Here is a 56296-nt window from a genome sequence, read left to right as displayed (position 1 = left end):
GGCCCCGTCGCTCAGCCACGGCACTTCAGGCCGCAGGCAACTCACAGCACAGGTGCCCCCGCTGCCGAGGCCCTGAACTGCTCAGTGGGGATCAGCCCAGATGACCCCAAGGAAACAGGCTGCTGTAACCAACCAAGATCAGCCCAGGACTGGAGCTGACCCAGAGCAGCGGCTCCACCCCAACCCAGAGCCATGGCAAGGCCCTGAGTATGGCAAATGGCGCACCGAATGGGGCGGGGAACAGGCGCACCGAATGGGGCGGGAAACAGGCGCACAGAATGGGGGCAGAGACAAGTTCTTTGTTAACTACAGCTTTATTAGGCACAGTGCGGCCGGGCTCTGTACAGCAGGTCCCAGGGGGATAGGGGCAGGGTGGGCTCTGTACAGCGGGTCTCAGGGGGTTTATGTGCAGGGGCAGGGATGGAGGCCCCTGTACAGCAGGTCCCAGAGGAGTTATGTGCAGGGCAGGCTCTGCAGTGGGTCCCAGCAGGGTTATGTGTGGGGACAGGGATGGGGGTGAGGGACCTATACAGCAGGTCCCAGGGAGTTAGGTGCAGGGTGGGCTCTGTACAGCGGGTCCCAGGGGAGTCAGGCGCAGGGCTGGCTCTGCACAGTGAGTGCCAGGGGGCATAGGTGCAGGGACGGGTGAGGGTCCCTGGTACCACAAATCCCAGGGGGGTTAGGCGCAGGGCCAAGCTCTGTACAGCGGCGCCCAGTTGGTTCAAAGCTACTTGATTTAAACAGGAATTTAAAAAATAGTTTAAAAATGAGCTACACTTCGTCCTAGGAGTGACGAGCGGGGGCCTTGCCCCCTCTATGCTACAGCGGGGGGCAGGGGCTGTGCCCAGGCACCAGGCTTCTCCCCAGCCCCTGCTCCCAGACCCATTGACAGAGGAGGCATGTGGGGAATGTATAGAGGGGCCGGAGCCCAGCTGGCTGTCAGTTTGCTGCCTGGCATCGTACTGCGGGCAGGGCCCCCCGGTGGGAGGGCAAATGGCCATTGTGGAGCAGAGGGGGTGGGATCAGCCATGGAAGACAGGTGCCACCCATCCCGACCAGCTGTGCCCAGGGTGGGGGTGGCAGTGGTGCCATGGGGGAGACAAACACCAAGAGCAGCTGGCAGCCCCTGTCGCTGGCCGGAGCCCCCCCACCAGACAGGCCCCACTTGGGCAGCGGGCATCTCCAAGGAATAAATTAACCTGGAATGTGATGAAGTGCCAAGAAACAGGACAGGGAGGATGGGGGACCTGGGGAGGCTCAGCCCCAGGCAGAGAGCTCGGGGCAGTGAGGGGGCTCAGTCCCTCCGCATTGCGGAGGGTCCTGAGTAGGGGGTAGGGGTAGGGGATGAACCCCCCGCATTGCGGGGAGGGGGCCCTGTGCCCCGGGCAGCGGCCACAGGCTATCGCTGCATCCCAGTACACAATTACAGTGAGCGGGCTCCTCCCCAACGTGGGGGGCGCTCTGCCCACCGAGCGACAGTGGGGGGAGGCCAGGGATCACCCTCCCCCGCTACAGCCCCACCCCCGCCCGTGGTGCTTTAGTGACACCTACTGGACACTTTACATATAATATTTTGTAAAAATAAAGCGCTCGTTTAAATGACTTTTTTCTATACAAAAAGACTTTTTTTAAAAAAAGACAAATGCCCCCCGCCGGGGAGATGGGGGGTCGGAGCATGGCCAGAGCCCCCCCATGGCAGTTGGGGGGGAGCCCACAGCCCCCACCCACAGAGAGAGGGATTTTTTCCTTTTTACATTTGACATTTTTCTTATAAAAAAACATGGGGGGGAGGGGAATTTCTCCAGGAGGCAGGGTCTGGGAGTGGGTAAAGGGGCTCCCCCAGGAAGGGGAGCTGGGGGAGGGGCTCGGGGCCCGGGCTCCCCCCTGCCCTCACGCAAACACCTGCATCTTGGTGGATTGGTCGGGCAGGTGGGAGAGGGTCTGGGGGGGCCCCAGCACGGCCGGGCTGGGAGTGGACTCAGACCAGTCGGACAGTGAGTGGGGCGAGGGGCTGGCCCACTGCTCGGGGGACTCGGGCGAGGGCGTCAGGTAGGGGTGCTCGCTGCGCAGATGCAGGTAGTGCTTGGGGGTGCCATCCTGGCCGGGGGTGTAGCTGTGCTGCGAGGGGGGTGTGGGGTAATCTTCTGCCCCCTGCCCGCCGGGTGCCTTGTAATACTGGGGTGGGGGTGGGGGGCCAGGGCACGCACCACCCTGCCCCTCCTTGGGCGAGATGGGCTGGCTGGTGCGGGCCAGGGTGGGTGCCGCAGGGGGCGGCGGGGGCATGGGCTGCCCAGGGGTGGGCGCTGGTGGGGGCTGATCCTTGGCAGGGTTGGGGGTGGCCAGCACCTGGGAGCTGTGCACCATGGCCAGATGGTTGGGAAGCAGCAGCCCCTGCGGGAAGGGCTGGGCCGGCTGGTGCAGGTTCGGGTGGGAGGCAGCCGGATGCACCACCCCAATGACTGGGTTGCATTGGGAGGTGGGAACACGGGTGTGCCAATCAAAGGGCACCGCCACTGGGCTCACCATGCCCAGGCTGAGCCCCACGCAGCCAGGCTGGCGTGGCAGCGAGGGCATGGAGACCCGGTTCATGGAGAGGATGGTGCTTTGGGCTGACGCCACCTCCCCCAGGTCACTGAGCCGTGCCAGGCTGACGGCAAAGGGCCCGTCCATCAGGCCGTGCACCATGGGCGTGGAGCCCACTGACATGGAGGAGCTGGCTGGGTGGAAGACGCCGGGCGAGGCCAGGACGGGAGAGGTGGGGTTGGCCACGTAGGGAGAGTCCAGCGAGTCGACGGGCGACAGGGTGACTGAGCTCTCCAGCAGGGAGCCCTGGCACTCCAAGCTCAGCTTCTTGCTGCGCCCCTTGGCCTCCTTGGCCAGGCTGGTGCTGCTGCCTGCCCCTGCCGTGTTCTTGGTGCTGGGCCGCCGGCTCTTCTTCCCCTGAGGGGTGGGCTTGAGGCTGGGCAGGAAGCTGTTGGGCGGGCACATGAGCGGGGACATGGTGTGGCCGGGGGGCAGTGCCCCTTGCGGGCTGCGTACCGTGTTGTACTCGTCCAGCAGCCGCACGATGTCGTGGTGCATCCGCTCCTGGGCGATGTCCCGCGGCAGCCGGTCCATGTGGTCTGTGATCTCCCGGTTGGCAAAGTGATCCAGCAGGATCTTGGCCGCCTCGTAGCTGCCCTCCCGAGCGGCCAGGAACAGCGGGGTCTCCTCCTGGGGGGGGCAACAGTGTGGCTCAGACTATGCTGAGGGGGATGCCAGGCAGGGCTGGGGGATGCCCACAGCCCTCTATGCCAGGGCTTTAGAGCCAGGTTATCCTGGTGCTGGGCCAGAGGCTCCTAGAGAAAGGCACAGTGGGGGCCCCCATTGTTGGCGGGGCCTGCAGGACGAGGACAGCCAGGCTTTGCTGGCCTGCCCATCCCGCCTGCCGCTCACCTTGCTGTCCTGCATGTCCTTGTTGGCCCCGTTCTTCAGCAGCGCGATCGTAGCCTCCACGTTGTTCACGGCCGCGGCCCAGTGCAGCGCAGATTTACCTGGGGGAGCCGAGTCATGAGGGGGGGCGCTCCCCTGGTCTACCCCCTACTCCTCAGTCCCGACCCACAGCCCTGCTAGCCCAGCCCTGGGCTCCCCTGCTCCCACCACAGCTCTGCCGTTGTCCCTCAGTCCCAACCCGCAGTCCCCGGCTAGCTCAGCTATGAGCTCCTCCTCCCTGCACAGCCCCTCCCAAATGTTCAGGGATGGCAGTGCTCCCCCATGTCACCAAGCCCCCACAGTGGGCTCATGCTGGGCGTGGAAGGGTGGAGAGCTGAGCCCCAGTACCCACAGCCAGACCCTTCCCCAGGGGAAGCTGGGGGCAGGCCTCAGCAGAGACCCCCGATGGCGGGAAGCTGCCCCATACCTAGCTCATCCACGGCATTGACATCTGCGTGGCAGGCAATGAGCTCCTCCACCATTCCCTCCACGGCCAGCCGGGCGGCCAGGATCAGTGCCGTGGAGCCATCCACCATGCGGGCGTCCAGGTCCGTGGAGCGGTTCCGGATCAGGATCTGCCGGGTAGGGCAGGTGTGAGATGGGAATATGGAAGAACTGCACCCGAGGCAACCCTGCCTAGCCCAGCTCTCCCAGCATGGGCACAGCCAGGGGCCCTCGGAGCCCTCCCAGTGTGGGCAGAGGGGGAGCTCTCCAGGGGGTTGTTCTAGCAAGGGCAGAGTGTGCCCAGGGGCTTGGCCCAGGATGGGCGGGTGGGCCTCCAGTAGAAGACGACTGCGTAGGGGAGCTCTGGGGTGGAGAGTGAGCAACTGGGGCGCGACCCAGGTGGGTGAGGGAAAGCAGGAGCTCACCTGGAAGACGCCCTTGGCGTTGGCACCACGGGTGGGGGGTGGGTCTCACCTGGAAGACGCCCTGGGCGTCGGCGGTCACCGCAGCGTGCAGCGGTGTGCGGCCCGTGTTGTCCTGGGCGTTGGTGTCAGCGCCGGCGTCCAGCAGGCGCTTGGCAGCGTCGGCCCGGGCATAGCGGGCAGCCAAATGCAGCGCAGTCTCACCTGTGCGGTCCGTCTGGGCGCTCAGGTTGGCGCCCTGGCAGATGAGATCCGAGATGATGTTGGCTGAGGAGTCGTCGGCCTCATCCTCCTCGGCCAGGTCGGTCTCCACACCGCCCCCGCAGAACGAGGCCAGCATGAGCGGAGTGAAGCCGTCTGCAAGGAGAGCCACCACCAAGGGGTTAACTTGGGGCAGCCCCAGAGCTCCAGCATGAGAGACCACAACTCCCAGCATGCTGTGGGCTGAACTGGTCAGTGGTGCATGCTGGGACTTGTGGTCAGCTGCATAGGCAGGGGAGCCATTCCTCTGCCCACTGCTCCCAGGGTGTCTGCACTGCATGCTGGGAGCTGTAGTCCCTGATATGGAGCCAGGCCCCCTTACCTGGCCCCCTGACGTTGACATCCATGCAGTCAGTGTCGAACTCGCCCTGGGGTGGCGTCAGGGCCATGGATGGCGGCATGCGGATGTCGGCGGCCACCAGGTGATGCTGTGTCCACTGGCGGCAATCCACAGGGTCCTCTGAGTCCCTGCCCGGCTCCTCCACCTGCGGGGAGAGCACAACCAATCATGGAGCTGGTAGATCCTGCCCCAGCCCTGCTAGGGGCTCCCATACCCTGCCAGACACCGCCCCCTCCCCCTCCGATGCGTCACTGTGCCCCACACCCCTCCTCCCCCACGTCGCTGAGCCCAGCACCCATCACCCGGGGCTCACTGCTGGTCCACAGGTGTTGGTACCTTGAGTCTCTTGGCCTCCGGGCACTCTGCATCCATCCAGTCATCTGAGTGTTCCCCCATCAGGCTTTCCCCTTTGCTGATGTTCCTAGAGGGAAACCAAGAGCTTAGACCCCAGCCCCTGCCGCGCAGCCCCTGGCCACTGCCCCACCCACCCAGGGCTTCAGAGGGCCACTCCTAGGACATCCCCCACTGCACAAGGCATTGGGCAGCCGTGGGGTGTGCGGCAGAGACAGTCTGCACACTGCCCCCTGGTGGTGGTGGTCGGGGGAGGACAGGGGGGTCCTGCAGCAGGTAAAAGCCCCCATGCTGCTGCAGCGAGCGGGAATCCAGGCCTGGGTGTGGGGAGCAGGGTGTGAGCTTGGCCCCGTGAGGGCAGGTCCCGTACTTCATGCCCAAGGCGTCCTGGCCCACGGGCTCCCGCCGGTTCTTGTTGCTGTTCTCCTTCTTCAGGCTGAAGCCCTCTGGGAACCAGAGTGTGCTGTGCTCCCGCTTCCGCCGTGCCACCAGCACCCCCAGCACCAGGATCACCAGCAGGATCACGGCCGCTGCCACCACCACCAGGGGCACCAGGGGCACGGAGTCCGGGGGCTTCGGCTGCAACTTGTCACCTGTAGGAGTGGATGGGGGTCAGACCCTGCCTCTTGAGATCATGCCCCACCCCTCCTGAGACCCCACCCCTCCCACTCACTCCATCCCCTCCCAATACTCCGCTCCCTTTCACTCACCCCACCCCGCCCTCTCACCCCACCCCGCTTCTCACCCTGCCCTCAAACTCCACCCCCTAGCCCCGGCCCCACCTGCACTCACTGTGCACAGCCTTGATGGGGTAGGGGAACTCCAGGCGCTCAACAGCGGCCAGCGCAGCCAGGTAGTCGGCCGCGCTGCGCGCGTCGGGGAAGCACTTGTCTGAGGCCTGGAAGCAGAGGCGGTTGTCGATCTCCAGGGTGACCACGGAGCTGGGGCAGGGAAGGGGACAATTACCATTGGCTTTGCCCATAGTGGTGCTGAGCCCCAGACTGTAGGGGTGCCTGAGCACCCCTTGCCCCACACAGAGTCCTGGGGCAGGGCTGGCTCAGCACCCCCTGCAGCAAGGGCTGTGCATGTCCCAGCAGCGGGACCTCGGTCCCGTGGACCACATGGTCTCTGCCAGGCTGCCAGTAGCTGCTTAGCACCGTTGTGCAGGCCCCGTCCCAACCTGCTCCCATCTGGGCCCCAGGGCCGGGCAGGAGGCAAGGCCCCTGGATGCTGCCCCCAGGGCCCTTGCTGCCATCCGTAAGCACAGGGAGCGGGCCACAGCTGAGCCACCCCAGTCCCCGCATCAGAGCGGGTGGCAACCCAGACTGCCGATTGAAAGCAGCTGTGTGGCACTTCTGTGTCCTGACCAGTCAACAGACAACTTGCTAGTGCCTGCCCCAGGACTGGCTCCCTTCACTGGCACTGGCCCCTACCCCCAGTGCCAGCCCCACAAAGTGCTAACCTGCCCCACCCTGGCACCAGCCCCTGTACCAGCCCCCTAAAGCCCAGGATCCCAGACCCTTGGCTCCCTCCCTCCCTGCCACCTCCCCCATGGCTCGTGGGGCTGTCTCTCTCCCCCACCCCCACCCCCCGGCTGCGGCCCACATCTCCCCCCTTCACCCCAACTCCAACCCACAGGACTGCATCTCCCCCTGAATCCCCATGGCTGTGGTCCCCGCACCCCCCTGGCTGTGGCCCACATCTCCCCTCCACTCCCTGAGGCTGTGTCTCCCCCCACTCCCCATGGCCGTGGCCTGCGGGGCTGCGCCTCCCCCTGACTCCCCATGGCCCATGGGGCCACGCCGGCCTGCAGCTTACCCGATGACCTCCCGGCCCAGCTCCCGGCGGCGCAGGCGGCTGGGCCGGTAGAAGGGCTCGATCATGTAGTTGCCGTCCCTGTCAAGGCGGAAGCGCAGCGAGGTGCGCAGGATGGCGCTCAGCTTCTGCAGGAAGGTGGTGCTGGTCCTGCGCAGCTCGTCGGGGGGCAGCAGCACGGTGATGACCAGCACACCGCTGGCCAGGTGCTCTGGCATCTCACGGGCGCAGTCCAGCCCGTCCCAGCCACATTCCTCCTGGTTGCAGCCCTGGTCGCACTGCCCGTCGGCAAAGTGGTCCGAGCAGTACTTCTCATACACGGGGCTGGGGGGCAGGGGGGCATGGTCAGTGCACAACCCCACCCAGCCCCGCCCCACCCCGTTCTGGCCAGTCCCCCTCCGCACTGCTGGGCACTCCAGGACACCTGGGGTCACTTGGCTCCTGCAGCAGAGACTCCATCCCACAGTGAGAAACATCCTGGACATGGCTCTAGTGCCCATAGCCATCTTTGGCCCGCGGTGAGATGTAGCTAACACAGCCCCTGTGCTCCACCCCAGAGTCAGGTGAGGGGTCCCTGTATAAACATCCTCCGCGCCCCACTCCGGAGTGGCCTGCATCTCAGCTGGGTGAGGGGTCCCTGTATAAATAGCCCCCACCCCACCCCCAGAGCGGGGCGCATCTCAGCGCCAGGCAAGGGGTCCCTGTATAAACAGCTCCTGTGCCCCACCTGGGCATAGCACCAGGATTAAAGGCTCGACCCTGGCAATCACCATGGGATCTGCACTGGGCACAACTGCCCAGGGCCTCATTTTCACGTGTCATTTCACGTGTCCCCCCCAGCTGCACAGCGCGCACTCACACCACGCTGGGGCACTGAAGTCAGCAATGACCATGGGGGGAGAGCAAAGCGCCCCCCAGCACCACACTGGGGCAAGTGCAAACTCTGAAGGGAGAGCGCCCTCTGTAAAGCGCCCCCCCAGGGGCAGCGCCTCCCCATCCCATTGCCCTGCCCCCCCCGGCTCAGCACCCTCCTTACTTGCAGCTGCGCTCACGGCTCTTGCAGTCGAAATTGTCGTAGAGGCACGCGGCCGTGTTGCAGGCCTCGTCGCACTGGCTGTTGTTGAACAACTGCCAGCACTGGGGCTCCTCGCACTGCTGCCAGGGGTTGCCCACCAGCAGGGAGCAGTCGCCCCCATCCCACTTGCAGGCAGGGCTGTTGCACTCCTTGTCGCAGTAGGAATCTCCGGCCTTGGCATCGCACTCCTCCTGCAGACACTGCAGCTCCAGGGGGTGCTGGAGCTTCTGCTCGCAGTGCAGGCCGGAGAAGCCGCTGGGGCAGAGGCACTGGAAGTGGGGAGGCCAGGACATCTCTATGCAGGTGCCCCCGCTGAGGCAAGGCACGCTGGTGCAGCTGCTGTTAGCCCGCAGGCGGCAGTCGGAGCCAGTGAAGCCCGGCAGGCAGGAGCAGCGAGCACCCAGCGCTGTGTGCTGGCAGCTGCCCCCGTTGAAGCAGGCGAGCTCCCGACATGACAGCACGCTTCGCTCACAGTTGGGCCCGGAATAGTTCTGGGAAGGGGCAGGAAAGAGGGTGAGAAAGATGGCACCGGGACCAGGCCACGGGCCAGAACCACCTCCCCCTTGCCCAGCAGCGCTGGGACCCAGACCAGAACCAACCCAGAACTAGGATCACCCCATCCAGCAGCACCAGGACCCAGACCAGAACGGGCCCCTCCACGTGGCGTGTATATCACAGGCAAGAACTAAACCATGGATGACAGAGCAGAGCAGCTAGACCCACAGCCCAGCTCCACTGCAAATGGCCCATGACGGAAAACCCAGCCCAGGCCCTTGCTGGCCCATTCCAGGGGCTGTTTCCAGTCTGAACGTGTCCAGCTTCAGTTCCCAGCCGCTACATCACATCGCATCACACCTCAGTCGCTAGGCCCAGGAGCCCAGCTTGGGCTCCACTCCCCTGCCCCCTTCCCTTTGGGCCCTGAACAGCTCGAGCTCCTTGTTCTTCGAATCCTTCCACCATTCTCGGGGCTCCCCTCTGACCCTCACCAATGGACCAGCATCCCTGCACTATGGGACCAGCACTGGGCACAGGAGTGCAGTAGCTGTTACACCCGTGCCAGGTACAAGGTAAGAGAACCTCTCTATGCCCGTCTGGGCATCCCAGGATTGCGTTAGCTCCTTTGGCCACAGCGTCGCACTGGGCACTCACGTTCAGCTGATTATCCACCCCCCAGGTGCCATGGGTCCCCTCCCCCCACGTGTCACAGCAACCCTCCCCCAGCACCCTCACCCCAGGTGCCATGGGAACCCTCTCCCACCCCATCTCAAGTGCCATGGAAACCCTCCCCCCACAGCAGGACCAGCCTGCTCCCCCAGGGCACCAGGACCAACACCTAAACCCTTCCCCGCAGCACCAGAACCAAGATGCCCCTCTTCAGATCAGAGCCCATCCTGCAGCTCCAGGACTGGAATGGTGGAGCAGGCCCCCAGCACCCCCCCACAGCCCCATTCCCTCTGGGCCTGGAAGACTGCAGGCTGTGCACGGCCAGGGGGAGGCCCCCAGCTGGCCTGAGCCCAGCACCCTGCCCTTTCCCACAAGGGGGCACTCACCGGGGGGCAGCGGCAGGTGTAGCCCAGCGGCGTGTTCACTGTCAGCTTGCACTGGCCACCGTTCTGGCAGGGCTGGGACTCGCACGTATTCACGATGTTCTGGCAGCGCCGGCCTGGCGGGGGGTGGACAGGGATAGGTCATGAAGAGTCTAGGGAGAGGGGACCTGCCCCCCCACCCTGCCTCCAGCACTGCTCCTAGCACAGCCATTTCCCACAGCTCAGCCCCTCAAGGTGCATAGACCCCCAGCCTCCCTGTGCCAGCCAGACCCCAAGCCTAGAGAGCCCCCCCGCTCCCCAGGGATTTCCCCTGCTCCCACCCTGCACTGAGTACAGCCCATTGACATGCACCCCAGTGCCCCTGGGATAAATGCCCCGTGAAGCCACGCCCCTTGGCTGAGTGTAGCCCCACCCCTCGGCACACTCACCCGTGTAGCCCGGCTTGCACAGGCAGTGGAAGTCGTTGGCGCCCTGCACGCAGTCCAGTGTGCGCTGGGGCAGGCAGGGCTTGGCCAGGCACTCATTGATGTCGCCCTCGCAGCGCTCACCCGTGTAGCCCGGGGGGCAGTTGCAGCGGTAGCCACCCACCCGGTCCACGCACGTCCCGTTGTTCAGGCACTTGGGCGCCCGGCTGCCAGGGCTCGTGGCACAGTCGTCCTCGTTGATCTCGCACAGGACGCCTGGGGATTGGGGGGGCAGAGACCTTGCAGCCCCCGTCGTAACCAGAGCATCCCAACCACCCCATCCTGTGCGGATCTGGCCTCCCAAGGAAACCAGGCCCGATCCCCCAACCTGAGCTCCCCACCCCACAGGTACCCCCCTCCTGGGAGTAACCAGAGCCGCCCCTTGCCCCGGTAACCTGCCTCCCATTCCCCCCCATGGTGCCCGGCCACTAGCCCAGCTTGGCCTTACCCAGGGTTCCTGGCGGGCAGGAGCAGATGTAGCGCCCGATGAGGTCGATGCAGGAGCCCCCGTTCTGACAGGGGTGGGATTGGCACTCATCGATGTCATACTCGCAGTTCTTGCCCTCGAACCCCGGTGGGCACTGTAGGGAGAGACAGACACAGCCCAATCAGGGCCCTGGGCCCCAGTTCCTCTCCTGAGGGCCCCACCCCAGGGCTGCCCAGCCCCTCGGCTCAACCCCCTCCAGCCACAGAGGTGTTAACAAGGCCTCATGCTGCCATCACCAACCTTCTCCACTGCTGTGGGGGGTCATGGAGCACTATCGCGGGGGGAGAAGGACTTACCCCACAGTACAAACTGTCAACAACAGCCAGGGAGAGAACCCAGGAGTCCTGGCTCCCAGGCCCCCATTCCAACTACCTGACCCCACTGCACTTCCAGAGCTAGGGATAGAACCCAGGAATCCTGGCTCCCAGCTCTCCTGTTCCAACCATTAGACCCTGCTCCCTTCCCAAGCTGGAGATAGAACCCAGGAGTCCTGGCTCCCACTCCTCCTGTTCCAACAACTAGACCATGCTCCCTTCCCAAGCTGGAGATAGAACCCAGGAGTCCTGGCTCCCAGGCTCTTGCTCAGGCCAGTCTCGGCTGCCCTGCTCCAAGGCAAGCACGTCTGAATGTGCCTCGCTCGGTATCCCCTTGGCCCAGCCGTCCTCGTGGGGGGCACAACTCCTGCGGCTCCCCACCAGCCTGGCTAGCGCTGGTGGCAGCGCCTGGAGCTCCTCCATGCGGCCCCCATCCCTGGGGCTCACCTCACAGTCGTAGCTGCCTATGAAGCTGTGGCAGGAGGCACCGCGCTGGCAGGGGTTGGGCTGGCAGGGGTTAACCTCGCTCTCACAGTAGCTGCCCGCGTAGCCTTCCTTGCACAGGCAGTAGTGGGTGTTGCCGGCATCAACACACTGGCCCCGGTAGTGACACACCTGTTCCTTGGAGACCCCTGCCCCAAACAGACAGACAGACAGAGACTGTGATGCCTTGTGCCCGCCACAGCCCCAGCACAGCCCCAAGAGGGGAAAACCATGGCACAGAGAGGACAAGGACTCTGGCTGTAAGCCCCCCTGCTCTAACCACTAGACCACCCTCCCTTCCCCGAGCTGGGGCTAGAACTCAGGAGTCCTGACTCCCAGCTTCCCCTGCTCTAACCACTAGACCCCTCTTCCCTCCTAGAGCTGGGTATAGCTGTGGGGGTACCAAGAGCATTGCTAGAGCAGGTGTGACTGGGACAGCAGGGCCCAGTGGGGGCAGGGCAGGGTCCAGACTATACTTGAGCTGACAGCTCCACCCAAAGCTGCCCAATGGCCCACAACTACCCCCATCTTTCTAGGGCACTGGAGACCCAGATCCCTGAGCGAGGGCAGCTCCGACAAGGGCAGACCCCTCCCAGCCCAGCCTGGCAGGGACCAGTGGGGGTCAGTCCTGCCCAGGGGTGCCCTCACCTCGATGAGCTGCCACCACCTCACAGGAGACATTGGGAATGTCACAGTAGCGGCCGGTCCAGCCCCCTGGACAGTCACAGGTCAGGGCTGTGCCCATCTGCACGCAGCGGCCCCCGTTCTGGCAGGGCGAGCGCCTGCACCAGTCCATCAGGTTCTGCAAGAAAGGGGGAGTTAGGGGGACAATGTACTCTTGGGGGACGCAACCTGGGGAACCAATATAGCCTTGTCTAGGCTCCAGCAATGCCAGGTCCCTGCCCCCCACCACACTGAGGTGTTGGATTCCCCCCCGCCCCTGAGGCCAGGCCCCTGGCACCTGCCTCCTGCCCCCCACCGCACTTGGGTTTGGATTCCTCCCCTCCCCTGTGGCCAGGCCCCTACCCCCACCGCAGTGGGATGTTGGATTCTCCCCCTCCCCTGAGGCCAGGCTCCCCCCACAATGCCAGGCCTCATGTTCACCCTCCCCAGACGCTGGGACTTTGTGTCCTTGCCCCTCCCTGCTGTGCCACCATCCATCACCGGGGCAGGGCTCACTTGGCACTGGGCACCCGTGTAGCCCTGGGGGCAGGTGCAGCGGTAGGACTCCACGCCATCCAGACAGGTGCCCCCATTGAGGCAGGGCTGGGACTGGCACTCATCGATCTCGTGCTGGCAGTGAGTGCCCGTGAAGCCGGCGTGGCAGCGGCACGTGTAGGAGTTCACCCCGTCCAGGCAGGTGCCGCCATTGAAGCAGGAGCTGCAGGGCCACAGGCATAGTTAGCTCGATGCCCCATTCACCACCCATCAGTACAACCCCTGCCCCCCCCAGCACCACCCTTTCATCCCCACACCCCCACAACCACCCCCAACCCACCGCCCTGCCCTGGCACCACTCTCTCAAGAGATGAAGCTCCTTGAAGATAGAGGTCCTCTGGGGACAGGGAGATGGGGAGGGCTCCCCGATGGGGGCCTGGGGCTCACCTATCGGTGCACTCCTGCACATTGTGCTCGCAGTGCAGGCCGGCCCAGCCCGGGGGGATCCCCAGTCACGGGGCTCACCTATTGGTGAGCTCCTGCACGTTGTGCTCGCAGTGCAGGCCGGCCCAGCCCGGGGGATAAGGGGGATCCCCAGTTGCAGGGGGCTCACCTGTCGGTGCACTCCTGCACATTGTGCTCGCAGTGCAGGCCGGCCCAGCCCGGGGCACAGGTGCAGGTGAAGCTGTTGACGTAGTCAGTGCAGGTGGCACCGTTGCGGCAGGGGCTGCTCAGGCACTCGTTGGTCTCGCTGGCACAGCGTGGGCCTGTGAAGCCCGGCAGGCAAGTGCACAAGAAGGAGCTGATGCCGTCCTGGCACGATCCACCATTGAGGCAGGGGTCTGCGGGCAGGTAAGTGGCAGGGTCACTGGGGGGGGGTGTGTGCTGGGCTGGCGGGGGAGGCCTGCAGCAGGGTCAGAAGGGGCCAGAGGAGCTCAGCCACTCCATGGCCTCCCCTTCTCCCCCCCGCCAGGCAATCAGGGCAGGCACCCCCAGGGAGAGATTCACCCCCACATCCCGGTCATTCCCAGAGCCCTTCCTCCACTCACTCAGCCAGCCCCTTCTGGGGAGGGAGCTGTGGCTGTTCCCCAGCCCCACAGCCCTGCTGCCCAGCCGCTTGGGTGGGAGGGGAAGGAGAACCCAGCATGAGCAGGCTGGGCAGGCCCAGAGGCAGCCCTCGGGAAGAGCTTGTCCAGGACAGCTTCAGCTCAGCCCCGGGGAATGGCAGGATGATGGAACAGCAAGGACTTGGTAGGAAACCTCCAATTAACAGCACCTCCTGACAGCACCCCAGTAGCACGCTGGGGTACTGGGCCAACAGGGACTGCAAGGGGAGAGTGCCCCCTACTGAGCCCCCTGCTCCACAGCACAGCGCCCCCAAATGCCACCCTGGAGCACTGGGACAGCAGGGAAAGTGAGGGGAGAGCACCCCCTGCTGAGCGCCCTCCGACCGCAGGGCTGGGGTCCTGCACTGTGCCCTGGCTGGGCTGTGGAGTGGCTGAGCCAAGCGAGCTGGCGTGTGGTACCCCGCCAAGTGCGCGTGAACCCTTCCCCCAAACTCACTGGGGGCACAGTCGTCAATGTCCGTCTCACAGTTGGTGCCTGTGTAGCCTGGCCGGCAGGCGCAGCTGTACCCGCCATGCAGGTTGGTGCAGGTGCCCCGGTTCCGGCAGGGGGTCCGGTCACACTCGTTCACATCCACATGGCACCTCTGACCTGGCGGGGAGGGAAAGGGCACACATCAGAGCAGGCAGGGCAGGGAGGCCATGGGGGAGGAGTGGGGCGGAGGGACGGTACCTTGCCAGCCTGGGGTGCAGCTGCAAGTGAAGCCCTCGTAGTCGGGCGTGTGGTCGCAGACCCCCCCGTTCTCACAGGGGTTAGGGGAGCAGGGTGTCAGCACGTTCTCGCAGTTGCGGCCTGCAGGCAGAAGGGGGCGATGGTGAGAGCAGCTCCGACTCTCGGGCCCCAGAGTCCACATGAGGCTCCTGCCCTGGCCACAGACCTTGCCCAACAAAGGAACTGCCCTGCCATGAGTCCCAGAACTACAGGGAACCCCCCCCACACACACACACCCCTCCCAGAACCAAAGGCACCCCCCTGCCCCACCGCACACCTCAGAACCACCAGGACCCCACCGCACCCCAGCAAACCTCCCAGAACCACAGGGACCCCCCCCCCAGTCCCAGCACACCTCCCAGAACCACAGGCACCCCCGCACACACCCCTTACTCCGCCTGGCCTGGCGCCCCCCAGAACCACAGGAACCACCCACCTCCCAGAACCACAGGCACCCCCACGCACACCCTCACTCTGTCTGAGCTGGCGCCCCCCTCAACTACAGGAACTCCCCACCCCCGAGAACCACAGGACCCCCCCACCCCTTCAGGCTCCCAGAAACAGGCCCTCCCCACTTGGCCTGGGTGCCCTGTTCTCCCCACAGTGGGCACAGCCCCACCTGTGTAGGGCAGGTCACAGAGGCAGGTGTAGCTGGCGATGGCGTCGATGCAGGTGCCCTTGTTGAGGCAGGGACTGGAGACGCAGTCGTTGATGTTTGTCTGGCAGTAGGTCCCTGGGAGAGAGACAGAGGGTCAGTGGGGGGTGGGTGGGGAGGGGTATAGGAGGGGAAGGGTGGATGCGGGAACATGTACCCTGGAAGCCCTCCTTGCACTTGCAGCGGTAGCCATTGACGTAGTCGGTGCAGGTGCCCCCAAACTGGCAGGGGTTGGACTCGCACTCGTTCTTGTTCAGGTCGCAGTTGGTGCCGGCCCAGCCCGGCTCGCACTCGCACTTGTACCTGCGGGGGAGGGGGCGTCAGTGCAGGCCCTGCCCCAAGGGGACGCCCCCCTGTGCCCCCAGGGCTCTCTGGGGAACTGGCGCCACATAGCAAGTACTGGGATGGGGCCACTGGGTCCAGGGGCTCCCCCTGGCAAGGCGGACAAGTGCAGCACTGTGGCAGGGGGCAGATGCAGACAGGGCAGGGTGGGGGCAGGGCAGGTTGTGGCAGGAGCAGGACGGGCGGATGCAGGCAGGTTGGGGCGGGGGCAGGATAGGGCGGGGCGGGCAGATGCAAGCAGGTGGGGTGGGGGCAGAGTGGGCAGATGCAGGCAGAGCAGGGGGCGGTGGATGCAGGCAGGGCAGGTGGATGCAGGCAGGGTGGGGCGTGGCATGGCGTGGTGGATAAAGGGCAGGGCAGGGCAAGGGCAAGGGCAGGCCGGGGAGTGGCAGATGCAGGCAGGGCAGGTCAGGGCAGGGGGTGGCAGATGCAGGCAGGGCGGGGTGGGGTGGGGTGGGGGCAGGACAGGGCAAGGGCAAGCTGGGGGGCGGCAGACACAGGCAGGGCAGGATGGGGCAGGACAAGGGCAGGGCAGGGGCGGCGGATGCAGGCAGGGTGGGATGCAGGTAGGGTAGGGCAGGGCAGGGCAAGGGCAGGGCGGGTGGACGCAGGCAGGGCGGGGTGGGGGTAGAGCAGGTCGGGATAGGGCAAGGGCAAGGGCAGGGTGGGTGGAGGCAGGCAGGGTGGGGTGGGGTAGGGCAGGGCAGGGCAGGGCAGGGCAGGGCAGGTGGATGCAGGCAGGGCGGGTGGACGCAGGGCAGGTCAGGGCAAGGGCAGGGCGGGTGGACGCAGGCAGGGCGGGTCGGGGCAGGGCAAGGGCAGGGCGGGTGGACGCAGGCAGGGCAGATGGATGAAGGGCAGGGCGGGTGGACGCAGGGCAGGTCAGGTCAGGGCAGGGCAAGGGCCGGGCGGGTGGACGCAGGGCCGGGGTAGGGCAGGGGCAGGGCGAGTGGACACAGGGCCGGGGTAGGGCGGGTGGACGCAGGGCCGGGGCAGGGCAGGGCGTGGCAGGGTGGGTGGACGCAGGGCAGGGCGGGGTGGGGGTAGGGCAGGGGGGGTGGACGCAGGGCAGGGCAGGGCAGGGCAGGGCAAGGGCCGGGCGGGTGGACGCAGGCAGGGCGGGTCGGGGCAGGGCAAGGGCCGGGCGGGTGGACGCAGGCAGGGCGGGTCGGGGCAGGGCAAGGGCCGGGCGGGTGGACGCAGGGCCGGGGTAGGGCAGGGGCAGGGCGAGTGGACACAGGGCCGGGGTAGGGCGGGTGGACGCAGGGCCGGGGCAGGGCAGGGCGTGGCAGGGTGGGTGGACGCAGGGCAGGGCGGGTGGACGCGGGCAGGGCGGGGTGGGGGTAGGGCAGGGGGGGTGGACGCAGGGCAGGTCAGGGCAGGGCAAGGGCCGGGCGGGTGGACGCAGGAAGGGCGGGTCGGGGCAGGGCAAGGGCAGGGCGGGTGGACGCAGGCAGGGCAGATGGATGAAGGGCAGGGCGGGTGGACGCAGGGCAGGTCGGGTCAGGGCAGGGCAAGGGCCGGGCGGGTGGACGCAGGGCCGGGGTAGGGCAGGGGCAGGGCGAGTGGACACAGGGCCGGGGTAGGGCGGGTGGACGCAGGGCTGGGGCAGGGCAGGGCGTGGCAGGGTGGGTGGACGCAGGGCAGGGCGGGGTGGGGGTAGGGCAGGGGGGTGGACGCCGGGCAGGTCAGGGCAGGGCAAGGGCCGGGCGGGTGGATGCAGGCAGGGCGGGTCGGGGCAGGGCAAGGGCAGGGCGGGTGGACGCAGGCAGGGCAGATGGATGAAGGGCAGGGCGGGTGGACGCAGGGCAGGTCAGGGCAGGGCAGGGCAAGGGCCGGGCGGGTGGACGCAGGCAGGGCAGATGGATGAAGGGCCGGGCGGGTGGACGCAGGCAGGGCAGATGGATGAAGGGCAGGGCGGGTGGACGCAGGGCAGGTCAGGGCAGGGCAGGGCAAGGGCCGGGCGGGTGGACGCAGGCAGGGCAGATGGATGAAGGGCAGGGCGGGTGGACGCAGGGCAGGTCAGGGCAGGGCAGGGCAAGGGCCGGGCGGGTGGACGCAGGCAGGGCAGATGGATGAAGGGCAGGGCGGGTGGACGCAGGGCAGGTCAGGGCAGGGCAGGGCAAGGGCCGGGCGGGTGGACGCAGGCAGGGCAGATGGATGAAGGGCAGGGCGGGTGGACGCAGGGCAGGTCAGGGCAGGGCAGGGCAAGGGCCGGGCGGGTGGACGCAGGCAGGGCAGATGGATGAAGGGCAGGGCGGGTGGACGCAGGGCAGGGCGCGGCAGGGTGGGCATACACAGGCGGGGCGGGGTGGAGACCGGACGGGCGGACGCAGCGCTCCCTCACCCGTTGATGTCGTCGCGGCAGGCTCCATGCACGCAGGGGCTGCTGCTGCACTCGTCCACCTCAGAGTAGCAGTGGGGGTCGTGGAAGCCCTCGGGGCAGAGGCAGGTGAAGCCGTTCTCGCTGTCCAGGCAGGTGCCGCCATTCTGGCAGGGGCTGGACGCGCACTCATCGATCTCCACGTTGCACAGGGGCCCTGTGAGACACGCCCACTTGGCATGGGCACCCCATATGGCTCGGCCCAGGACACTCCCTGGCCTAGCCCCCACACACCCCCAGAGCCAGAACCCCACCCCACGAAGCCAGGATGACGGGGCCCAGCTCCCACCCCCCATCCACCCGCACAGAGCTAGGGCCCCACCACCCCAGAGTTAGGCCCCACCCCTAACAGCTCCCCTCATCCCCATCCTCTCAGAATCAGGGTCACAGGACCCCACCCCACCCACCCCCCAAAGCCAGGGCTCCCTGGAACTGGGCCCCGTCCCTGCCCCACCTGTGAAGCCAGGCTTGCAGACGCAGTCATAGCGGTTGATGCCGTCGTGGCAGATGCCGTAGTCGCAGGGGTTGCTGGCACAGTCATCAAAGTTCACCTCGCAATTCACGCCTGGAGAGAGGGGCTGCCTTACATCCGCGCCAGCCAGCCACTGCCAGTGCCCCACAGCACACGGGGAACCTCACCCCATGGCCGGAGGGCAGAAACACCGGGTAGGGAGCTGGGGGGATAGCGTATTCCTGGGGACAGCACATGCCCTAGGGCTAGATGGGTGGGAGTGAGGGGAGCCAGGAGAGAGGGGGCAGCGGATGTGCCCTGGGACTGGGGGCCAGCACCGGGGGCTGGTGTGTTCTGAGGTGGGGGTTGTGCATGTCCTAGGGCTGCAGGTAAGGGAACGCAGGGACCCAGGGGAGGGAGGGGCCATGGACCAGGAGGGGGAGTGAGGGGGGCAGTATAGGCACATGGCGGAAAGGAGCACAGTGTGCCCCTGGGGTGGGGAGGAGCCATGGACCCTGGGGATGCAGAGGAGGAGCACTGTGCACCCCTGAGGATGGAGCGGGGCGGTGCCAGGGACCGTGGGGATGGGGCAGGGCGGCAGACCCAGCCAGCGCGATGCAGGCCCCCAGCCCTGCCCCCACCTGAGGTGCCAGGAAGGCAGTTGCACTGGTACTTGTTGATGCGGTCGATGCATTTGCCCCCATGTTGGCAGGGACTGCTGTGGCACTCGTTGAGCTGGTTCTCGCAGCGGTAGCCAGTGTAGCCGGCAGCACAAGAGCAGGTGAAGCTGGCAATGCCGTCCAGGCAGGTGCCATGGTGGCAGGGGTCGGGAGAGCAGTCATCAATGTTCTTCTCGCACAGCGTGCCCTCGAAGCCTGGGGGAGGGAGCAGAGGGTAGGGGGGCTTGGCTCTGACCCTCCTCGCGGGGCAGTGCCAGGTTTGAGTGACGCTGGGGTGGCCCGACTGCCCTGCAGCCACAAGGCATGTGGTTAGCGCCACCCCCGCCTGTTGGGGAGGGGATGCCCGCATGGGACAGACTCCAGCAGCTCCATTCTTGTCCCGTCTCCAGATGCCGGAGGGCCCAGGAAGGGGACAGCCCAGCCCCATGGAATGTGACCCCAGCCATGGGTCCCCAGTGCAGGCAACCGGCCCCACACATTGCCAGACCTGGCCCTCCATCCTCCATGCTGTGAGGGGAGGGGGCTCCGATGGGGTAAGGGGAGCCCCCCCATAGAGTGTGGCTAGCAGGTGGGTTCCAGCCTTGGCACCATCTCCCCATTCCCGGGCACCACGAATGCCTCTGTTTAATACACACATACCCCTGACCCCCTTATGGTTGGGGATGCAGCAGCAGTGTCTTCCCCAGACTGCTGGGTGGGGGCCCTAGCCACGCCTGGGAATGGGGGTGGCATGGAGCACCGCTGCCCCTTGCTGATGGGAGGAACTATTGTGGCCCCGTGGGACAAGCCGCCCAGCCTGTGCTGAGGCCACAGAGCACCCAGGCCTCAACGCCAGCCCTCACTCACCCTCAGTACAGCGGCACTCATAGGCGTTGGGCCGGTCCACGCACTTGGCACCGTTCTGGCAGGGCGTGCTGGCACACTCGTCAATGTCGATTTGGCACATGGAACCGGAGAAGCCTGGGCACAGAAAGGCAGGGGGTTCAAATGTATGCCAGGGCCCTACGCTGACTCCCCACAGAGCCCCCAGTCCCCACCCGGAGCGCTGGGACAGCCCCAGAGGGCGGCACAACCTGGGAGCGTTCCCTCGGCTGTGCTCTCAGACACAGCCCTGCTCGGGGACAGATGCTGGGGGCCGAGCGAGGGAGGGTCAGCCAGGCACATCTGGGGGTAAGTGCGGGGCAGCCCATTCCATATCTGGGGGGCAGTGTGGAGGTGAGGGGCAGCCCCATATCGAGGAGCTACGAGGAAGCCCTGTCGCCTGCAGTTCTGGGGTGGGGTGCAGCTTGGAGCAACTTCAGGCAAAGGCTCCAGGTCAGGGTTGGGCTACAGCAAGGGGTCAAGTGGACAAAGGAGTTCGGGGGGAGGGATGCCATGGAAGTAAGAGGGACAGGAATATGCTGTGGCCAGGGAGTAGGCCACAGTGGTGCGGGGAGCTGAGCTCCAGAGTTGGGGGTACAGGCCCTGGGGAGCGGGGTGCAGGGTCTGGGGCGGGATGCAGGGCCTGGGACAGGAGAGGAGCTAAGAGGAAGGGTGCAGGGTCTGGGGGTGGGAGTGGGGCAGGAGAGGAACTCTGGGATGGGACGCAGGGTCCAGGAGTGGGAGAAGAGAGGGACTCAGGGGCAGGGAGCAGGCTCGGGGGGGGGAGGGGAGCGGGGCTCCAGGATGGGGTGCAGGGTCCAAGGGTGGGAGGGATAAGAGCTCCGGGACAGGGCACAGGCTCTGGGGGAGGGACTGGGCGCAAGCTTGGTGGATCTGCAAGCGAGCTGGATGGGGACATCCTGTCCCAGAGGCGGGTGCTGTGCAGGCCCATGGCATAGGCTCCCCACTGGGCCCGGCAATGGGGCAGGCCAGCTCCCCTCCCCTCCCCCTCGCCAGCGTCTGCCCCATATGTAAATTAGGTTCAGGGGGCTGTGTGCCAGCAGGGAGGCAGCCCCAGGAGAACAAAGGTGCCATTGTCCCCAGTCAGCAGGGACAGCCCCGGCCTGGCTGTCCATCAGCCCTGCAAGAGGTGGCCTCCGGGGTGAAAGGAGCAGTGCAGGTATGGGGCGGAGGAGTGGAGGGGGGTGTGTTATGGTTCCCCAGTCAGAGCCCCCTCCCCTCCGCCCCATAGGCCCCCTGCTGCTGGGCCCAGCCTGCGGCACTTCCATGAGCCCAGCCCGGGGCACTTCCATGAGCCCAGCCAGGCCGCGCTGGGAGCTCTGTGCCTGCCCCCAAGCCCATGGCCCCGGACCCAGCCAGGCCGCGCTGGGAGCTCTGTGCCTGCCCCCAGCCCACGGCCCCAGGAGGAGCCAGACTCACCGGAGGGGCAGGTGCAGGTGAAGCCATTGACGCCATCCCGGCAGACCCCGCCATTGACACAGGGGTTGCTGTCGCACTCATCAACATTGATCTCACAAAACGTGCCGCTGAACCCTGCAGCCAGAACCCAGAGGCAATGTTAGAGATGGGGCAGGGGCAAGGCTGCATGCAGAGGCCATGTGGGGCAGGCAGCGGCATGCGGCGGGGGAGGTGGCAGGGTACGTGGAGGGAGGGCAGTGCCATGGGGCAGGGGAGGCAAGGAGGTGGCAGGCTCTGTGGGGGCAGGGCAGCGCCATAGGGCAGGGAAAGTGGCAGGCTATGGGGGCAGAGCAGTGCCATGGGGAGGTGGCAAGCTATGTGGAGGAAGGGCAGTGCCATGGGGCAAAGGAGGCGGGGTGGTGGCAGACTCTGAGAGGGCAGGGCACTGCCAGGGGAAGCAGCAGACTGTGTGGGGTTATGGCTGCGCCATGGGGCAGAGAGGCTGTGGGGGGGGTGGGTCTGGAGTAAGCCCATTACCAGAGAGGGTCCCAATACTAGGGCAGTGGGATCCCCCTACACAGGTGGGCTGACACTCTGCTTGAGGCTGCAGCAGTGGGGGCTCTTGTCCCCTGTGGGGTGTGACAGGAGAGGGCAGTGTTGGGGGGCAATGCATCTCTGGGGGCGGATCTGGGGCCGCAGAAAACACAGAGGTGCTGGGGAGGCAGCAGTCTGGGGGAGCAGGGAGTGCCCAGGCTATGGAGAGCAGAGCCAGCCGTACCCTCTCCCCCTGGGGGTTCAGCAGCCCCGGTTTCCACCACAGCTGTGACCCCACCCCATGGACAGGCTGCTCCCATATGGCCGGAAGGCCTTGCACCCTGAGGCTATGGCTCCTCCTGCAGCTGGCCACACAGGGGGTGGGGAGACAATGCCGCATTTGGAAATTCCTGCCCCCCACAGCCCTCTCCCAGCCCCCATTACAATCTGGGAGCCCCCTTTCCCCATAAATCCCAGTGCCTCTGGGCCAGGCCCACAGCACCCTCCAGCCTCAGCCAGACAGAAGCTCCCGATGGCTGCGCTGCCCTGGCTGTGAATGGAGGGAGCCAGGGGCCTGGGGGCTCCTGAACTATTATCCCCCAAGCTCACTATCCAGACCCCACCCCCACCCCCGCACTGCTCCATGGACACACCCAGCCCAGGGCTGCCAGTACTGCCGGTTGAAGGGCAGTGGGTCCCCTATAAAACTGTATGGTTTGGAGGGGGTGCTGGCGCTGCTTGGTTCAGGGACTTTAACAAAGCATCAAGCACAGGGATGGTATTTCATGCAGAGGTGAAACCCTCGCCCAGAGCCCAGGCCAGTCAGTGGCAGAGCTGGAGAGACAGAATTCCAGGGTCCTGGCTCCCGGGCCCCCTGCTCTACCCACTAGGCCTCACACCCCTCCCAGAGCTGGGGACCGAGCCCAGGAGTCCTGACTCCCAGTCCCCCCCCAGAGATAGAAGAGCACCGATCCCTCCTCTACGCTCTGAGCTGAGCTGTGTGTGTGGCCCCCGGAGCGGACAGGCGGTGGGGGCACGTGGAGTCTGTGGGTTGGTTTTGTGCCCATTCCCTGGTTCCCACATCTCTGGCGCAGGCATTGGGGCAGAGGCGCTATGGCTCCTTCACCCTCCTGCACCGCAGGCCCCCTTCCCATCAGGATGACCAGGTACCAGCGTGGAGCAGCAGAGACCAGGGTGCTGGACCAGGGAAGAGGGCCCGGTGCCCTGGCGAGGGCAGTGCCGGCACTGCCCCTCCCCCCAGCTCCAGCCTCACAAAGGGCTGAAATTAACGAGGGGAAGATTCCTCCCCACAGGGGGTAGCAGGGAGACAAAAAGGAGCAGGCCAGCCCCGCGCAGGCCTCCCCCAACCCCATTAGTATTCCAGGCACAGCCCTGCGCTCCCACCGTCTGGCTGCCAGCTATGCACCCCCTGCCCCTCCGGCACCTCTGGGTGAGGAGCTGACTCCACAGCCAGTCTTCCAGTGCTTAACTTGTGTCAGGGCTTGCCAGGGCTGAGCCCCAGCACCTCTGGGCTTGCCGCATGTGTTATGCTTGAACCCTGGCACCTCTTTCATTCCAAATTAAGCACAGCAGCCTTCCCTGCCAGGCCCAGCCCCCGGGATCCCTCCATCCAGCTGCCAGGGGAGGGGCCCTCACCCCAGGCGCCTGGGCTTCCCAATGGCTCCCAATCCCTGGGAGCCGAGCCAAGCCAGGATTCCCTGCTCTGGACAGGAGAGGAATGCAGGCCAGGCCAGGCTCTGCCCACGGGGAGCCCCGTCACAGAGGGGCACCCAACGCCCATCCAGCCCTGGCCTCTCAGCTGGGGCTGCCAGCAAGGACGCTGGCTAGAGCCAGCTGGGATACAGGGCGGGGGACCCAGGTTCCCACCCCGCTGGGCATTGGGCCGAGTCCCAACAAACTCACTGTGAGGTGTTGTTAGAAGGTGATGCCTTGCAGCTGCCCTGGGGGAGGGGGAAGAATCACATCTCTCATTCCCAGATACTCAGGCCAGCCAGCCCCTGAATCGACAGCACAATGCTCACCTCCCCAAGCTGGGGAGAGAACCCAGGAATCTTGACTCGCAGTCAACTTCACAATCACTTAACCAGCATTTGGTGTCTCGGGGGATAAACTGGCCCCCATTCCCCAGGTGATCTGGCGCTCCTGGACACAGGCTGTGCTCAGAGTCCCGGTGTATGGCGGGGAGAAAAGATGGAGAGAGCCAGTCTCCCCACAAGGCAGGGCCCCAACCCCAGAGCACATGCATCCCCAAGGGCTCCTAAGCTGCCACTCAGCTGTTCTGGGGCAAGCTGAGCTGGGCGGGGGGAATGCTGGGGGCCCAGGGCACTCACCCGCCATGCAGATGCAGGTGAACTCCCCAATGCGGTCAAGGCAGGTGGCGTCGTTCTGGCAGGGCATGGACAGGCACTCGTTGATGTCAGTCTCGCAGCGGGGACCCGTATAGCCACGCCCGCACTGACACTGGAAGGAGCCCTGCGTGTTCACACAGCGGCCAAAGTGCTCGCACGGGTTGGCGCCTGCAGGGACGTGCCCAAGTCAGAGACAGGGTGGGGGCCAGACCCCCCAACCCTTGCCTCACCCCGATCCCAGCCAGGCCTCCCCCACTCCAACCCCATCACTGAGCAAAGGGCCGGCCGGCCAGCTCCTCCTCCCCCGAATCCTGGCCCAACCTCCCCCACCCCGACCCCATCACTGAGCAAAGGGCCCCTTTCCTCACCAATAGAGCACTCATCCACATCCTGGTCACAGGCCCCCCCAGTGAAGCCTGGGGGGCAGGTGCAAATGGCCCGGCCATTCACAGGGTTGGTGTCGCAGATGGCATCCTCATGACAGGGGTTGCTGACGCAGGCGTCGTCCAGGTGGCACAGGAGACCTGGCAGAGGGAGGGAGTGAGGGGGTGTAGGCAGCAGCGAGGCAACCACCCTGCAGAAGCCCAGCTAGCCTGGCCCTCAGGGAGCAGCGTGCCAGCCCCATCCTGGAAGGCTAAGGCAATGCCCCCCATCCCTCCTCCCCATCCACACACAACAAACCTCCCCACCCAGCTGGCCCTGGCCTCCCGCACAGACACCCACCAACCCCCTCAGCCGGCCCCAGTCCCCCGCACCTGCACAAACACCCACCAACCCCCCCACACCAACTCCTACCCCCTGCTAGATCCAGTGCCCTCACACAGACCCACCAAGCCCCCCCACCCCCCGCAGCCAGCCCCAGTCCTCCCCACCCACAGAGCCACTCAGCCAGCCCTGGTCCCCCCCTCCCCCCACACCTGCAGACACACACCAACCCTCATCCAGCCGGCCACGGCCTCTCCCACCCCACAGACCCACCAACTCCCCCAGATGGCCCCAGTCACACACCCCCACCTGCACACACCAACTCCTACCCCCAGCCAGCCCCAGTCCCCCACACCCACACAGATCCACCAACACCCTCCCCCCACAGCTGGCCCCAGTATTTCCCACCCACATAGACACCCACCAATCCCCACCCAACCATTCCCAGTCCTCCCACACCCACACACTCCCCAGCTGGCTCCAGTTCCCCCACACCCACCAACCCCCAGCAGCCAGCTCCAGCCCTCCCACACCATTCCCCTGCCCCAGCTCCCTACCCCTCACAGCCTTCCTCTCAACTCCTTCCATTCAGCCAGCCTGTCACCCTCTCCTCAGGTCTCCCTCCCACCCGCTTCCACTCCTTCTGCCCCCATCCACTCAGCCACCCCCTGCCCCTTCAGGTCCTTCCTAGCCCTTCCCATCCCCTTGGCCAACCCCTAAGCCCCATCCCCTCAGCTCGCCACATACTGTCAGGGGGAGGGGTTAAGCATGGGGAGAAGAATCCCAAATCCCCTGGTGACGGGTGCTAGGAGATCTGAGGTTGGGCTGAGCCAGGCCGGACCCCCCCCTCCCCCCTCACCTGTCTTGCCCATGGGGCAGGCACAGTAGAAGGAGGCCACGCGGTCGTGGCAGGTGGCCCCGTTGAAGCAGACGGCCGTGGCACAGTCATCAATGTTTTCACTGCAGCTCTCGCCCGTCCAGCCGTTGACGCACACGCAGGTGTGCCCACCGTTGGTGTTGAAGCAGGTGCCCCCATTGTGGCAGGCATTGGGCTGCAGCTGGCACTCATCTACGTCCTCTGTGCAGAACTGGCCTGGGGGAGAAGGGGGCTGAGCCTGGGCAGGTTAGAGCTAGCACCCCTAGAGGGGAAAGGCCCCGTGTCCCATTCCCCACCACCTCAGCCAATCAGTCCCCAACCCTGGGGCAGGATCAGAACGAGCGCCCCGTAAAGGGGAAAGGCCCCGTGTCCCATTCCCCACCACCTCAGCCAATCAGTCCCCAGCCCTGGGGCGGGATCAGAACCAGCGCCCCGTAAAGGGGAAAGGCCCTGTGTCCCATTCCCCACCCTCTGAGCCAGCCAGACTCCTGCCCTGGGACTGGATCAGAGCCGGCACCCCCTTCAGAAGGGAAGGCCCTGTGTCACATTCCTCCTGGGGTCCTATGGCAACCCTGGGCTGCTGGACACACGGTCCGTGCCCCACACGGTTAGATGTTGGCTCTAAGGCTCAGGACCCATAGAGCTGGCTGCACTGCTAGGGGTGGCCAGCGAGCGGTTAACTACTGCCGCTGAGCAGGGCACTAGGTGGTACCTGTCCATTCAGGCGGGCATTGGCAGTTGTAGGTGTTGACCCCATCCACACAGGTGCCCCCGTTCAGACACTTGTGGCCCGGGCAATCATCAATGTTGATCTCACAGTTTTGCCCTTCAAAACCTGGAGAAAGAGAGCACCACCCAGTCAGAGAGTGTGCGTACACCCGCTCCCAGACCTGAACGTCTCCACCCACTCCCCGGCCCTGGCCCCGAGCGTCTCCACCTGCTCCCCGGCCCAAGTGTCTCTCACCCGCTCCCTGGCCCCGGCCCCTCCACCTGCTCCCAGCCCTGAGCGTCTCCACCTGCACCCCGGCCCTGGCCACAGAACGTCTCCTACCTGCTCCCCAGCCCAGAGCGTCTCCACCCAGTCCCCAAGAGGCACGGAGCTTGAATCTACCCCCCAGCCCCATCTGAGAGGCAGCCGGCCAAACAGAGTCTGGCTAAACTTGAAACAGGGACCAGGCAACTGACTCCCAACCCCCCAACCCCACTAGTCCCTCGCCCTGCTCAGTGTTGGGAATAGAACCCAGGAGTCCTGGATCCAGCCCCCTGCCCCTTGCTGCAACCCAGCAGACCCCTGGAACAAATGCAGGTCCCAGCAGGGCCGGGCGAGGTAGGGCAGTTTTCCCCTTTGCCCACACCGGGGCTCACAGCAACAGGAGCAGGAGCTTCTGCTAAGGGTCAGGGAGCAGGATGAGGGGTCACTGCAGACAAGGAAGGGGGTCCAGCCAGGAGCTTGTCGTGCGGCATTTATCAGACAAAGCCCTGAAGGGACAAGGCCCTGGGCCAGGCCCTGCAATGCCCATGCCCACCTTCCCCTGGCTGGTACCCCCAGGGCAATGGCAGATTCAGCAGCTTGGCCTGGAGGGGTGAGAAAAGCCCCAAGGCCACAGCAGAGCCGCCTCAAGCATGGCGGGCCAGATTCTGCGGGAGGCCCTCTGCACAGGCCCCAGCAGGGTTTGCTGCAGGGGGCAACGGGTGGGCTGCCTGCCCCTCTGGCTCCACGCAGCTCTGCTCGGCCCTAGGCCACGCTGCAGCAGGAACAGCCCCCCCAAACCCACTCACCCCCACGTACACACAGCACTCCCAAGCCTACTCTCCCCCCCAGACACAGCCCCCTGAACCCTGCTCTCACACACACACAGAGCCCCCAAAACTTGCTGCTCCCCCGCACAGCTCCCTGAGCCCGCTCCCCCCCCCACGCACACACAGCGCCCCCAAACCCGCTATACCCTGCCCCATGCACACACAGCACCCAAGCTCTCTGCCCCTTGGCACACACAGTGCCCAAGAGCCGGCTCCTCCAACGCGCACACAGCACCCCCGAGCCCACTGTCCCCCCACAGAGACACACTGCACCCCCCGAGCCCACTGTCCCCCCACAGAGACACACTGCACCCCCCGAGCCCGCTGTCCCCTCAACGCACACACAGCACCTGAGCTCTCTGCCCCCTGGCACACACAGCACCCAAGAGCCGGCTCCTCCAACGCGCACACAGCTCCCTGAGCCCACAACCCCCCCACGCACACACAGCAGCCCCAAGCCCACTGTCCCCCCACAGACACACACAGCTCCCTGAGCCCACTCCCCCCCCACACACACACCCAGCTCCCTGAGCCCGCTCTCCCCCCCACACACACACCCAGCTCCCTGAGCCCGCTCTCCCCCCACACACACACCCAGCTCCCTGAGCCCGCTCTCCCCCCCCCCACACACACACAGCGCCCAAGAGCCGGCTCCTCCAACGCACACACAGCACTCCCGAGCCCACTGTCCCCCCCCCAGACACACACAGCGCCCCTGAGCCTGCTGTCCCTCACAACCCCCCCCCACACACAGCACCTGAGCTCTTTGTCCCCTGGCGCACACAGCGCCCCGAGCCCGCTCCCATGCCACGCACACACAGCGACTGAGCCTGCTGCCCCCACCCCACACACAGCGCCACAAGCCCCACTCACACACACACACCCACAGTGCCCCCAAAGCTCACTGCCCCACCCCGCCACACCACCCCCAAGCCTCTTCCCCGCTACACACACAACAGCACCCCGAGCCTGCTCCCCCCCACACAGCACCTCCGAGCCTGCTGTCCCCCCCAGCACACACAGCATTGCTGAGCTCTCTGTCCCCCGGCAGACACAGCTCCCCTGAGCCTGCTCCCCCCCACACGCACAGCTCCCCAAACCCTGCTCACACACACACACACAGCGCCCCCAAAACTCACTGCTCCCCCACACAGCGCCCCTGAGCTCTCAGCCCCCTGGCACACACAGCAGACCCAGAGCCAGCTCCTGCCACATGCACACAGCGTCCCTGAGCCCATTCCCCCACCCCACTCGAACACAACGCCCCCAAGCCCGCTCTCCCCCCCACGCGCACACAGCGCCCCAGAGCCTGCTCTCCCCCACACACACACACAGAGCTCCCCGAACCCTGCTCACACACACACAGCACCCCCAAAACTCGCTGCTCCCCCACAGTGCCCCTGAGCCTGCTCCCCCCACACATACAACTCCCCGAGCCCGCTCCACCACACATGCACACACAGAGTCCCCGAGCCCGCTGTCCCCCCCCACAGACACACAGCACCCGAGCTCTCTTCCCCCAGCACACACAGCGCCCCAAGAGCCGGCTCCTCCAATATGCACACAGCACCCCCAAGCCCACTCCCCCCCCACAGCACCCCTGAGCCCGCTCCCACACAAACACACAGCACCCCTGAGCTCTCTGCCCCCTGGCACATACAGCGCCCCCGAGCCCGCTCCCCCCTACACGCACACACAGCTCCCCAAACCCTGCTCACACGGCTCTCCGAACCCTGATCACCCAGCACCCCCAAAACTCTGCTCCCCCACAGTGTCCCCAAGCCCACTCCCCCACCTCACATGAACACAGTGCCCCCAAGCCTGCTGTCCCCCGTACACGCACACACAGACCACAGGGCTTGCCCCCCCCCCCACACACACACACAGGGTCCTCCAGACCGTACCCCTCCTTCCCTGCGTTCCCAGTGCCAGGCCAGCTGGCAGAGGGTGCAGGATTTGGCAGGAGCAGAGCTGCAGCTTAGATGAGAATGAGACATTATTTGGGGGCTGGGGGCTGAAGGGATTAACAGGGGAGAAAGAAACGGTTGGCTTGAGCTGGGGAGGGGGCCAAAGGGGGCTCTGGGGAGCAGGGGTGGGGAGGGGATGGGATGGGCCATGGTTGGGAGCCCCCCAAGCTCTGGCCCTGCTGCTCTCCCGGACACTCCCTGGGATTGTTTCCTTCCTGGCCAGGGTCCAAGTTCTCCCAGCGCCATTTACAGCTTCCGATGAGCTTCCTGCAGTGCTGCCTGGAGCCGCTAGCCCCATGGGCACACGCGCCAGGACAGGGGAAGAGGCACACTCCTAACAACGCCTGCCTCCAGGGCTAAGGAAGGGGAACAGCATCCCCCCCCAAACAGATTCCCCCAGCACTGTCCCCACCAGGCCCCCACCCGCCAACCCCTGCAGCCCAGAGTGCTGCCCCCAAACTCTGCTCAGCACCCCACTCCCTCCCCAGCCCCCCCACCAGCTCCCCACCCCCTCACCCGGCAGGCAGGCACACTCGTAGCTCAGCTCCCCAGTCTGGCGACACGTGCCCCCGTTGAGGCACTGCGAGGGCGCGCAGGGCATGTAGACGCTTTCACACAAATGCCCCGTGAAGCCGGCTGGGCACTGGCAGCGGAAGGAGCCTGGCGTGTTGAAGCAGGTGCCCCCATGGCGGCAGACGCCCGACGCCCGGCATTCATCCACGTCCATGCGGCAGTTGCGGCCCTGGTAGCCTGGTGGGCAGGTGCAGTTGTAGCGGCTGTTCCAGTTGGTGCAGCGGGCCCCATTGGCGCAGGGGTTGTTGGCACAGGCATCAGCCAGGGAGCAGTCCTGACCTGTGGGGGGGGGTCTGTGAGCGGGGCCTGGTTGGGCATGAGGACACCCCAGATAGCCCTCCCCACTAGGCGGAGCAGGTCACCGCCCTGGGGCCAAGGTGTGCCCAGCCTTGTTCAGTCAGGTTCTGTTCCCCTCCCACAGCTGGGTTGAGGGTCCCTCCCCATCTCCCACAGCACCCCCATTGCCATCCCCCATCTCCCCTAGGCCTGCGTGGCATGGGTCCTCCTCTCCAGCCTGGTCAGATCCTGGCCCCTCTTCCAACCAGGCCAAGCTGGGTGCCACCCCCTCCCCTAGACCAGCATGCCCCCCACCTACATGACCCGCACCTCGGAAGCCCTTGGGGCAGGTGCACTGGTACTGCACGGTGCCATCCTTGAGGGAGCTCTCACACACGCCCCCATTGGCACAGGGCGACTGGTGGCAGGGGTCCTGGAACTGGCAACGCTCGCCAATCAGCCCGGGCTGGCACCTGCAGAGAGGGGGCACACTGGTATGAGTCCCTCCCTCAGGGGGAGGATCGAGACTAAGGGTAAGCGCCTGGAACCAGTGCAGGAAGGCCACACACCCATCACCACTGCATCTGGGTGCCTGCTACATCACGTCACTGGCAATGAACTTCCTAGGGGCAGCATCATGGAGTCTCCGACTGGTCTCTCTTTCCGGAGCAGGGTTGGGGTTAGAGTCCATCAATTTCCTCTGCTTTTATTGGTTGCCAGGGGTTCCTTGCGGGGGTGGGGGTTGTCTCTGGCTCAGCCCATCCCCCAACTGTGCTCTGTGGGTGGGCGCCCAGCCCTGCACTCAGCACCCAGCCATGGGCCCCCATGCCACAGCACATCAGCCATCTCCATCCCCGTGGCTCCATCAAGCTGTCCCCAAGGTAGCCTGGCCCTCATACAGTTGGTGCTGGTCTTAGGGGCTGCCCCAGATCTCAGGTTATTCCCTCCAACAGGCATTGCTTGGCATTGCTCCGCTGCAAACACCCCCTGTCCTGTGCTGCCCATTCACCCTGTGGGCTCAGCTCCCTTTGCAGGGCCTCAGTTGGCACCAGCGTGAACTCATCATTGTGCCAGCTGCTCACTTTGCCCCCTCCTTGTTCCCCCAGCCCTTGCCAGATCTCCACTGAAGCTTTTAAGCCTCCCTCTCTGCTCCCCCAGAGGGATCCTCCCTGCCTCAGCCTATAGCTGGGGCCAGGGGAGAAGGGGCCATTGAGTCTGACTCTGCTTCCTAATCCTGAGTATTGGTCTGCTGGCAAACCAGATTGGGCTCAGCTTCGGGGTACAACTCCAAGCATGGGGGAATCTGTGCCAGTGCAAAAGGGCTCCCCATTGTGTAGCTATTCCTGCACAGGGAAGGAGACGTGCTACACAAGTACAAGGCTCCTTTATACTAGCAGAGCAGCACCACCACATGGGGCTTTATTGTTAACCCCAGATCGGCAGAGAATCACCCCCACCCGCTACAAACCATGCAGAGCAGGCATCAGCCAATTCAGGACCCACTCCCTGAGCCCCCCACACCCCGTCATTCCTAAGAGCTCACCTGCCGCTGCACCTCTTAGCACCTGCCCAAGCCCGGCCCCTGCTCCGACCCCGGGACCCCACCGCCCAGAGCTTGTCCGCAGGGGCGGCTCTGGGACCCCGCTCCAACCCTGGGACCCCACCGCCCAGAGCTCGTCCGCAGGGGCAGCCTCAGCACCCAGCTACGACCCCGGGACCCACCGCCCACAGCTCGTCCACAGGGGCGGCCCCAGGACCCCACTCCGACCCCGGGACCCCACCGCCCAGAGCTCGTCCGCAGGGGCGGCCCCGGGACCCCGCTCCGACCCCGGGACCCCACCGCCCAGAGCTCGTCTGTAGGGGAACCCGCTCCCAGTGGAACCTGGCCCAGCCAGCAGGTCCGCACCCCTCTCTGGTTCCCTGCTCCCCCCCAGCTTCACCTCCTCGGGGCACATGCAGAAGGAGTAGGGTAGAGTCCCTCCTGCCTCCCACAATCATCCCCCCCCCCAGGGCTACGTCCTATAGGACTGAGCCAGGGTAGGCCCAGCTCACAGGTCTCTAGCTAGCCAAGCTGGAGCAGTGCACGCTGGGAGCTCTGCAATGGGGAGGCCACAGGAGGGCTCTCTGCCGGGCTAACAGCCTGGAGCATGCACCACAGGGCTGGGTCCGAGACCCACGGCGTGCAGGGGCTGAGAGGCGGAGGAGGGGAGGGAAGCCAAGCCTGCCGGACTGAGCCAGGCTGGACAGGACCATCCTGCCTCCCAGCCCCAGTTCTCGGCTCGCTCCTGACGACAGCTCGGGTCCCAGGATGGAGCCAGCGCTGGGCAGCACCTGGCAGCAGGCTGGGCTGGCTCCAGAGGGCACCAGCTGGGGGGAGCCGCACCACAGCCTGGGTCCGGGTGCACAGATTATACCCCCCAATCTGCTCCTGTCTCCGGCTCAGCGGCGGTTCCAGCCAACCCCCACCCTCGCCTGCCGTTACCAGGGCAACGCAGAATGCCTGTTTGCTCCGCAGTCCAGGGCCTGCAAACCAGGCCCTCAATTCCGGAGGGGGGGGCACCCTGCAGAAGAAACAGGGGGGTGCTCAGTTCACCCCACTGCAGCACGGGAGCTCCCAGCCTGCTCTATCTATACAGCATCCCCTGCTGGGAGAGGCTGGGACTGGAGGAGATCCTGCGCTCCTGCCCTGCTCCCTCCAGTGCCCTGCAGGCAGGTACCGCGTAGGGTGACCAGCAAGTGTGAAAAATCGGGAAGGGGGTGGTGGGGGGGAACAGGAGCCTATGTAAGAAAAAGCCCCAAATATTGGGACTGTCCCTATAAAACCGGGACATCTGGTCACGCAAGTACTGCGGGACAGCAGGGACTCTGCCCAGGCCTGAAATTACACCAGCTCCCCAGAGTGCTGGGCCCTACCCCACAGAGCTGGGGGCATGGCCCAACAGGGAGAGGAGAGGGCAGCGCGGCGCTAGAGCACGCATGGTGCTGGGGGCACAGACGGGGCAGGGGAAAGGGATGGTGAGGAGAGAGATAGCGCAGACCAGATGCCCCCTGCCTGCCACACCCATGGGCCCATCCAGCCTTGGAGCCCTTCTCTCCTGCCGCACTGGACCAGATCAGAGCAATGGGCCCATCTAGACCATAACTCCCCTGCCGCCGGCTCAGATCCATTGACCAATACTGCCTGTAGGAACTCCTCCCTCCCCCTCCCCATCCCCAGGAGCCTGCAGATGGCTGTGCCTGCCTCAGCAGCAGCCACAGCAAATGCAACTGACCAGCCCAGGACACACAGCCCCCCCAGCAGTGACACAGGCAACTCCACTGGCCCCAGCATGGACCAGGAATGCCCTGCGGACCCCCCATCCCCATCCTGCACACTCCATTTTGGGCTCCCTCCAGCAGCACTTGGTGAGATGCCAACTCCCCTCTTCCTGCATGTGTGCGGGGGGCCACCCTGAGTGCAAGGCTGGGGTTGGCAAAGCTTCCCAGCCCCTGGAAAGGGAAACGGGATGTGGGGACAGGCGTCCCTGTGGCAGGAAGCAGTAGGGGAGCAGGGCCCTGTATCCCACAACCTGGCAGCGCCCTCCCCAGCAGGCAGAGTCAGGCTCCCACGCTGGGAAGGCAGCCCCCTTCCCAGCCCCATGGCGATAGTCCTGCCTGCTCATGTCTGGGGAGTGGAGCCCGGCACCCAGCCCGCTCCGTGGGGCGGTGACTCAGCGGCTCCACTGCTGCGTCACCCCATGAGTCACCCCAGCAGCTGCCTCAAGCACCCGCTCCTGGAGGGATGGGATGCCCCTTGGCACGAGAGCGCACAGGGGCACAACTTCCCCCCCATACCTCCCAGCTGCAGGAGACAGCAACCAGCTTTAGAGAATAGAACCCAGGAGTCCTGACTCCCAGCCCGCCTCCCCTTGCTCTGACCACCAGGCCACACAGCCTGTCTGCTCCCAGAATGCCCCCTCACCTGGCAGATGGGGGCTACCCTGGCATGTGCCCCCTCCCATTCCCCAGTGGTCCCTACTGCACTCCCTGACCTCACGCCCCTGTTCCAATTCCATCCTCCCATATGCATTCCCCCAACAGCCCCCTCCCCATCCATCCCCCTGGCCCTGTCAGCCCCTGCTCCAATCCTGTCCCCCACTTACATACTCCCCATGGGCCATTCCCCCACCCATCACCACTTCCCCCACCCTATCAGACCCTGCTCCAATCCTGTCCCCCACCTTCCCACTTCTCCAGCTCCCACTCTCATTCGGCACCCTTTCCTTTTGCATCCATCTGTGCGGGCTCAATCCAGCCTAAACCATCCCCACCTTCTCACCCTGAGGGTGCCTGGCAGACGGACCCAGGCTGAAAACCCAGCTCCAGACTGGCACGGTAGGGCTCATGGGGCCAAGAGGGAGCTGCCCCCCTACAAGAGGCCCTGCACACTGGGGGGGGGGGGCAGATTTCTGGCACTGGGGTGGAGATACATTTTCTCCCCCCTCCCCCCCCCTGAGCTGGCTCCAACCCGTTCGACAGGTTCCAGCAGCACCAGCACCATGCTGGGCCAAACGGCAGGGAGAGTCCCCCGGCTGCTCCTCTCTGCTCCCTGGCTGCTCCTCTCTGTCCCCTAGTCAGAGTTTGTCCGCCTAGAGTTCGCCCGCTCTGCCCCAGAGCTGTCCTCTCTGTCCCCTGCCCCACTGTGATCCTCCCCGGCTGCTCCTCTCTGCCCCTGGGCCGCTCCTCTCTGCCCTAGCCCCTCTCTGCCCTCCTGTCTGCCCCCTGTGAGCCCCCACCGCTCCTCTCTGCCCTCCTGGCTGCCCCCCACTGCCCCTCCCCCCACCATCTTAGCCGCTCCACTCTGCCCCTCTCCAGCCTTCCCCCAGCTGCTCCTCTCTGCCTTCTGCCCCCCTTCTACCTCCTCTGGCCACTCCTCTATCCCTGCCGTACCTCTCCTGCCCTCCGGCTGCTCCTCTCTGCCCCCTGCGCCCCACCATGCCTCTCCCTCCCACAGCTGCTCATTTCTGCCACCCCCTCCAATCATCTCTGCTTCTGCTGTGCCCCTTCCACCCCTCCCCCCATCTTCTCTGCCCTCCACTGCGCCCCTCCCACCTCCCTGATCCCTGGTGCCCCCCGCCACACCGCTCCTGCCCCCCACACCCAATCCTATCTGCCCCCCTCCCACAGCACCGGGGGGCTGTCTCCAGAGCACAAAGAATCCAGCATGCAGATGGGAGCCTGCTCCAGTGAGCTGGGGCAGGGGGCACTGTGCTTGTTCTGGCAGAGAGGAGCGGTGCGGGGGGCACAGGTCAGCATTCAGTTGGTGCTCCAGCCCCACACTCCCGCCCATGATTTCCAGCAGCCAGGCAGCGCGGCCCCATCCAGATCCTGCTCCTACTCCTGGCCAGGCAGCGCAGCAGCCGGTGATTCACCTGTTCGGGGCGGGGCAGCAGGAGGCCCATCCACCTGTCTGGCATTCCAGCGCAGGCAGCAAGGAGAGGGGAACCTGCCACAGGGAGCTCCAGCACCTGCCTGCACGGCGGCTGTGCCGTGGCCTGGCACTAGAGGCAGCGGGGACCAGGCGACGGCACAGCACAGAAACTGTTCAGCTATTCCTGGCTCACCCTGCAGGAAGTGGTGGGCACAAGGCCACCCAGGCTACCCTTGCAGAGCCAGCCGCTGCCCCCGCCAGGCGCCAACCTCTTCCCCCTGGAATCCATGACCGGGGTGACAGGTCAGAGCCAGCTCTGCAGAGAGACTGCCAGGAGCTGCCCAGGCCCCCTGCGTCCAGTCTTCAGGGCTCAGCCCCATCTGGTTCCAACTCCCCAGCATCAGGGCCTGGAGCCCTGCCCTGGAGAGAGGATTCGCAGATAATCAGCCTGCCTTGCCCCACTGGCAGCCCCACCCCCCAGAGCTCGCACTGCAGAGTCAGATGCAGGAAGAAAATGGAAGTGATTCACAGAGAAAGTCATTACTGGGATCAGAGACGGCAGGGTCAAGTGGCTAGAGCAGGGGCACTAGGAGTCACAATCCCTGGGTTTTATCCCCAGCTCTGCTCCTGTGAAGCAGGGTGATGACACTCACTGAAGCACCCCATGCTAGTCAGCCCCAGCCCCTTGCAGCTGGCTCGCCAGGACTCCGCAAGCCTGTTGGGTGGCACAGCACGGCAGACGTGACAATCGCCATTCCACACCCATCTTCCATCCACACTGACCAAGCAGGGCCGGGCACAGCAAGAGCTGCCATGGCCCAGTGCCGCCTCCCCTTTGTTCCCAGCCCCTTCCCCACCAGCAGCTGGTGGGTCCCTCCACATGGCCTTTACAGCATCACCACCAGGGAAAGCATCTGGCCAGGCTGGGGCTCAGGGCCTGCAGTCTCTCCAGCCAGCCCCTTCCCAGAGGACTGGCCCAGCCAGGGCCGGGGAGCCAAACAGCCTCCCTTCAAGTGCTCCCGCGGGCAGAGCTGAGAACCAGGAAACTCAGCACACTCCTTCCTGGCCTCTCCTACACAGGCCAGCTGCTCCAATAGGGGCTGGGGAGGTGTGGGTCAGCCCAGTCACCCTAGCCTGATGGGGTCAGCTCAGCTCCAGACACGGCCTAGGTCTCACATGCCCCCCACCCAGCTCCGCAGATCAGCAGCTGCTTCCCTTCCAAGGGCTGTCTGCAGCCATGGGATCAAATGACTCCAGGGCCCCCTCGTGAAGAGGCCCCCTGTCTGGGAGACTCTGGGAATGAGGCCGGGCAGGAGGAGTCGTGTCCCCCCCACCCCCGCGGCAGGAAGTGGGGAGCTGCGGGGGCGGGGGGGGCCAGCACATGTCACTGCTAACACTGCTCTGCAATCTGGGATGGCAACAGCCACAGCAGGGAGGAAACAAGGGCTTGGGGGGGGGGGCAAATCTCGGCCCCTTTGCCAGTGTGGGGTGGGTGGAGGAGAGGGCCAGAGGATGTGAGCCCTGGGGTGTCAGCTCTCTGCCCAGGGAGCCCCAAAGGAAACATCCAGGAACCTTGTCACTCTGCCCTCCACTAGCCTCCCCCCCAGGACCAAGATTCACCTCTTCTGCAGCCGCCCTCCCAGCTCATGCCAACCCTGGCTGGAAGCCCTTTTTCCCCCCTCTGTGTCAGCAAGCATCACCCCGTGTTCCCCTCCCCAGCGCGGGGCCTCGGGGACAGGAGGGGTCACGCCCAACAGCTGGGCCTCCAGAGGCAGAGTGAGTCGCCCACTGCCTGGCTGCTGACATGGGAAGAGATCCACCCCACCCCCCTGAACTCTTATAACACCCCACCCTGTCCCAAGCATCCCCCGCTCCCATCAGCTCAGGGCAACCCCTAGCCCTTCCCACATGCTCGCAGCCCCAGTGGGGTGGCTCCACGCCATTCTCCCAGATTGGCTCCCCTCCCTTGGCCTGGCGAGGGTCCCTTCTGCTGCATCCCTTCGCGGAGGCCATGAGGAGCAGGTAAGAGACTACCTCACGGTAAGTGGCTGCTCCCCACATCCCCCAACCACTGGGGCTTCGTGCCATGACCCCTCTCCCTGCTGGCTGACATTCCCCAATCACCACCAGCTCTTTAGGGCATGGCCGTGCCAGGCACGGTGACGGGCTGTGGGACAGCCATGCAGGCCCCCAGCCAAGGACACACATCAGGTGAGACCCAGCAAGATGGGTGCAGAGCCGGGAACAGAACCCAGTGCTGCAGAACCTGGGCTGAGCCGGCTGAACCACTGGGCCACACTGCCTTTACTCCTTATGGCGCACTGCCGGGAACCACCCTCCCTCCTGTTAACCCAGCCCCAGGCCTCCGGTTCCCGCTGGTTCAGACCTGCCCATCCCCCGACCCCAAGGGCAGTGGGAATGGCACCCCCCCGTCCCCTCCCCCCGCAGCCTGTGAGCAACACCCAACCACCGTGGAGCCCATCTTGCCTACAGCCCCGTGCTGGATGGCAGCGGGCATGGATCCCAACCTGCAGGGCAGGGGGTCACTTACACGCAGGCTGCCTTCCCGTTGGAGTAGAGGATGCACTGGCCGCCATTCTCACAGGGCATGGAGCCTTCCAGACACTGCACGGCTGCAGGGAGAGAGTGGGAGAGAGCCCATTAGAGCAGAGGAGTGGCCTCCTCACCTCCCTGCACCCACCCCCACGCAGAGCTCCCTCGTGCCCAGCCCCTCTGTGGGGAGCCCAGCTCAGTCACTGGCCATGCCAGCTGCACCAGGGTGGGGGTATCCAGGGGACTTCCTAGCAGCAACCCCTGACAGCTGCTGCTCATTGCTTCCCTGTGCCCCCGCCTCACCCAGATGGTCCTTGGTCCATCACACGCCTGGCTTAGAGCACACTGTTCAGGGCAAGCCCCAGGGAACATCGGAGCACCCCATAAATTGGATGGATGTGGCAGGACCCTGCCCATAACCCCAAGCCCCACCCTGAAATGATCAACAGCAACGTTGCTGTAAAGCAGTCCAGTACAGCTGCCAAGGAGGAATTTTATGCTACTACATACATAAAGGTTGCTACTCTTCCCCTTATATTTATGACAGCGGCTATCAGGGCTGGGATTTAAACAGCCACCATTAGGCTTCAGAGTCAATGCTGCACTGACACTGGTACTGAAGTTGCATGGGGAAAATTTCATCCCAGCCGCAGCAGACAAAGGGAAGACACACACACCCCACAAACCAGGAGGAGGGCAGCTGTCCGACAAGTTCCATGCATGACTAAGAAGTTTAGTTTGGGGGTGCCCCCCACCAGTGAGCCAAGGAAAGGTCTGTGTGACTCCACCACTACCAGCCCCCAGTGCCATCCAGCACAGGGGGAGGGGGACAGGGGTTTTCAGGACTCCAGGCACAACTTGCAGGTTCCAGTCAGATGCTATGGCCCCGCACCCCCTGGGACCAAGGGGACAGCAGGCCCCAGAACTCCTGCTCCCAGAACCCTCTCCCCTGTGGCACATGGGCCCAGGCCCCACAGGGAGTGGAAGCAGCTCGGGACCTGTCAGGGCCTCAGAGCCCAGCCAGTATCTTCATCAAGCGTCCAGGGACCTGCCCTGCTAATCTCTGCCTCTTCCCAGGCCACTCATACAACAGTAACTTGCTAGCTCGGCTCAGAGACCCTCACCCTGCCAAGGACACTGGGACATGCCAGGCAGCACAGAGCCGGGGGCCTCAGCCCCACGTGCTGGGGACAGAGCAGCACAGCTGGGAGGGGATTGCGACTGCACCATCCTGGGTGTTACAGCAGTTCGAGGCCCAGGAGACCTGCACCCACAGCTCACCCTACAGCCAGCCCAGCCCTCTGCCTCCACCCTGAGTGCCAGGTTCCCACAGCCTGGGGCGGGAGGGTCGCTCTGAGGGAGACTGACCGACACGGAGGCCCACCCCACCCCCATTGCCCAGGGCAGCCCCAGCTCTGCCAGGCCCCACAGCCTCCTGAAGAAGCCTCTCCAGGGAGAGTGAGACCCATCCTGTGCCAGGATGACAGGGACCAGCTGCCAGCCCTGGCTGGACCCAATCTATGGTCGAGGGGCCAGGGCACCCAGCCCTGCAAGCCCTCTCCCCTTCCAGACCTCTGGGCAGCTCTGTCAGCAGCTGGGCTAGCATGGGGGGGCAAACTAGAGACACCCCACAACCCCCCCATGGGCCACTGCCTGGGCTGCTAATGGGAGGGTGGGGTGGGCTGGGCTGGTCACAGCCCCCCCAGCTCTCCTGGGGGCCTGGCTGGATTGGCCCCCTGAATAAATGGGGTTAAGACATCTCTATGCCCCCGGGGCTGCAGCTCCAGGCCCCTTGGAGGAGCTGATCCCAAAGGGAAATCCCAGCAGCAGTTTTCCACGCTGGGGAGCAGGGCGAGGCACAAACCCAACAGTCCCCTCCCCCCCATGCAGAGAGAGAGGAGGCCAGGCCTGGGCCCCACAGGCCACATAGGGCTCAGGGGCCTTGCTCCTTCCCCCACCAGCCATTTCCTCCAGACCCACTTGGAGCGTGCTGCGTGCCCAGCACACAGATCAGCTCCCAGAGACAATGCCGCCCCCGCCCCTCTCCCCCACTCCAGCCCCGGCTCCACCAGGCAGCCCCCAGAGCCAGTGCTGCAGGCGAGACCAGCCCCCTCCCCACACACGGCTGCAGTTGAGGGGTGGCATCGGGCTTAGACGGCTCCCACCCCCACTCTGATCCCTGGGCTCCTTTGCCCTTAGCACCAACCCTCACCCCATAGCCCCATGAGGGGCCCCAGGCGTCGCAGCTGTGGGGGAGGGGGATGAGATGCCGAGAGGCTCATTCTCCTGGAGAGCTGGTGGGGTTGCCCCAGGTGCCAGGAGGAGGTTCGGGCCCCACACGGAACCCCCAGCCTGTCAGGCACAGATGAGTCTGTGGAGCGGCAAACCCAGTCGAGCCCCCCCACAGTGGAGTGGGAGCCTGTTCCACACTGGGATGTGTGCGATGAGGGGCTCCCATGCCCCGCAATGTGATACCCAGGGCAGGCCCAGCAGTGGGGGGAGGGGGGGATTTTAAGAAGAATCCTAACTTCTTCCACTCTAGAGAGGCAATGTGGGGAAGGGGTCCCAGAACATTAACCCTTTGGGTGCCAGCTCCAACTCCCCATCTGCAGGGAGGCCTGATGGGAAGTGCAATGGGGAACCCGCAGCATGCACCCATGGGGCAGGCCCTCACAGCCCTCCAAAGAGGGCACCGACAGGAAACTAAGGCACAGAGTCAGGAAGGGGACTGCCTAAAGTCACCCAGTGAGTCAGTGGCACAGCTGGGAGAGAACCCAGGAGTCCTGACTGCCAGCCCCACCCCACACTCTAACCCAGTAGCCCCCACTTCCTTCCCAAAGCCAGGGATAGAACCCAGGAATCCTGACTGCCAGCCCCATCCCCAATTCTAACCCACTAGCACCCATTCTCCCCCCCACCAAAAAAAACAAACAGCAGCAGCCAAGGCCCCATCACTGCAGAAATTCAAGGACGGTGAAGATAAGAGGCTATGGGAATGCTGGGGGAGTTCATGCTGCCAAAGGCAGGGTCAGTCAGGATGACCCTGGAGACTCCGGTGCCTCGGAGGGCTCTGGGACTCCTGGGGAGGGGGAGAGGCACAGAACGACCCTCCACACCTCCCCCAAGTCCTGTTGTCCAAAGTGGGACACCCTCACAGACAGCCCCAGCTTCTTGCTCCGGCAGGCCTGAGGCACAGTCTCCCATCAGCCCCTGCAGGCAGCGAGGTGCTCAGCTCTGAGCTGTGGGGGTTCACGGACAGTGAGGGGGGCACTGTGCCGACACACACCTGGCCCAGCCCTGGCCCCCATATTCCCCCGCCCCCCACAGCTGAGATAGGGACAGTGCATGCTGGGACACAGCCTCTCACCCCTCTGCATCACAGGTATGCCAGGCGAGGAAGGGCACATACCTACAGAGTCTCCCACCCCTGACCCATGCTGCCCAGCAGCCCCGGGATCCTGACCACAGGCAGCCTAGCAGGACCACTTCAACTAGCAATAAGGCAGGGACCCCAACCGCAGCCAGCCCAGGGGCTGCCGGTACCTCCCATCTGCCTGAAACAGGACACCAAAGGCCAAGCCAGCTCAATGCATGTTGTCAGGCAGGACGCAGGATCCAGAGCCACCCAGAGAGGAATGGACCAGGCAAAGGTGAGACAGCCAGGACTCCTGGGTTCTATCCTCAGCTCTGCCAATGACTGGGGCAGAAGTAGCCCCAACCTGCCTCCTCTCTGGCATTTATGAAACCTCATGAGGAGCTCAGGGCCCCAGGCTGTTCAGTCATGGATCCCATTGCTGCAACTCCCCCGCTCCCCAGGACAGGAGAAGGGCTGCTCCTGCCAGCCAAGGATCCACGGAGGGACCAGAACTGACCGTCACAGGATAGTGGAGCTGGCACCCCAGCCTGGCAGACATAGCCAACTGCCCCTGCCCCAACTGTGCAGCCAATTCAGAGTGGTTGGTCTGGGAGAGTGGAGCCTCTTATGTCTAGGGGATGCCAGCTGTGACCCAGCCCAGAGCATGGGGACCGAATGCTGCGGGGTTGGTTGGAGTGGGAGACAGGACCTGTCACTTCCAAGGCGCAATCCAAGCCCCAGCATCTGAACCCCCACCACTGGCCCCAGTAGGCACCCTTCAGTGCAATTGGAGCCCTCGGCAGGGCCCGGGGAGGCTCACCCACCCCTCGCTCTCCCCATGGCGGGGGAAGGGGTCAGTGTTGCTAAAAGCCCATGTGTGGAGCGGGACTCGTGAGACACCACTGCCCCAGGATTCCTGGTCTCCATCCTGGGTGGGCGAGCGGGTTCAGACCCTGATTCTGGGGCACATTTGGATGCTGTCCTGGAGAAAGCTCTGCAGTTGCCAAGGCAGCAGAGAAGGGGGCTCACAAGCCAGGCAGAGAGTCCCTGAGAACAGGTCCAAACTGTCCTACCAGCTGGGCAGGAGAGCATGGCCTGTGCTGGCTGTGCTGGGGCAGGCGGATCCCCCCAGCCCCACTCCTCCCGGCCAGGCGGGTTGGGTCCCTGGGTCTCCCTTTGCTGCAGCCAGAGGCTCTGTGGGAGGAGTGTTTACAACCGGATTAGCCAGTGTGATTGTTCAGGCGGCTCCAGGGCCCTCTCCAGATTCCACAGCTCTCCAGCTGCCTGGCCGCTTTGTTCACAGGCTAGCAACGCAGTGGGGAGAAGAAAGGGGCAGGCAAGTCAATGGCCCAGCCAGCCAGCCAGCCGGCCCTCTCCTGCATCTGGAGGGGAGGCAGCTGCTGCAGCTCTGAGCGCTCCCCCGGCATAGCCAGCGCCGAGGAGGGGCAGGGTTCCACACTGTTTGTGGGTGAATGACAGAGGCCAGCGCCCACAAGGGAACCAGCGCCACCGAGCCATTGCCTGCCACCCAACTCCCGCCCCCGCCGCATTCCACGGGGAGGCCGCCCCCACCAGCCCCTTCACTTAGAGGGCAACGTGGAGAGCCTGGCCACAAACCAACCGGGTCCCACACAAACCATCGCGCCCTGGGGACCCCACGTTGCCGCAGCAGGGCATAGAGAAGCCAGTTTTGTGGGAGCCAGGCTGCTCTGGAGGAAGGGGGAGGTTAAACAGGGGGTGGCTAAAATCAACCAGGGAAAGTCCTGGAAACGAGACTTTCCAAAGGTAGGACCTCATCCCCAGGATGGGGGTGGGAGCTGGGCTGTTTTTCCCCCCCCACCTCATCCCCAGAACGGGGGAACTGGGCCAGTCCCCCCCCCCGCACCTGGGAGCTCATCCCCCAGGAGGAGCAGGCTGCTGCCCCCCCCAGGGCCCTCATCCCCAGGACTGGGGGGTGGGGAAACCAGGCCGCTCCCCTGCACACATGGAGGAGGGGGGTAATTGACACCCCCATAACCTGATTTCTACTCCAACCACCCAAGACAAGAATTTACCCAGAAGAGGCTGAGCTAAGCCCAAGGCCTCCCAGCCCTTGCCCAGCCCCCAAGCAGTTGGAGCTGCAAAGGCCTTGTCCTCACTCAGGCTGTGAGGGGGGTAGAGGCGTCTTTCCCTAGTGAGGACACTGTCTGGGTGCGTCTGGAGCTGGTTCCTGGCTCCAGGACTGAGACGCTCCAAGCTCCTGCAGGGCGGGGAGGGGGGTTGGCACCAGCAGTCTGTGCGGGAGCAGCGGCCAGACCCCTGTCTAGCTGTGGGGCCACGCGCTGCTCAGGAACGAATGGTGTGGTGGGGCTTCCGCAAGGCAGCGAGTTGCTCAACAAGAACAATGCTGGTCTATGTCCAGCCAGGCAGCAAGGGGGGAGGAGGGGTTATACTTCAGGGCATCCTCAACCTGCAGCAGCCATCCCACAGGCCCTGGGCCCATCCACATGTGGTCCCATGGGCTGGGAGTGCAGGCAGCAGGCCGGTCCCCCGGAGCCACACAAACCAGTCCAGCAGCTTCGTGGGCAAGTGAAACCCACGCTGAATAATAACCCTGTGCTGTATTTACCTTTCACAGCAGTTCTCTCATCGCTGGCACATTGCTGTGCACTGGCAAGTCCATGCAGGACACGCAATTGAATCATCTTATCTCCCAGATGCATCACCTCAGTCCCAACTCACACTCGGGGGGGGGGAGGGGGCTGACCAGCTGGGACCCCAGGACCCTTACTGAGTTTGCCACTTGCCCGGCAGAGCCAGGGGAGGCCAGATCCCAGCTGGCCCAGTGCGGAGCTGGGTAAGCATTTTGAAGTTCTCTCCCGGTCTCCTTAGTGCTCCCTAGTCAGCGGGTGCCTTGCTGCAATGCCCCAGCTCTGTGGAGAAGTGGGGGGAGCCCAGCCCGGGCAGGGCTGGGAGCACCCCAGGACAGTGCCTCGGAGTCACTTTCCAACACAGAAAAGTTTGAGCATCCGGGGTTGGCAGAGGGAAGAGACCGGAGCCAAAGCAGCCGCTGGAGCATCTGTGCAGGCAATCAGCCCCCCCCCCATTCGCCCCACACCCCGAGCCCCCACACACTGAACCACGACAACAATGCCATCAAATGTAATATCAGCCCCAGCCCCCCCTCCTCCCCCCGGGGGAAGCCGCTTCATGGCAATCCCAGCTAACCCCCCGGGGTGGGGTCCCTGCTCCCCCTGCACAGCCCCCCCCCCCCCCGCGCCGGGCTCGTGGGGAATTCCATGGGCAGGAGGCCGCGACCGCGGAGCGGGGGAAGGGCGGCGAGGGGGCAGGCGCCGGCTGGGGAAGCCGGATCCGGGCTCCAGCTCCAGGTTTCCCCGCGCGCCCAGGCCGGCTGGCGCAGGCTGCTGGAAAGTTACTTCCAGTCCCTGGTGGAAGCGGAGGCGCGCAGGATTGTTCCCCGCAGCCTCAAATCAGTGCCTGCGAACTCCCCGCCCCAGCCCCGCCGCGGGGCAGGGGCCGCGCAGCCCCCTCCCCCCAGCGGGGATTATACATTGATTAAGTATTTTCTTTGTGCTCTGACACAGGGCCAGCCCCTTCTCCCCCCCCACCCCAGGACAGACAAGGGGGGGGGGCTCTCCGGGCAGGGGAGAGCGCACAAGAGACTGGTTACAAGTGGTTCCCCAACTGGACGGAGCCGTCAACGTCCCGAGCCCCCATTCAGCCGCTGATCCCTGCCGGGGGAGCCCGCCTCATTGGGGCGCGCGGCGGGTTCCTGGCTTTGAAACCCTCCCAAAAAATAAAAAGTTTTGTAAAGTTGGTAAAGAGAAAGGGAAGGGACCAGATCAGGTCTCCGCCGCTCCCTGACGCCACCAGTAACATCAAACTGGGGGCCCCCCAACTGCCAGGGCCCCCAAATACCCAGAAAGGACCCCTCCACAACGGGGTCTCCGGAACTGCCCCAACACCGGGCTGCTTAGCAAGAGATCGCCGCGGGTGGGGGGGTTCCCCTGGCACTCGCAGCTGCCGCGAGCCCCGCTCCAGCTCCCCGGACCACAGCTCCCAGACCCGGCGCGCCCCCCGCACGGGGTCCCCGCCCCGGCCCCCTTACCTGCTCCGGCTCCCAGCTGCGCCAGCAGCGCGATGCCCAGGAAGCTGCCACCCAGCAGCGCCCGGGACCCGGCGCCCGAGCCCATCCCGCTGCTCCGCTCGCGATCCCGGACCCGGACCCCGCTCCTCCGCCGCCCCCGCCCTAGAGATCCATGGCGCGTCCGGGAGCCCCGCGCCGCAGAGCCAGACTCCAGCGCAGCCAGGCTGCCTCCCTCCCTCCCGGACCCTGGGAAACTTCCCCCGCCAGCAGCGACTCGAGCCCCGGCCCGGCCGCCCCTCCTCTGCGCGGGGCGGGGCCCGGCCGCCTCCTCCCCGGGCTCCCACGCTCCTTCCCTCCCCTCCCTCCTGCCCAGCCCGCTCCCGGCCAGGCCCAGCCCCGCGCTGCAGCCAGCGCCCCCTGCCCGAGCCGGCGCCGGCAGGTGCCGGGGGGCTGGCCGGGCTCACTCGCTGCAGGCGGGGGGAAAGGAGGGCACCGCGGCGCTCAGTGGGGCTCGGGCTCTGGGGGACAGATGACAATGGAGGGGGAGGGGTGCAGGGGGGGCTTTGCTGGGAGATCTCTGAGCGACCGGGTAAAGGCCCGCAGGGTGGAGGGCTCCAAACCTGCCTCCCCTCCCCCAGCAGGGCGAGAGGGGGGCACAGGCAGCGGGGTGTGTGCTGGGGTCAGAGATGTGCTGGCTCAGGCCCCATAGCCTTGGCCTTTCCCACAGAGTCATGAATCCTCCCTCCAACATGACCAAAAAAAGCGGTTGTTTTTTATGAGCATCCAAATCCCCAAGGAGGGGAAAGTTTCCATCGCTGGCTGGCTGTGGCGAGGGGCGGCCCGTCGTCCACCCCCGCTTCCGGTGACTCCAACCCAAGGCAACTGCTAGGGTCCGCACGCTGGGGCGGCTGTAGCCCTGGCAGGATCCCTGCTGCATTGTTAGCATTTGGGGGGAGCCAGGCAGACTCGGGGATGAAATAGAGCAGACCATGGATGAACTGCTTGAGTCCCAGCTGGAGCAGAACCAGCCAAGGGGGCTGGAGAGAGATGCTGGAGGGCTGGTTAGCATCTTGGGGGTTCCTGCCACTTTGCCCCAACTGCTCAAGAGCTGGAGAGAACCACTTACCCCTCCTCAGTGCAGAGCCCCCCCTCGCTCCATCACCAGCTGGAGTCGGGCCCAGCTGTGCCCACACTGGTAACAGTGCCAACCCAGAGCCTTTTGGCCTCACGCTGCCCTGGCAGGATGGAGCTTTCCTGGAAAGTTCAAGGCAATTCAGACAAGACAGCTGGGCTCCAGGAGGGTCCAAGGCAGCTCGGCCCAGACACTGCTCTACCAGGCTCCAGAAGGCCAGGTGTCATTGCAGGAGGCAAATTGATGGGGGAAAAGGCAGTTTGACTCCTATTGAGAAAGAGGACGTGAAGGGACCAAGGGGTATGGGGCAGAGCTAAGGAGCTGTGGGGCTCTTTGCAGGGGTGCTGAGCACGCTGAAAATCAGGACCTGAAGATTCATCTACAGCTGGGTGAGCATCTGTACCCCCAATCCCCTGGGTCTGGCTGGCACATCCGTGCCAAGGCTTATGTGCCACCTCCCTGGGCAATCACATACCAGGAAGCTTCTATCTGATTAGGGCAACCCAGGCACTGGATGCCTCTCTGGAGGGATGGGCGCAGGGCTGGGGCTGTAATCCCATGGCTAACACTGTGCTTTGATAGGGCTTCACAGCCAACTGAGAGCCACCACCAGAGCCAAGCTCTGAGGCAAGAAATACCATCCAGTGGGGAGGGAGGGGACAGGCCCAGAGAGGAGAAGTGACTTGCCCAAGGCCCTTCAGCAACTCAGTGGCAGAGCATGAATAGAACCAGGCCTCCTGTTCCCTGACACAGCACCCCACCTGCCACCCAGCCACAGCCTGCTCCCCAGATCACTGCTATTCCAACTGGTGGGCATGTGGAACAATCTACAGACAGACAGCTGCCTGCTCCCAATTCTCAGCCCCTGGCACATGTGAGTGGCCCCCAGAGGAGGGAACAGGGCCTGCCCTGCCTCTCCCCCCAAGAGATTGCTCCATCACAAGAGCTCTTGATTCTCAGAGGTGCTGGTGGGAGTTATTGCAAGCGTGGCCCATATATAGGCCCTAGCTGGGATCAGGGCCCCATTGCCCTGCACAGCCACCTAGAGAGAGACAGTCCCTGCCCCACAGAGCTCACAGGCTGAGAGAGCAAACAGGCCAGAGAGGGGAGGTGACCTAGCTGGGCTGCGGCACAGCTGGGAACAGAACCCAGGTCTGCTGGGGGCCAGCCTGGTGCCTTCCCTACAGGGCTGCCCTCCTCCCCCAGGCCCACTTGCTCCCTGACCTTAGAGCTCTCAGCAACTCAGAGGAGAAGCCCTGCACAGCAGAACCTCCCCTGCAGCCGTTCTAGCCCTGCTGCCCCCACAGCAGCTGGCACTGGAGGCTGTATCTGGCAGACCCATATTCCCCAGATAGAAGGTTCCAGGTGGGGCCTGGGGATTCAGGCTCATCTGGGGGGGTGCTCCTGGATTCTGGTCCCAAATTTCCCCCAAAACTCACTGGGTGGCCTTGGGAAGATGCCCTCCCCTCGGGGCACCTCAGCCCCCAATATCATGGGGTGACAGCGATCTCTCCAGGGAGCGGTGCGGCTCAGGGAATTGCTGGCTGGGCTCACAGGCCAGGTGGTGTTGTGGGGCTGTCTGAACAATGGAGCCCCAGTTCCCATCCCCCCCTCCTGACCCTCGGTGAGGATGGAATATCATCACACCCGTTTTACTCCTTCATTAGCCGCAGCGCTGCTGACATCTCAGATCCCACTGACTTGAGCGGGCACTGCTGCTGTATGAACCCGGGCAGGGGGGCAGGTCATGCTCTCCGGGCCCTTCACCCCACAGCACATGTGGGGGTGGGGCACACCCAGCTGCAGAGTGCCCCGAGGCTGGCACACAGCAGGCCACGCTCCCGTCCTTGGACTGGTCTCCACATGACACCAAGGGGCATGGGATATGGGGCACAGCTGGAGCTGTGGGGCTCATTTCAGGGGGGCTGAGCACTTGCGGGACTTGTGGGTGCTCAGCACCTCTGTAAATCAGATCCTGAAGATTCATCTACAGTAGGGCAAGCATCTGCACCCCAACCCCCAGCAATGCACCACCCCTTGCTCGGGACAGGCCCCTCTGGGGGCAGCGGAGAGCTCTGCCCCTGGGGCCACTCAGCCCCTCTGCTGAGGCTGCCAACCTGGGGCCCATTGCGGGGAGCAGATCGTGACCTCCAGCCAACTCATCTCATGGGGGCTGAGACACTGCCATTGCAAGGACTCTGTTATGGACAGGCTGGGATGTCCCCTGGGCTGGAGATGAACAGCGCCGCAGTGCACTAGGTGCCTGGGATCCCCACTGAGTTAGGAAAATGGCCTTAGGTCCCAAGGCAGCTGCCTGCCCCAGGGCTGCGATGTCTGCGGGGGTGGGGGGGCCTGGTCATAGCCCTCCTATTCCCCACACTAAAAGAAAAGGAGTACTTGTAGCACCTTAGAGACTAACAAATTTATTTGAGCATAAGCTTTTGTGAGCTACAGCTCACTTCATTGGATGCATTTGGTTTTCCACCGAATGCATCGATGAGGTGAGCTGTAGCTCACAAAAGCTTATGCTCAAATAAATTTGTTAGTCTCTAAGGTGCCACAAGTCCTCCTTTTCTTTTTGCGAATACAGACTAACACGGCTGCTACTCTGATTCCCCACACTGCGTTAGCTCCCCTGCTGCTGCCCCAGGCTTTGCAAAGCGCCTGGCCCAACTTCCCTCGTCCTCTGTGAGCCCTTCCTGCTCCCCCCTTTCTGAGCGATTCTCACAGCCCAGAGCCTCCTATTTATTTTTCTTTGTCATTCTTGTGTGAACGTTAAAGCCAGCTGTAGAGCGGGGCCGGGTGCTGGGGCACTGAAAAAGAGCTGCCAAGCCCCCTCGGAGCACATCTGGAGAGGTTTGGGAACACCAGGGAGCAGCCTCAGCAATGGGTTGGGGATGCCAAGGTGCAACCAGAACAATTGGCTGGGGGAGCAAGGTGCCCCCGGGACTCTAGGGGACACAGACAGGTTAGGGGGCAGCGTGTGGGGCTTGGGAACACACAGAGGAGCTTCAGGAGCACAGTGAGGGGGTTGGGTGCCTAGGAGTGCTCCCTGTGAAGGGTTTGGGGTGGCAAAGTGATGGGTTCAGGGGGGCAAGGAGCACACACAGCAATGGGTTTGGGGATGCCTGGAGGGCTCACACTGTGGGTTCAGGGGTGCCCAGGGGGCTGACATAGTGAGGGATCAGGAGTACCAGGGAGCTCACACAGTGAGGATTTGGGGTTCCTGGGGGCACCCTGTGACTGGTTCAGACTCCCCCCACAACAGGGAGCTCATTGCTGGATCTGGGGATGGAAGGGTGACTGCCCTGCCCTTTAATAGTGAGTGCTGGGAGGCAGAGCTAAAGGGCAGGCTCTGCCCCAAACTGCCCAGGCTCTGCCTCTTCTGGGGTCAGAACTACTCCAGGGGCCCAGGAGGGCTGGAGCGAAGAGCTGCCGCTGGGATGGTTCCTACTATGGGGGCTCACCCCAGAGCCAGGCCAGGCTCCCCAACAGGCAACCAGACTCCATCTCCCCTGCTATGACCTCGGCCTTCACTTCCTGTCCTAAACAGCCATGTTTGCCCAGCCATGCAGTGCAATGTGGCTGTTAAACTGCCCCTGCCCACCCCAGAAGTGGCTGCAGCTCAGCGCTGGCTGGTCCCTGCACACCGTGTATGTGGCAGTAGGGATGGGGGTGGCAGGCTGTGGGGCCTGTGCAGGTTCTTTCTGTCCATAACCATCTCCCAGGCTCCCCCTCGGACTGCAGCCTCTGCTGGGTCCCAGCCCAGACGGGCTTTGCTGGAATCGCTGCAGCTGTTCCCTGGTTAGGCACGGATGACAAAGATGCAACTTTTCAGCTTCAAAATGATCCTTCCCAGCCACCCCCTGCTCCCCTCCAGCCCCACATCATCTGCCCACACCTTCCCTCCAGCCCCACCTCATCCCCCACACTTCCGCTCTAGCCCCACATCCCCCCGATCCCCTCTGCCCCACATCCCCCATCCAGCCCCACCTCCTCTACACCTCCCCTCCAGCCCCACACCTCCCCTGACCCTACACCGCCCCTCCAGTCCCATGTCTCCCCACACCTCCCCTCGAGCCTCACATCCCCCCAGCTCCCCTCCGCCCCACATCATCCCCCCACACCTCCCCTGCAGCCCCACATCTCCCCTGCTCCCCTCTACCCCACACCTCCCTCCAGCCCCATGTCCCCCCCACACCTCCTCTTCAGCCCCACATCCCCCACACCTCCCCTCCCATGACATCCCCCCTGCTCCCCTCCAGCCCCACATTCCCTCACGCCTCCCCTCCAGCTCCACACACCCCCAGTTCTCTTCCAGCCCCACATCCTCCACACATCCCCTCCAGTCCTACATCTGCCTACACTGCCCCTCCAGCCCACATCCTCTCACCCCAGATCCCCCCTGCTCCCCTTCCAGCCCCACATCCCCCCACACCGCCCCTCCAGCCCCACATCTTCCCCCCACACCACCCTATCAGCCCCACATCTTCCCCCCACATACATCTCCTCTTCAGCCCCACATCCCCCCCGCTCCCCTCCAGTGACCGCTCCCCTCCAGCCCCACCCCCCATCTCCCCTCCAGCCCCACCCCCCCACACCTCCCCTCCACATCCACACACCCCCAGTTCTCTTCCAGCCCCACATCCTCTCCAGTCCTACATCTGCCTACACCGCCCCTCCAGTCCCACATCCTCTCACCCCAGATCCCCACTGCTCCCCTCCAGCCCCACATCCACCCAGCTGTACTACAGCCCCACATCATTCCCCCACATGTCCCCTCTATCCCCACATCCCCCCTGCTCCCCTCCAGCCCCACATCCCCCCTAAGCTCTTAGAGTCTCCTCTCACAAGGTCAATTTGCCATTCTTCTGATCCCCCTAGTCGCCCTTCTCTGCACCTGTTCCAGTTTGAATTCATCTTTCTTAAACATGGGAGACCAGAATTGCACACAATACTTCAAGTGAGGTCTCACCAGTTCATTGTATAACAGTACTAACATGTCCCTGTCGCTACTGGAAATACCTCACCTGATGCATCCTAGGACTGCTTTAGCCTTTTTCACAGCTGCATCATATTGGTGGCTCAGTCATCCAGTGATCAGCCAATACACCCAGGTCTTTCTCCTCCTCTGTCACTTCCAACTGATACGTCCCGAGCTTATAGCTAAAATTCTTGTTATTAGTCCCTAGATGCATGACCTTGCACTTCACACTATTAAATATCATCCCATTTCTATTACTCCAGTTCACAAGGTCATCCAGCTCTTCTTGTGTGAGATTCCCATCCTCGTCTGTATTGGCAACACCTCCCAGCTTTGTGTCATCTGCAAATTTTATTAGCACACTCCCTCTTTTTGTGCCAAGGTCAGTAATAAAAATGTTAAATAAGGTTGGTCCCAAGACGATCCCGTAGGAACTCCACTAGTAACCTCCCTCCAGCTTGACAGTTCACCTTTCAGCGTGACCGGTTGTTGTCTCCCCTTTAGCCAGTTTCTTATCCAGTTTTCAATTCTCATATTAACCCCCATCTTCTCCAACTGAACTAATAATTTCCCATGTGGAACTGTATCAGATGACTCACTGACATCCAGATAGATTGGATCTACTGCATTTCCTTTGACTAAAACATCAGTTATCTTCACAGAGAAACAGATCAGGTTGGTCTGGCAGGACCTACCATTTGTAAAACCAGGTTGTATTTTATCCCAATTACCACTCACTTGTATGTCCTTAATTACTTTCTCTTTCAAAATTAGTCTTAAGACCTTGCATACAGCTGAGTTAAAAAAAAACAGTCCTGTAGTTTCCCAGATCGTTTCCCCCCCTCCTTCTTAAAACAGGAACTCCAGCCATAGGATATGACCCCCGAGTTCACTATTGGGTTTGCAATTTCATGTGCCAGTTCCTTTAATATTCTTGGATGGAGATTATCTGGGCTCCCTTAATTATTCCAGTAAGGTATTTGAGTTTGCCTTTCATCTCAGATGTGATAATTTCTACCTCCATATCCTCATTTCCATCAGCCACCATGTGACTACCTTTAAGCTCCTTGTTACCCTCGTTAAAACCTGAGGCAAAGTATTTGTTTAGGTGTTGGGCCATGCCCTGTGTTATCTTTAATCTCCACCCCATCCTCAGTGCTTAGTGGCTTCACTTCTTTCCTTGTCTTCTTATTTATTTGGCTACAGAACCTTTTACTGTTGGTTTTAATTCCCTTTCCAAGGTCCAGCTCTGCTTGGCTTTTGGCAGTTCTCACTTCTCCCCTACACAGCCCCTCAGCTCTGTGATGCCCCTCAATCCTTATCTACAGCCGCCCCATTACAATGTCCCTCAGTCCCGATCAACAGTCCCTCCCAGTGATGCCCCTCAGTCTCAACCCACAGCCCCCCCCCGCTGCGATGTCCCTCAGTCCCGACCCACAGCCCCCCCAGCGATGCCCCTCAGAACTCAGTCCTTACCCACTGCCCCCTGCTGTCCCAGCCCCATGCTTCCCCCATCATGGAAAAAGGACCAGAGAGACAGAAAGTTCAGTGTGGGGGAGGGAGCAGCAGCCCCTAAGGAGGGAGCCAAGTCCTTGGACTGTTGCACCCCCCAGCCCCCTCCCCTCCAGGTCGATGCTGATAAAGTCTCTGTAAAGGAGAGTAAATTGATTGTAAATGGGAGACAAGCTGGGGAGCGCTGTGCTTTCTGGAGGGGGCACGCGGGGTGTCGAAGGATGCCTGGAGCATGGCTGGGGAAATCAGGTAGAATGGTTGGGGGTCAGGGGAACAGCTGGATGGCTGGGGGCTCAGGGATAGAGTTGGGGAGCAGGTGGTGTGGCTGGGGGGGGGGGTCAGGGTGTGGCTGAGGGGCCAGGGGTGTAGCCGGGGGGATTGCAGGGGGGTGGGGATGATATGACGATGCTGCGAGGGGAAGTCTTTACAGCTGAGCTGCTTCCCCTTTCCCAGGCTCTGGGCTGGTCTGTCCATCCATGATTTGTTACTGGGAGTCTCCCCACTTGGGCTCTGGCCAGAGAGCCACGGGCAGGGTAGGAGGAATTGCTGGGTGAGCTGCGCAGGAAGGAGGGGGAGGTTCTGTAAACGTCACTCCCCCCCACTGCCCACTGCCCCCTGCAGGTGGGGTCTGGGGCTGCAGCTCAGGCCAGTGGCCCCAGAGCTTGTGGGGATGCGAGGAGTACAGGCCAGCCTGAGCCATGAGCCGGCCTGGGGGGCCAGCTTCAGGCACCTGAGCTGCCTGGCTAACCCCCATGATGGGGGACAGAACCTGTAGGACAAAGAGCCTGCCCCTGCCCTGGGCCCTCAGGGAATCCAAACCAGGTGGGGCCCAGCCCCAAGAGCTTGGGGGCACGATCACGCTCTGGCTGCCCTGGATCCAGCAATGGGGCTGGAGGGGTGTTGCCCCAACAGACTTCTCCCCAGAGCCACGCCGCATGCAGAGTCCCCCTCCCCCACATCCCTGGGGCAGATTGTCCCCCTTAATCCCTTGGGCTCAACCCAACCCCCACATGTGCCCCTGCCCCCTGGAACATCCTTCTCCCTCTCCAGCAGCAGACCCAGGGGCATTTGTCTCTCCACCTTCCCCAGACCTTCAAACTGCCCCCAGTGGGGCCAGCCGCTGGCTGAGGAGAGAATCTCCCCTGGGGAGCATGACCAAGCTGGGAGCCTCCTCTCTGCTCTAACCACCAGCCCCCACTCCCCTCCAAGAGCCTGGCTCCCAGCCCCCAGCCCCCACCCCCTCCTCTCCACAAGCCAGGGATAGAACCCAGGAGTCCTGGCTCCTACCCCCCCTGCTGTAACCACTGGGCCATGCTCTCTTAACTGTAGAGCTTGTTTCAAGGCCCCTTGGCTAATCTTGAGCCCAAGTGGGGAAGTGGGGGAGTCCCCTAGGCCAGGTCTGGCTCTTTCTCTTCTTCCTGAAGTGCTAAGGACCTTTCCAGGTCAGTCACTGAACTAATATGTGCCCCTGTGATCCCCTGGGCCTCCCCTCTGTCCCCTCAGGCTTCCTCTCTGCCCCCATCCCCACTTGGCCTCCCCTCTGCCCCTGCCAGGTTTCCCCTGCTCCCATCTCCCCTCGACCTTCCTGCTGCCTCCCAGGCTTCCCCCTGCCCCCCATCCCCCCCAAGCCTCCCTTCTGCCCCCATCTCCCCTGGGCCTCTCCTCTGCCCCCAGGCTTCCCTCTGCTCCCATCCCCCCAGGTCTCCTTCTCTTTCCCCATTGCCCACACCTCCCCTCTGCCCATCCAGGTTGCCCCCTGCCTCATATCCTCCCAAGCCTCCCCTCTGCCCCTCATTCCCCCTGGGTCTTCTTCTGTCCCTCCATCCCCCACACCTCCTCTGTGCCCCCACCCCAAACCCCTGGGCCCCCCTCTCCACCCCCCTCCCACGAGGCAAGCTCCTGCAGGGAGCAGGAATTTCTGGTTCTCCAGCCCCAGGCACCTGCGGGGGGGCGGCCCTGCTCCCCCCACCCCTGGCCGGCCCTTGGCAGCAGGGAGCCAGCAGGTCCTGCCCATCCCTGGGTGCTGGGAGGTGGTTCAGGAAAAGCAGCCCGGGCACATTCCAGAGCAGCTGGATCCCCCACTGGGTGCTGGGATCCCTCCCCATTGCACTGGAGGAGAACCTGGGATGAGGGGCAGCAAAGGGGAACCGAGGTGCCTCAGCAGACCTGGGGAGCACAGAGCTGGGACAGCTGGGGGCTGCGGGTCAGGACTGAGGGGCACTGGCAGAGCTGGGGGGAGGCTGGCAGCAGTTTGCCTGGCTCTGTCAGGTGGCCCTGTAGCCCCATGAGCTGGTTGATCTGGGCGTGATGCCCCAGAGTTGCCCAGGTGAGGAGCCTGAAATGGTTAAGACAGACCCAGAGAGGCTGCCCCTCATCTGACCCCACTCCGAGCTCCCTTTCCAGCTCTGCCCAGAGGTGGGGAGTCACCCTATGGAGAAGAAAACAGACAAACTGGGGGGTCTGTGTGAGCTGGGGAGGAGCCAGGGGGTCAGGGTGGGATCTGTGTGAACCAGGGGAAGAAGGCGGGGTCTGTGTGACCCAGGGGGTCAGGATGGGGGTCTGTAAGACCCAGGGGCCTGGCAGGGGGCTATGTCAGCTCAGCGGCTCCTTGGTGCCCCCTCTGAAGGGGCCTTGGGGCTGTCTAGGAGCGGGAGTGGGGAGTCAGCTCCCAGCTGCTTCCATCCCTGCCCAAGGCCCCCAGCCCAGCAGAGCGGGGTGAGGCACCCAGGCGGCCAGCTGTTCCAGCAGAGCGGCCAGCTGTGGCAGCAGGTCCGAACAGCAGCTCATTGTATGCGTAAGCTGGAGCAGTGCCCAGAGCCGGTCAGGGGAGAGGCCCCCTAGCCCCACATGGGGGCATCGCCACCCTGTCCCCATAGCACAGTTCCCCCTACCCCACACTGGGG

At 64.3% G+C, this 56296-nt stretch overlaps 1 protein-coding gene across 2 annotated transcripts; it reads right to left on the bottom strand.

Annotated features, from left to right (window-relative positions):
* Positions 1-295: 295 nt before the first annotated feature.
* On the bottom strand, positions 296-52087 carry NOTCH3 (notch receptor 3). Of its 2 annotated transcripts, none has more exons than XM_038378552.2 (34): positions 51928-52087; positions 38322-38403; positions 30691-30833; positions 30028-30363; positions 26457-26579; positions 25727-25960; positions 24531-24686; positions 24145-24330; positions 21281-21394; positions 19826-19939; positions 18941-19174; positions 18303-18413; positions 17813-18005; positions 15281-15426; positions 15088-15201; positions 14430-14549; positions 14196-14348; positions 13246-13474; positions 12654-12855; positions 12123-12276; positions 11439-11623; positions 10639-10771; positions 10155-10406; positions 9730-9842; positions 8141-8670; positions 7108-7428; positions 6082-6230; positions 5660-5882; positions 5275-5359; positions 4921-5083; positions 4390-4694; positions 3899-4046; positions 3436-3533; positions 296-3213 (listed from the first exon to the last, which is right to left on the bottom strand). In XM_038378552.2, the coding sequence occupies exons 2-34, from the start codon at positions 38378-38380 to the stop codon at positions 1891-1893; spliced, it is 7149 nt and encodes a 2382-aa protein (XP_038234480.1). In that variant the 5' UTR covers positions 38381-38403; positions 51928-52087; the 3' UTR covers positions 296-1890. The 2 variants fall into 2 exon arrangements, with proteins under 2 accessions (XP_038234480.1, XP_038234479.1); XM_038378551.2 differs by lacking the exon at positions 51928-52087 and adding an exon at positions 45787-46015.
* Between the last annotated feature and the right edge of the window lie 4209 nt (positions 52088-56296).

This window comes from Dermochelys coriacea, chromosome 20, assembly GCF_009764565.3.
Source record: "Dermochelys coriacea isolate rDerCor1 chromosome 20, rDerCor1.pri.v4, whole genome shotgun sequence".
Classification (NCBI taxonomy): domain Eukaryota; kingdom Metazoa; phylum Chordata; order Testudines; family Dermochelyidae; genus Dermochelys; species Dermochelys coriacea.
Note: the sequence above shows the minus strand (reverse complement) of the source record. Positions and strands in the feature narration are given on the sequence as shown.

Excerpts from the sequence above, each read along its gene's own strand:
- NOTCH3 (XM_038378551.2), bottom strand. The coding sequence starts at position 45,871 with ATGGGCTCGGGCGCCGGGTCCCGGGCGCTGCTGGGTGGCAGCTTCCTG. Across the intron at positions 21,395-24,144 it reads CACCTGCATCTGCATGGCGG|GGTTCAGCGGCACGTTTTGT; the intron begins GTGAGTGCCCTG and ends TTCTGGCTGCAG. Across the intron at positions 11,624-12,122 it reads GGTGGTGGCAGCTCATCGAG|GGGTCTCCAAGGAACAGGTG; the intron begins GTGAGGGCACCC and ends TGTTTGGGGCAG.